General features: G+C 34.6%; 6 protein-coding genes and 1 long non-coding RNA gene across 14 annotated transcripts; 4 read left to right on the forward strand and 3 right to left on the reverse strand.

Annotated features, from left to right (window-relative positions):
• Positions 1-1279: 1279 nt before the first annotated feature.
• Positions 1280-4511, reverse strand: LOC113739427 (protein COBRA-like). The gene is made up of 6 exons (XM_027266636.2): positions 4297-4511; positions 3737-3816; positions 2761-3217; positions 2135-2300; positions 1759-2039; positions 1280-1660 (listed from the first exon to the last, which is right to left on the reverse strand). Exons 1-6 carry the CDS (start codon positions 4394-4396, stop codon positions 1368-1370), a joined length of 1377 nt encoding a protein of 458 aa, XP_027122437.1. The 5' UTR covers positions 4397-4511; the 3' UTR covers positions 1280-1367.
• Positions 1657-3596, forward strand: LOC113739428 (uncharacterized). The gene is made up of 4 exons (XR_003460247.2): positions 1657-1808; positions 1917-2041; positions 2144-2312; positions 2835-3596. It is a non-coding gene; the product is annotated as an uncharacterized lncRNA (long non-coding RNA).
• Positions 4512-22763: 18252 nt separating the features above from the next.
• LOC140004726 (secreted RxLR effector protein 161-like) lies at positions 22764-23414 on the forward strand. Its single transcript, XM_072044868.1, has one exon. It carries the CDS (start codon positions 22764-22766, stop codon positions 23412-23414), a length of 651 nt encoding a protein of 216 aa, XP_071900969.1.
• Positions 23415-31246: 7832 nt separating this feature from the next.
• Positions 31247-38289, forward strand: LOC113740158 (cleavage stimulation factor subunit 50). Of its 7 annotated transcripts, none has more exons than XM_027267672.2 (15): positions 31247-31387; positions 31477-31627; positions 32633-32716; positions 32845-32963; positions 33543-33615; positions 33721-33804; positions 33896-33982; positions 34721-34791; positions 34937-34988; positions 35093-35150; positions 35990-36090; positions 36230-36384; positions 36789-36897; positions 37723-37779; positions 37861-38289. In XM_027267672.2, exons 2-15 carry the CDS (start codon positions 31514-31516, stop codon positions 38014-38016), a joined length of 1320 nt encoding a protein of 439 aa, XP_027123473.2. In that variant the 5' UTR covers positions 31247-31387; positions 31477-31513; the 3' UTR covers positions 38017-38289. The 7 variants fall into 7 exon arrangements, with proteins under 7 accessions (XP_027123473.2, XP_071902274.1, XP_027123472.2 ...); XM_072046173.1 differs by having other exon boundaries at positions 31249-31387; positions 31453-31627; XM_027267671.2 differs by having other exon boundaries at positions 31255-31387; positions 31472-31627.
• A 1401-nt stretch (positions 38290-39690) lies between these two features.
• LOC113739929 (small ribosomal subunit protein mL104 (rPPR9)) lies at positions 39691-41751 on the reverse strand. The gene has a single exon (XM_027267351.2). The coding sequence runs from the start codon at positions 41734-41736 to the stop codon at positions 39886-39888; it is 1851 nt and encodes a 616-aa protein (XP_027123152.2). The 5' UTR covers positions 41737-41751; the 3' UTR covers positions 39691-39885.
• A 39-nt stretch (positions 41752-41790) lies between these two features.
• LOC113739930 (psbP-like protein 1, chloroplastic) lies at positions 41791-47122 on the forward strand. 2 transcript variants are annotated; one of them, XM_027267352.2, is made up of 9 exons: positions 41791-41919; positions 43329-43411; positions 43512-43605; positions 43942-44025; positions 44258-44340; positions 44491-44613; positions 44868-44939; positions 45916-46012; positions 46863-47122. In XM_027267352.2, exons 2-9 carry the CDS (start codon positions 43349-43351, stop codon positions 46964-46966), a joined length of 720 nt encoding a protein of 239 aa, XP_027123153.1. In that variant the 5' UTR covers positions 41791-41919; positions 43329-43348; the 3' UTR covers positions 46967-47122. The 2 variants fall into 2 exon arrangements, with proteins under 2 accessions (XP_027123153.1, XP_071902275.1); XM_072046174.1 differs by lacking the exon at positions 41791-41919 and adding an exon at positions 43078-43251.
• Positions 47123-53993: 6871 nt separating this feature from the next.
• On the reverse strand, positions 53994-56775 carry LOC113739401 (cytochrome P450 78A5). The gene is made up of 2 exons (XM_027266610.2): positions 55634-56775; positions 53994-54998 (listed from the first exon to the last, which is right to left on the reverse strand). The coding sequence occupies exons 1-2, from the start codon at positions 56654-56656 to the stop codon at positions 54399-54401; spliced, it is 1623 nt and encodes a 540-aa protein (XP_027122411.2). The 5' UTR covers positions 56657-56775; the 3' UTR covers positions 53994-54398.
• Between the last annotated feature and the right edge of the window lie 15098 nt (positions 56776-71873).

Genomic DNA, 71873 nt, shown 5'->3' on the forward strand with positions numbered 1-71873 from the left:
TGGAAGCTAAATGTCGAAAAATTGCATCTATGCTTCATGAGATCAAGTACGGTACAACCATGCCAACATTAGGATGAAATATTTTAAAGCCGCATATCTTACTATGAATCCAATTTATCATTCATGGACAAAGTGTTTGAAAGTTGACTTTGACTTTCTGCTAGATAATGGTGGCGAGGAATGGCAATGGGGCGGCCCACTGCTTTCCCCCGCGCCCGGCCCGCCCCTTGTTTCTCCCACGGTGCCCCTTGGAGCGAATAAAAATTTGTCATTTAATTTTATTGTAGTCAAATTAGCAAATAATTAAGTACTAAAATATCAATACATTATCAAATTATTATACATTGTAATTTTACAATTGAAATTTATAAAAATAATCAAAAAAAATATTTGAATACAATCCAACATGATGAAATAAATACAATTAAAGTAGTCAAATTTTCACTTTTGAAATAAATACAATGACTAAGTCATTATTGTATTTTTTTTTGAGAAAAAATGTGTTATTTTGTAATGTGTAATTAGGAATTTAGTATAAATATATTAGTAAATTTAGTATAAGTAATTAATAATTTCTATTAGTAGACATGTATAATTATTAGTATTATTAATAATATCGATTATATTATATATACTAATATACATTATATAATATTTACAACTAATAATATTATTATTATAAGTTTGTAACTAATTAAATTAAATAGTATATGTACATATAAATATAAATAATATATATATGTATATATATTCTAATTGCCATCCCTAATGATGGCTAAAAGTGAAATTCAGACATCATGTACCTCCACTACCAACCAAATCGGCAATGTTCTCACTAAAGCAAATATCTTTCACACGACAAGTTGATGGCTTTTTTTTTAAATGGGAAACCCCACAACTTGCAAGGATGTGACGAGTATTTGATTAATTAGTTAAAGTCTGAATTAATCTGTAGTAACAATTAGAACTAGATAGTCTCTTTGTAATAACTTGTGCATATTTTTGTACTTTTAAATATACAGTTATGTAAATGGAAAGTTTCCTTGTTCTCCATTTCATGTGTTTAGAAACTACTCAGCCGGAATAACGGTAATTAGATTAGCTGACAGTTTTGTTTGGAAATTCCTGCTTTGATGACTACATGCATTTCTAGGGATGTATGACGATAATGCCATTAATGATGAAAGCATGTCTAAGCAAAACTTTGAAGTAGCTATCCAGCCTAATGCTGCCAACAAAAAGAAGTAGCTCGGAGTTTAGCAATGGACACTTTGGGCCCTTCTACCAGAATGCAGCTATAGAAAAATTCTTTTGACTGTCGAGAACATTTGAGGGAGGGAATAAAACTCCTCATACTGACTTGTTACTTAGGGGGCACTAAAAAATATGAGTAAAAGTGACAGGATTGGTAATTTCAGGAGACCAAGCAAAGATGCTATTCCAGAACTACTACCATTTGGCAGGTTTGGATATTGATCTGGAGGTGGCATCACACAGACGTCACCATTAAAATAAATCCTCTGAGGGAAAGCCCATCCCTTGTCGAAGGTGAAAGACTTGCCCTTCCTAAATAGAAGCTCTGATTGCACAAATCCATCGGGTCCAGCTTGCATAAGCCAGTCGTTGTAGTATTTGATTCCCCATAGCATTGCCGTATCATCTGAAAAGGGGAATGGTTCAATGACCAAATATATTGTAGGATGATAGAAGATAAGTAAGCGTGTTGCAAAACTTCAGACTAGTTCTCTAGTTACTTACTTATCAAACCGTAAGGTATTATTGGCTTATAATTAAAGCTGAAAGTCTCGGTAAGATGATTAAAATTGGGATGCTGAACGACAAGATTCCACTGTGTATAATTCATTTTGTAATTGAAATTTGTGATTGTGATCTTCACCCTCCAGTACTCTTTGTAGTTTTGCTTGACATGCCAGTGGACTCGGATTGGACACATGTGGCTAGTGCAGTGAACAACCGGTGTATAACTATTGATCTTGCTCGGAATGGCAAGAGCTGAAGCCAGATAAGAAGAAACCGATCTGTAAGATAGATGAAGAAGTAGAGTTTGGTCATGATTATGCACTATATTATGTTATTTTGTCAAGTGACTGATCGAATACTGTTCCCGTCTTACCCAACACAGGTTCCTGCTGCAGGTCGAGGTACCTTGTTTTGACAACCACAAGTGCAAGCAGGGCAGTTGACAATCGTTTCACTGTAGAAGGAGGAGAGCGAGACACAGCAAGTCGGAGTCTTTTGGGCTAGGAATTGTGAATATGTGCAACTTACCTGCCATGACACTGCAGAAAAGAGTACGAATTAACTGACAAAATGCACTTCAAATATTCTGTATCTAGAAACTTCTTTGTCGATAACTTTGAATAATCTGATCAGATTTTTTTCTATTTAGAGTCCTTGACTGGATTTGATATTTTGCTTAGTCTGTTGATCATTGCATATGTCTTCTAAAGAAAGTGTTCAATAGGTCTAAATCCTTCCCAAGTACAGTGAAATGAAGAAACAAATTAGAAAGCACTACCAGTCATTTTTCTGCAATTATTTGAAATCTTAACCTCCTTGGATTGCATTTTTGTAAAGAACTTTTAAAAGAATATGACTTTACCACTTTCTTGAGGATAGTATATAATTAATCACAAAAAGTTTATCGGTAACTGGTGAGGTTGTTCGAAAAACTATCCCAAAAATTGCAAACCAAACAGAGTTTCTGGAAGAACATTAGAGCTAGCAAATAAAACTTACTCAAAGCTTGGGTGACCCTCCTCCTGTCTGGTGTCTTGAATTTGCTTGGTTTGACAAATTGAGTTGGTCCGCAGGTATATCCAGGGCCTGGTGTTTTCAAGGTAAAGTCCTTTGGTGCTCTCACCGTTTTATTAGATGTCCCAGCTTGACCAACCGTGAGTTGAAATGAGGAGAGTGCATTGGCAGGGTCCTGAACCCAAGAGCTTAAAACACCACCTCTGCAGCAGTTTGCCATCCGCTGGGTATATGGGGCTGCTGGTAGTAGATCAACAACTGTGGGTTTCTTCTTGCAACAGTGAGGAATGTCGCCTTTGAATTTTGAACAATCTCCTTGCTCTACTGTTTGACCGCCCAACATGCTCCATATTACCTCACTTTTAGCCCATGTCCATCCTAATTTCCATCCTGGAGCTTCAATGTGCCGATACTTCTGGAAGTTCAAAATGCTCAAAGTGGCCTGCAAATTTGAAGAGAATTAATCAAAGATCCTTCATTTTTCTCAACTGTTGAAGAACAACCACCATATGACATTATACTTCCAATCTGAAGAGCTGTCAGTTTCGCGAATAAATTTCATAGAACAAAATATCATTCTGCAGTAGATTGAGTCTCTAGCATAGAAGAATATCTTCAGTATTCAAGAAATATTGACAGCAAAGGACAAAACAATCTTAATTTTCTTTTTGTCTGTCTAATATGTAATTCTTGTCCTCTCTGCATCATATTGACAATAGTTTCTCACTGTTTTGTTGATATATGAGAATCCAGAGAGGATATATATAAGCTACGAACAAATTGAATTTGCTAAATCAATAACATGTACCATTCTTTTAGTATTACAGTATCTATTACAATTCAGAAATTTCATTTTTGACTCAACTTTGATTGACCAGAGCATAGGCTTCTTAGGAATAGGAAATGTGGGAAAGGAGAGGAGCGGATAACCGATTTCTTAGAAGTTTCATGTGCTACTCACTATGTAACCATCTGAAGTCCAGCTCATAATATCCCATTTGATTGTAATATTGCCACTGGGATCAAGAGCATCATATGCATCTGCAACATGCAAAAATTGTTATATTATCAGTTAGGCAAGTGCTGGTGTACTTTAAACCTGTCTCCTCAGACTTGTGGTTCGAACCAAAAGACAAGAGAAAGGCTAATAACCTAGTTGCTTTATAGTATAATGCTCAGGCAAACAAACTCTTGAATCCTGAATAAGTTGAAACTAATCAAGTCCATTGAAGGAAAGAATTTAGCTGCCTACAAATCCTCCAAAGCACCATCCTTCTTTCTGATCCAAGTCCTGCAGCCATATCCATTTCTGAACTTCTCACAATATTGTCTTCTAAGTTCCCAGACTAGATTATTCAGTTTCATTTTCAACTTTTCTAGATGCCCTTTAGCAATATAAACCAATTGCCAGTAAGTGCACTTAGTCCAAACTCTGAGAGTATGACAGCGCTAGGTATCCAAGAGTGCAAAAAAGTTTCACTATAAAAATGGATTAGGACATGAGATGACAAAGGGACTAACCTGTTGAGGAAAAGCTCATAACACAAAGCAAAGCTAGTAGTGAAATGCGACAGCTCAACTCAGTAAATGATCCTATATTGAACTTTATGAACAACTCCATTTCTTACAAGTTAAAATTGTGAACTTTTCAATTTTCCAGCAGGAGACAGAGCAAAATATTGTGTAACAACTAACAAGTGTTGGAGAAAGGGCATGCAGAAATAGGCAGCAATAGACTGGGTGCAGCTGGCTTTCTGTTGCCCACACTGCTGGTGTGTTTGGACTTTGGATCAAAATGGACTTTATAGACCCCAACTTACTTAGTATGATTGCCATTTACTACTCATTAGCAATTCATATAGCTTGATGCGCAAATTCTCTTGTCAATTATTATGGAGTAATCGCTAAGATATTGAGAAGGGATAATTTCAGAAACCTCCCTTGAGTTTTAACTATTTCACTGAACTCCCTTCAATTTTCGAAAATTACACTAACATCTCTTGAAGTTAATTATCTTATAACATTTACACACAATCAATAATTAAAAAGCGATATTAAGAGAGAAAGATAACATGATTCCACCATTGCTCCTTATCTACTACATTATTTAGTTAATTTAATACCTAACCAAACATTAAAGAAAAACACTAACATGTCCTATTTCTTATTCGAGATCAAATCACATATAACATCAAAAAATAATATATCATTCTATATTTTTTACTTAATGGAAGGTCCAAATTACTCTTTTCAATTACATACTATTCTTGAATATGATCAACAATAAATAATCAAAAGAATTTGCAGTTGAAGCATTATAGAGAGCAAATTTTAACATCATAAATATCCTTGTCAACATATTAAGATTAGTTGCTGAGATTATTATGGTATTAAAGTTCACTCATTGTAATGTTTTGGTTATAGATTTTTGATTATTTGTTGTTGATCATATTTTGACAATGAGTCTATAATTGAAAAAGGTAATTTGGATCTTACATTAAAAGAAATATATAGAATGATATACTATTTCTTTTATATTATATGTGATTTGATCCTGATGATAAACAACAAATTCTAATATTTTTGTTAATGTGTGGACTGGTATTAGATTATAATAGATGAGAAACAATGGTAGAATTAGGTTATCTTTTCTCTCCTAATATCATTTTTTAATTATTAGTTAAACTTAAATGTTACAAGATAATAAACCTTAAAGGAGGTTAGTATAATTTTTAAAGCCTAAAAGGAGACCAGTGAAATAGTCAGAAATCTCATGGAGAAATCTCAGGAAGGTTTCTAGTATTGTCCCTATAAAGAATTGAATCTAATGATCAAGTTGCATCCCAAAATCTACAAAGTGCTGTTAGATATGAGGAGCGGCAAATTGTTTGCCTTATGGTGAGTTTTTCATGTCATTTTACAGGTGAGCCTGCTGCTATAAAGCACGAAAGAGTTTACATCTTTTAATTAAGTGAAAAATGCGTATAAAACGAAAAAAAAAAAAACCACAATAAATCTGTCAATGGTTAAAGTTTTTCAAGTCCAAATTAAACTTAATAGTCAAGGGGTGCAAAGGACCATGAATTGTGTCCTTGCCTTCAAAATTCATGGTGAAAGATATATGGTAATGAACCAAGTGAAATAAAGCATGTACTACCTTGATACATAAGAAATAAGTGTATCTAATCAGGCATGACAAAAATATAAGAAGTAAGCAAAACAACTCATCCTAAAAACTGAAATATTTTTGAAGCCTTTTTTTTTTTTTGAAGGATTTTTGAAGCCACATCTTCATCATTTACGAAAATAATCAGTGGTTTGGATGTTTGATTATCAAGGTGAGGTGTAGAGCAGTGATGTATTGCACATTAATCCCATTTGTCAATCTGATGATTGTTTCTTGACTTAGAAGGTTTAATGTCATTTTGCCCTTTTTTTGGTTTAAGAAAACTAGGTGAATGAACTGATGGCTAGTCAACGTGGATTATCAGCTAAAAGGCAAAATCACCAAATTTCATTTGTATTCTGCAATGGATCTATATACAGTGAAATCCCTCAAAATATGAGACTGCAGTTTATTAAAGTAGCACGGATTAGACAGCTAGAGAGCATCTCACAGATCCGACCAGAGAATGATAAAATAAAAAAAATAAAAGCTAGTTACATACCACAATATTTTAGTATTGTATTTGGATTTAAAGTCCCAGATTTGCTCTCTGGTAGGCGCGTCAATTTGATTTCTGGATCAGGTTTTTACAAGTCTAAATTGGGGCTCTATTGAAAAGCATTAGATAAAGACCTGGATCTGGCTCTCAATTGGGCTCAAATCATTATAGACAAAGTTTGGCCATTTGAATTTATTTGCTTCGGGAACAAACTTGGTCCAAATTCAAAATCTTCTTACTCTTATATGTATGTATGTAAGTAAATGTATATGTATATGTATATCCATATATGTATGTATGTATATATTTAGTACATTGATCGTTTTCTTAAACGTAGTATTGTATCAAACCCAAGTTTTTAATTGAACAAACCGAATTTTTTTACACTTAATTTGAGAATCGTTTTAATTGAATCTTTCAATTTGTTTTGGTACACAACAAAGTCTCTTCTAGGATTTCTAATGAGAGTATTCACCTTTCCTATAGCTTTATAATAAGAGTTTTCTTCTCTTTTAGAGTAAACTACCAAGAATTTTCTTTTAATTTGTGTTTTTCTTTGTTAAATCTTAGTTTTTTCATATCTATTTATCAGATGTGGAAATTCTGATGTCTATATTGTCAAGTCTCAACCGGATTTTTGAACAAGAAGTAGTTAAATAGTAGGTCTGGCGTTGAAGACATGCACAGACATTCTCCTTTTCTCTCTCTCTGTTTTGTTTGGATAAAAAGTGAATTTTATTAACAAAATTGTTGAAAATCGTTCATACAATTTGATTTCCATCATAAAAATCTCGGCTATTGGAATGATAAACCGGCATTAGAAATAACAAATATGCAATTTAACAGATAAAAAAATATGAAAAATATATCTGAAAAAGTCTTTTAATGAGATAAATCATTGTAGCTCTCTTGTATGCATGTTGCAATCTTCAAATCTGCTAAGCAATTGTTTTAAACTCTAATAATGATCATAACGTCCATCAATATAGACCCAAAATTAAAAAAAAAATCATATTTGAAATAGATTCAAATTTAATAAAAAAAATAAGAAAAGACTATACAAAAATCTCATTAGAAAATCCTAAGAGAACAAAAAATTCCCATTAGGAACCTCTAAGAGAAATAGAAGACTCTCACTAAGGAATTCCGTCTATTTGAGTGCCTAGGTCATAGTGGTCGCCAAGATCTTTGGAGTTATTTTTTTAAGCTCTTGGAGGTAAGGTATAGCCCCCCTCCTTGTATTTCTCCTTTTCTTCATTATTAATAAATTTGGGTGGAAACCCTTAAAAAAAGTCAAAATGAAATTCGTGGGAGAAAGATCATGATGGTAGAGAAAAAAATATTAAGTAGAGAAAAGTCAGAGAAGAGAAAAAGTAGAACGCTTTTTCTTTTTCCTTTTAAGTAGTTGATTGTTGCATGGATGTTCATTGGATTCGAAGCGATTAATATCAATTTTGAATATATTAAAGTTTCAAAACATAATTTTGTTAATTTTTGAAATTTGGTGATTCTATAGATCTTTATATTTGTCATTTTTATGGTGTATTTAATGTATTTTCTATCATTAATGCATATCTCATGAATGAAATTATGATCTTATATAGAAAAAATCATTCTAGTTAACATGACAAACTTCTTAAATAGTAGTTATGTTCTAAATGTATTTCATACTTTCTTTTAATTCTTCATCTATTTTTAGTCTCAAATTACACTTGAATGATCAAAACTATCCACTTTACATACTTTAGTCTATATTTGAATTGTTTGAGCAAATGATAAGGATAACAATTTAGCTAAGTGCCCAAAATTATATTAAACTTGTGGCAAATGGGATGTGCACATTAAAAAAAATTATATTTATAATAAAAGAGTAACAATAATTAGAAATCTAATTTTAAAAATTTGAAAATTTAAAATAAAAATAGAAGAAGTTATTGAAATTTAATAGCTACGAACAATTTGTTTGGGGTGGTTATAGGTGGCAAACAAATCTAGGGGTGAGCAAATTTGGTACGTACCGGATTCATATCCGAATTCAAATTCAATTTGGTAATTTGAAATCGGGTATTTGGTAATTTGGTACAAAAGCGGTATTTACCGAATTCACCGAATTCTAATATGGTATGAAATTGGTAATGAGATTATGAATTTCATAATAATTGATTTCAAATTCAAATTCGGTAAAATGAAATAGGGTACCATATTATCGCATTCGAATATCAAATTAGTTTATAAAATTATATAATACATAGATAAATGCCATTTAGTATTAGTATATACTACTAATATATTATTATATCATATAGGTAAATGCTATTAATAATAGTTAGTATATGGTATTATCATGTATTTATGATAATAATAATATATAATGATGTACAATATACTATTTTAGTATTTGTTAATTGTTATATGATTATAATAATACAAATATACAACAATACATAACATAACTTTAATACTTATTATTTTTTACATGACTAGAATTAGATAATAATTAATAAGTAGAGGTATAATACTAAATATTAAACAATAAACATAATTAGTAATTAGAATTTAGATATTGGTAATTTGGTATATCATTCATGTTTGAATTATTAATATTTGAATGCGTAACTTGTAACTTGTAAGTATTAGTGTACTCTAAAATTACATTACATATTTAACATAAAAATTCATATTCTCTATTAACTAATCTTAAGGTTTTAAACATAGACAAGACGCCAAGCAGTCTAAGTGAATACATATGAATTGCAAATCAATGTATTAGTGTATTGGCTTTCACTATTAAAAGCAACTTGGTGTTGTAGCCTGTAAGTTTGTAATTAGATTGATTACAATAGCAGCGTAGCTATTAAACTTGATAACAGGGTTTAATTAGGCTGGAAATTGCAAATAAAGGATTGAAATTCATAAATTTTTGCATATGGGTATAATGGGTAACCCATCAAACCCAATTAACCAATTTAGAATTGTCTTCCCCCATGCTTCCTCTCTTCACCCACACAATTGTTTTTAGATTTTTCATTTTGTCATGATGTTAACTACTTTTGTTTCATTTTTATTATATTTGTTGGTTTTATCTTATCATTTTATTTTCTCTTAGTTTGTTAACTTGCTCATTTTTTAGCATTACCAATTTATGACAAGTTTTATCCTCTTTTCCTATCTTTCTAAAATGAAATTTAAATTCACACACAAAAAAATGCTAGGGGTTCAAAATTTTTGAATTAAGTTTTTATATTAACTTTTTTTTAAGTTTTTATGTTAACTTTTATAGTACTTAGTTCAAATTTTTATATTCTTATTGTTCAATTATTAAATAGTATGTAATTTTGTGACATAGAGTAGGAATGAAAAAAAATTGGTAATTAGGCTTATTAAGCATTATGAGTAAATGTTTAAAACTAATGATAGGTGCAAAGGGTGGTCTAAATTGATAACTTAGTTTGTAAAATGAGTTTACAAAAAATTAAATACATGAGTTATCCAATTCATTTTTTGGATTACCCATTTATATCATCTAATTAAATGGGTATAAATGAGTTGATTCACTTATACCTATTACCTATTTTAACCAACTTAAACCCACCCAAATCATCCATTTTAACACCTCTAGTGGTGGTTAAGTGCAATTTCTTACTTATATGAGGATAAAATTGGTATAACAAAAAATGACAACATATTTTAACACCAAAAATCATGCCTCATGCTTTACATATAGAAAGATATTCAAAATCAGAGTACTCGCCCTCAATTATAGAATAAAACTATAAAAATATTTCTGATCATGCATGCTTTACACCGAAATGATTCACTCACCGAGTATATCATAATTGCAACAATAATTTGTAAGACTCGCATCCTTTAGAGGCAATTATGACTCATATGATTGATTCTAAAGTAATTGATATTCTAATTAATTGATTGACATTTTGTCAATAATTAATTAGCATCTCCATTTGATAATGATTGGTGATTGATATCCTGATTAATTGATTGACATTTTATCAATAATTAATTAGTATCTTTGATTTGTTAATGATTGATTGGTATCTATTGTTAATTGATATCTTATTCAATTAGTAAATCAATCAAATGATCAATTAGTCAGAAAATGTTATTTCAATTATAAATTTTGGCAAGATTTCCTTGATGGAAGGAAACCCAAGGGATTTTTGTATTTTTCAGTAAGGGTCCCTAGCCTAACCTATAAATAACATGTGGTATTCCATCAATTATACACTTTTGGTTTGGTATATGTTAGAAGATCCTTACTCTATATTCTCCTACTTTTTTTCTTCTACACATTTACATAGTTTCTTTGTTAATATAGACAAGAAGAAGGCAAGAAGACAAGGAGCTGTAAGGACTAATCTTTGTTCAATAATAATGGTTGGAGGTAAATCATTTAAATTTTCGCTGCTTTGTACAACTCATTTGTACTTATTTGGTTTAACATGTGGTATCAGAGCCACGCTCTAGCCATGTTGTTTAACATATAACTTCATGGTTTGTTGGCAATATGAGAAAAGCTACATAGATTCATTGAATGTTAAATGAATCAAATCCAATTTGTCATGGGATCTATGTATCCATTATCTCAATTATTGAGAATTAATGGCTAATCCCATGTGTATGTATCATTCTTGTGATGATTTATTTGGTCATGCAAGTATGTATCATACTTATATCATTAGTATGATATTTGATCTTCATTTGGTTATACTTATATGATAATATAACTAATTATATCTTACATGAATTATGGTTAGTATACTTATGCCTTTTGACTTTGCATCATGTATACTAAAATATCATAAAAGGTTAAACTTTGCTTTTGGGGCATTTTATGAATTCTAGTTAAATAACTTCATGCCTCTTGAAATTGTGATTAATAATTGGCATCAACAGTTTGTTTGTTTGCTGCACCTTTGCCTAATTATTTAAAAGTATAAATTGTGACATCTTTCAACCTTTCTCTTTTATCACCTATTTAGATGTTATCATAAAGATTTTTGTATCTTATATTTAAGAGTGGCCACAACATCTTAGATACTAGATGCTTAAAATCTAATCACGTAAGTATCTAATGATTAAATGAATAATGTATAATTAAGTAAGCAATTAACTTATTACAATTATCATTTGGTCCACAGGAAAATGGTAGTTTTAATAAGATTAGTTGAACTAAGACAATAAATTTAACATTGTATTAAGAGATTTCCTAGGCCCACAGGTATGAAAAATTTCTATTTTTATAGTTTTAATTCACCAATCTTATTATAATGAAAGTAAAGTCAATGCATGTTTGGCAACCTCTACCCACAAGAAGATTTGAATTAACATTGGTTAATTCAATCCTTATGTCTTAAATTTCATAGCAATAATTAATATTTTTTCTTGGATATTGCAGTTTTTTCTACCACTACTCTTTTTAATGATTCATCTCATATTCCAATGCTATTTGGTGAAAACTACACTAAATGGAAGGACAAGATTCTTCTGACTTAAGGTGTAGGGATCTTGATTTGGCACTTCATGAGAATGAACCACCCATTCCCATGGATTCTAGTTTGTCAAATGAAAAGGCTGCTTATGAGCGGTGGGAGCGATCTAATCACTTAAATTTGATGCTTATTAAGTCACATAACAATCAAAGCATTAAGGGTTCAATCCCTGATTGTGACCCAGTCAAAGCTTACATGAAAGCAATTGATGAACAATTTGTAAGCTCTGACAAGGTTTTGGCTAGCAGTCTTATGAAGAAATTTGCACGCATGACATTTGACAAAAATGGGAGTGTGCATGAGCACATTATGAAAATGAAGGATATTGCTGCTAAACTAAAGTCCCTTAAAGTTGAGATTTCTGAGTCATTTTTGTGCATTTCATTCTCAACTCTCTCCCATCGAAATATACTCTGTTTAAGATCTCTTATAACACACATAAAGAAGAATGGTCAATTAATGAACTCTTGATTGATACGAATTCCGTTGATGATGAAATTCGTGACAACGAATTCCGAATCGATGGCGATTGTTATAGGTTTGGAAATAGCAGAATTTCCTCCTCCGAACCTCTCTAGTCCCTGCGATTGAAATTTCGATACTATCTTGATCCTTAATCTTACAAATTAGCGAACCCTAGGAATTATTAGAAAGCGCTACAATCAAGGATGATCTTCTTGATTGATAAATTGAACGAATACTAGACAATTCTAGATGTTCAAGGATAGCTCGTGGAGCCAATAGAGCAGTCTCTCAAAAAGGTTTTGTGAAAATATCGTAATCTATTATTCATGAATGATGAACGATGTTATATGTTTCTTGATACAATGCATAACCAAACTGGACTAGTAACGACACAACTAATTAGAGCTTGACACTTGGCCCAAAGCCCTAACAATTACCCACAGATCCAATCTTAAGGTTGGACCGTTTTATTTAGCTATGAATTCAAGCCCAAATGCAACGAATTAAAGTACGCCTAGTTACATACTAAACTTGGCCTACAACATTCATCTTCAACCTTGAATTGGAGCATATTAACAAGACTTGAACCCATGCTTGGCACTCCAACTGAATCTTGGACTACTCGAACCATGGCTTGTAATAACTCGCTGAAGTGCTTGGCTCGAGCTAGCATAGTCGGACTCTTCGGGACTATCATGAACCCGACTTGAGTGCTAGGATCAACTTGGACAGTCTTGGATATTCTATTAGTTCTCTCCTCTTGAAAAGGATTTGTGCTCAAATTGACCTCATCGCCTGCAAGAAAAGGGCTTAAGTCAGATGCATTAAAGGTTCACTCTGTACTCATCTGATAACTCGAGTTCGTAGGCATTAGCGTTGGCGTGCTCAAGTACTTGGAATGGTCCTTCTCCACGTGGTAGCAACTTATTGCAACGCTGGACTGGAAAACATTCCTTTCTGAGGTGAAGCCAAACCCAATCACCTGATTTGAACACCACATGCTTGCACCCATTGTTGGCCTATGTAGCATACTGCATCGTCCACTTCTCGATGTTTGCTCGCACTTTCTCATGGAGCTGGTGGACATACTCTATCTTTTCTTACCATTTTAAGTTCACTTGCTCAGAAATAGGTAAAGGCACTAAATGCAAAGGCTTTAGTGGATTAAAACCATAAATTATCTCAAATGGCAAATATTGTGTAACAAAATGACCAGTTCGATTATATGCAAATTCGACATGAGGTAAACACTCTTCCCACGCCCTAAGGTTCTTTTGCAATATGGCACACAACAAGGTAGAGAGAGTTCTATTAACTACCTCTGTTTGATCATCAGTTTGTGGGTGACCAATTGTTGAAAATAACAACTTAGTGCTTAACTTAGATCACAAGATCTTCTAAAAATAGCTAACGAACTTAATGTCCCTATCAGACATTATGGATCTAAGAACACCATGCAATCTTACTGTCTCTTTGAAGAACAAATCAGCTATATGAGATGTATTATCAGTCTTATGATAAGCAATGTGCGTCATTTTAGAAACTCTATCAACGACAACATAGATGGAATTATTGTCCCTCCTAGACCTAGGCAATCCTAATATGAAATCCATAGAAAGATCTACCCATGGCTCCTTAGGTATAGGTAAAGGAGTGTAAATATCATGCGGATGTACCTTAGATTTAGTTTGTTGGCATGTGATACACTTGTTAACAAACCGCTTCACATCTTGCTTCATACGCAGCCAATAGAAGTGTTCTTGCAAAATAGAATAAGTTTTAGATATTTCAAAATGTACCATTAATTTTCCATCGTGTGATTTCCGTAACAACAATTTACGGATCAAATAGATGGGAATGCATAACTTATCAACATAATAAAGGTATCCATCAAAAATGAAAAACTTACTCTTATGAGATATTCTACAAGACTCATAAATCACCCCAAAGTCTTTGTCATTCTGATATAAGTCATTAATAAACTCAAACTATAGTATCTCAGCATCTAAAGTGATGATTAGGGTGTACCTACGCGATAGTGCATCAGCAACAACATTTGTCTTACTAGACTTGTATTTGATGACATATGGGGATGATTCAATGAAGGCCATCCATCGAACATGCTTCTTGGTCATCTTGTGTTGCGCCTTTAGATATTTCAAAGACTCATGGTTAGGGTGAATTACGAATTCCTTGGGCTACAAGTAATGCTGCCACATCTCTAATGTTTGAATCAGAGCGTACAACTCCTTATTATATGTTGAGTAACTGAGTGCTATCCCACTAAAATAGGTGATCAGCTTCCCTACTTACATCAATACAGTACCAATTCCAATACCTGAAGCATCACATTCAATTTAAAAAATTTTGTTGAAATCAGATAAAGTTAAAACAAGTGCGTGTGTGAGTTTGTGCTTAAGGGTTTGGAATGCCTGTTCTTGAACTTCTCCCTAGATGAATCTCTAATTCTTCTTGACAACTGTAGTCAATGAGACGGCCAAAATGCTAAAATCTTTCACAAATCGCTAATAGAAATTCGCAAGTCCATGGAAGCTTTGAACCTCACTCACGGATGTAGGTGTTGGCCAGTCTTATATGGCCTGGATCTTGCTTTCATCCACCTATATACCCTATGCACTAACTGTAAAAAGATAGAAAATAAGTTTATTAGTACAAAATGTGCACTTCTTAAGATTGGCATATAGCTTCTATCGTTGAAATACATCAAAAACAGACCTCAAGTGCTCCAAGTGTTCATCTAAATTATGACTATAGACAAGGATATCATCAAAATACACTGCAACAAATTTTCTTAAGAATGGATGTAGCATATGATTCATTAAGTGCATGAAAGTACAAGGTATGCTAATTAACCGAAAATGTATAACTAACCACTCATACAACCCATACTTGGTTTTAAATGTAGTTTTCTATTCACCTTCTTCCTTTATCTTAATTTGATGATAACCATTTTTTAAATCTATCTTAGTGAACACAATTGCACCATGCAACGTATCTAATATGTCGTCTAACCTAGGAATAGGGTGATGATACTTTTTCATTATGGCATTGATTGCTCGACAGTCGGTGCACATTCTCCATGACTTATCTTTTCTTCACCACTAGAATGATTGGCAGTTTGGCACTGCACACGGACTCAAGTTTTCCGTCACCCAACATTTGGTCAGCAACTCATTGACTTGGTATTAAAGCTCCCTTGTGTCTTCAGGATTACTCTTGTAGGTTGGTCGGTTAGGAGTGGCTGCTCCAGGGATGAAGTCAAATTGATGTTTGATTCCTCTGACAAGTGGCAATCCACTTGGTATCTCTTGGAGGAAGATATCGTCGAACTCTTGCAAAAGAGAAACTACCTCTCCCGACAAAGTTGGATCTAGCTCGTTAAATTGAGTCAAATTGATATTTGATTCCTCTGACAAGTGGCAATCCACTTGGTATCTCTTGGAGGAAGATATCGTCGAACTCTTGCAAAAGAGATACTACCTCTCCCGACAAAGTTGGATCTAGCTCATTAGTAGACAATAAAATCTCTTTACTAAAAAGTACAGGAAACACTGCTTTGCATTTGGAGCTCTTTTTCACTATCTTGGTTTTCACAAAAAAAAACTCGATTTCTTTCCTAATTTTCCTGTTTTGGCCAAATCCCCTTTGTGATTTTTAGACTCACTAACTTTAGCCTTAGTTAATGATTTTTTTCTCTCACTTTCCTTTTGAAACTCTTGTTGTAAGCTAAGTTAATCCTTATGTACTTGCTTAGGAGTAAGAGGAACAAATATGACTTTCCTACGCCTGTGTGTGAAGGTGTAATTGTTATTAACCCTATTAAAAGAAATTTTTCTATGATATTGCCAGGGTCTACCAAGTATAATATGACTAGCATGAATAGGCACTACATCACATAGAATATCATCCTTGTATCTACCAATCTTAAATGAAACAAGCAACTATTTGGAGACATGAATCTCACTATTAATATTGAGCCAATGTAGCATGTAGTTTTGCGGGTGGTCTGAGGTAGCTAGCTCCAACTTCTTGATCATTAGTGTGCTCGCCACGTTAATATTGCTCCCTTCGTTGATTATCAAGCTAAACACGTTATCTTTGATTAGATATCATGTATAGAAGATATTGTCGCATTGTGCCTCGTTGTCCTTGAATTGGGTGATGAACACTCCGGACAACAGGTCCTAACCCGACTTGGTCATCGATGATGTATTCTTCCCTCGGATTTTCCTCCTTATCTATAAGTGATAGCATACCCTTATACTCAGTTTCATCGTTTGACACTATCTCACCATTGGGGAGCATATTCATTGCCCATTGGTTGGGATATTGACTAGTTATGTGTCCCCGTCCCTGATACTTGAAACATCTAATGCCTCGACTTCTTCTCTTTGGTGGCTCTGAAGACACTTTAGGGGTTGCTTTAGTGTCTTGGTTGGGTGGCTCTATCTTCGGCCTTTGGGTAAATGGCTTGATCGTCTACTTAGGATCAGTAAAATCTCTCCTAGGCTAGCTCTGCCTGAAAGGTGGAGTCGAGTATGTGTAGCTCGTTCATTGTGGTTGACCCCTCTTTTTGAGTCTCTACTCAGTCTTCACTGCCTTGTCAACCATCTCCCCCAATCTCCATGTATGGTTGTAGCTCAAGTCACTCAGCTATGTCAAATTGTAGTCCATTGAGAAACCAAGTCATGGTGGCTTTACAGTCCTCTTGAACATCTGCTCTCAACATTGTGACCTCCATTTCCTTGTAGTCCTCCGTGGGATAAGGTCTACAACTTCTGAAACAAGTCACTATAGTAGTAGCTCAAGACAAATCTCTTCCTCATAATTGCTTGAAACTTGGCCCAAGTAGTGATGACGGGTTCTCCACTCCCAACTAGTCCCACCAAACAATTGCATAATCAATAAACTCGATTACTGCAAGTTTGGTCTTCTGCTCCTTGATGTAGTTGAGACATTTGAAGATCATTTTTGCCTTTCACTCCCACTCGAGGTATGCCTCGGGATCCAACCTCTCTTGAAACACCGGAATCTTCATTTCAATCCCTTTTATAGGATCACTTCTTTGATTGGTCTTGACTTCTGTTTAGACCTTTCGTCATTAGAGTTTTCGAATTCTCCAACTTTACTCTTGTCTAGTCGCCCTTTAGATGGCATTTGAGACAACTCCATGCAATCCATTCTTTTATGCAAGGCCTTCATATCATTATATATTCTTCTAGAAAAATCTCCAAATAAGGCCTCTAACTTAAGGGTTAGGTCAACTTTAGGCTCATGTCCCTTCATCACTTAGATACCCTGCAAGAAAAGTTAGTATAAAGAAAATATATCCTTTCTCGCTCCATTACGTGTATGCACTCAACACTCATGTTTACACTCAAATTTTCCTCTAATAATCTCACCAAAACTCTCTAATGACTCTTGGCTGCTTCCCTTGAATAATCCCTTCAAAATGTTCTAATTCAAACTCTATGATCAAGTCCATTGGTGAAGTAATGAATGTACTTGGTAAGTCAAAGAAAAGACACGAATTCTGAAAATTTGGATGAGGAAATTTGGATAAAGAACAATGATGCTTGAAATTCTACTTGTGTAAGGCTAGGAAATAATGAGTTAACAACTAGTGAACACGACTCAACATATTAGTTCAAAGGATGACTAAAATTTTCAAAATTTTAGCATTAGACCACTGGAACTTTGAAGATGTATTCAAAGCTGGAGATTATTGGAATTAACTAATAATTAACAGCTCAAACACTAACAATGTTGCAACACAAAGACTTGTAAGATTGATACCTAGAAGCTGAAATTTTGATGCTTGACAGAAATCTGTAATGTTGGCTGCACTTTAGGACTTAACTATTGGAAGTTTTGGTCGAGATTTCTAGACTTCTGAGGATGAATTTTTTGGCTAGAACTACTAGAAAAGAAAGCTAATTAATGACACAAAGAAAGCTGATGACTTGACTCGGCGCAAGAAAGCTGTGATTTTTTTTTTCACACTACAGCTAAGAACTTTGGATGAACAAGAGGTTGTGGATTGACAGAATTTGTGGCTTTGATTTGAACAAGCTTCAATTCCCAAATCTCAAACAAACTTCAAGAATGTATCAAGAATTCATGAATATTCAAGAAAAGTGATCCCAGAATTCAAGAAACAAAGAAATTTCTGGAAAATTCCCCTCAAACAGCCAAGGTTTCTCGGTTTGCAACAAGACAATTTCAAGAATTGAGACAAAAATTTCAAGAACTTCAAGATTGTTGTTTGAACAATCATGAACTTCAAGAAATCTAGAATTTCAACTCAAAGTTCCAAGAGATTATGTCAGGTTAGTCCACTTTCATTCCAAATTCACAGCTCAAACAATCAAGTACCCTAGCAACTACTTCGGTCCTTTAAGAAAGTTACCACTAGAAATTTTTTTCCAAGAACTAAATTGACTTTTTTTAACTTGAAACCCTGACTATAATCAAGAAACAATAATATTATGAAATTCTAGAACAAAAAAATGGATGAAAACAGCAAGAACAATTCGGACAGAATCAATACAACCAAAACCCTAATTTAGGCGCGACAATAATTACCTAACGGCTAGAAAATTTTTTTCTAAATTTTTGCTGGATTGTTTCACAAACAATTGACATGGATTAATAGCACAAATTAACCCTACAATCCGGACAAAACAAGAGAAAGTAATGACTACAAGTTCTGGACAGATTGCAACAATAATCGGCTAGAACAAGGACAAGACGCAGTGGAACAAATAACCCTAGCGACTGTATTTATTTATTTTTTGTCAATTTTCTAAAATAAATTCCATGAGAAACAATATAAATAAACATTAAATTTTGGACCAGAAACATGAGGAAACAAGCAACACAAAGACACGACAGAGTTGCAACTATAAACAATGGAATTTACTCACGATAAACAAAGAACTAAGACGCGACGAATGAAGAAACCCTAGCGGTTCTTCTAGATAGCAATGGATTGATTTTTAAAAACCAAAAAGACTACGAATTGAACAAAAACAAAAGATATAACCTGAAAATCACCAACTAAATCTGATGCCAGCTGATAGAAACTCTGTTGATGATGAAACTCGCGACAACAAACCCCGAATCGATAGCGATTGTTACAGGCTTGGAATTGATGGAATTTTCTACTCCGGACTCCTCTAATCCCCGTGATTGAAACGTTGATACTATCTTGACCCTCAATCCTATTAATTAGTAAACCTTAGGAATTGTTAGAAGGTGCCACAATCAAGGATGATATTCTTGATTGATAAGCCGAGCGAATATTAAACGATGCTAGATGTTCAAGGATAGCTCGTGGAGCCAAGAAAGCAGTCTCTCAAGAAAGTTTTGTAAAAATATCATAATCTATTATTCATGAACGACGAATGATGTTTTATGTTTCTTGATACAATGCATAACTAAACTGGACTAGTAATGACACAACTAATTGGACATGGACACTTGGCCCAAAGTCCTAACAACTACCCGCGGATCCAAGCTCAAGGCGGACCATTTTATTTAGCTACTAATTCAAGCCCAAATGTAACGAATTAAAGTAGGCCTAGCTACAAACTAACCTCGACCTCAAGATTCATCTTCAACCGTGATTTGGAGCAAATTAACAAGACTTAAACCCATGCTTGACACTCCAACTAAATCTTGGACTACTCGAACCATGGATTGTAATGACTCGTTGAGGCACTTGGCTCGAGCTCGCATAATCAGACTCGTCAAGACTATCATAGACCCGACTCAAGTGCTAGGATTGACTTAGACAGTCTTGGATACTCCACCATTGACCAAGTGTGTTCAAAAGGAGGAGAGATTGAAACATGAGATACCAAAAAGTTTTCATCTTGTGACTCATGGTAAAGGAAGTGCAAAGAAAGGAAGAGACAAGAGTGTTCTTATAAAAAAAGATAGCAATAAAGACAAATGCAATTTTTGCAAGGAAGAAAGATTGCCTCAAGTACGAGAAGTAACTCGAAAAGAAAGGTAATCTTAGTTTTGTGTGTTATGAATCTAACTTTACTGAAGTTTCTAATAATACTTGGTGGATTGATTGTGGTTCTACAATTTAAATTTTCAAAACCATGCGGGGCTTTCTGAGCCTAAGAAAGTCGTTGGGAAGTGAACAAAACATCTATTCTGGAAATCGGATGTGTTCATCTGTTGAAGATGTGGGGACCTATCATTTTAAAGATCGATTTTTAATCAAATCTTGAAAATACCTTTTATGTTCCATCCTTTTTAGAAATTTAATTTCTCTTTCTAGACTATCTATTATTGGGTATGATTCTAATTCTCATCTTTCAACCATGAATCTTTTGAAAAATAATAAAATTATTGGGTCTACCAATTTAGATGGAATGTTATTTAAACTTAAGTTAGACCCCACATACGAATATAGCCTTTTAACTATGCATGGTACAGGTACTAAATGCGGTATTATCAATGAGAACTCCCTGAAACTTTGGTATAAGAGATTGGACATATCTCCAATGATAGAATCAAAAGAATAGTGAATGATGAAGTCCTAGAGACTTTAGATTTCACTGATTTTGGTACTTGTATAGACTACATAAAGGATAATCAAACTAACAAAACCTCAAAAGGTGCCAAAAGAAGTTCTCAATTACTTGAGATTATACACACGGATATCTGTGGATCTTTTCCTACCCCTTACTTGAATGGCCAGAGATATTTTATCTCATTTATAGATGATTATTCAAAATTTATGTATCTTTATCTTTTGTTTGATAAATCAAAAGCACTTGATGCTTTTAAAATTTTCAAACTAGAGGTAGAGAAACAAAAGGAAAAAAAATCAAAATTGTTAGATTAGATAGGGGTGGTGCAAGCACACAAATAAAAGACAAGCATATGGTCCAATTTCTAAGTTTCTCCAATAAGAAGGTATTGTTGCTCAATATACAATGCTTGGCACACCACAACAAAATGGTGTAGGCAAAGGGAGAAATCGAACTCTCATGGACATGGTTAGAAGCATGATTAGCAACACTAGTTTATCTTTATCCTTATGGAGCAAACCTTTAAAAACAGCTGTGTTTATTTTAAATAAGGTATTATCCATGGCTGTTCTTAAGATGTCTTTTGAAATTTGGAATGGATGAAAACCTAGTTTAAAACATTTACACGTATGGGGTTGTCCAGTTGAAGCGAGGGTATATAAGCCACACATTAAAAAATTGGATGAACGTATAGTTAGCAGCTTTTTCATAGGCTATGCTGTTAACTCCAAAGTGTTTAGATTTTACTGTCCTTCACACACTCCAAATATTGTTGAAACTAGAAATGCTAGGTTTCTTGAGGAGCACGAAATCAGTGGGAGCAGTTCTTAAAAGGTGGAATTAGAAGAAGTAAAGGATGCACCTATGTTACCTTTACATGAGCTAGTTGTTATTCAAAGAATTGAAGAACAACCAATTGAGCAACCTCCACCTGAGCAACCACAACACGAACAATCAACAACAGTTGATCCCACTAATCAAACTTCCCATGAAACAATGGGAGTTAGAAGATCCACAAGAATTAGAAGGTCAGCAATTTCTAGTGATTATGAAATATATCTCCAAGAGTCTGACTATGATGTTGGACATAAAAATGACCCTAGTTTATTTTCACAAGCCATGAATGGAGAAAACTCCACATCTTGGTATAATGCCATGAAAGAAGAAATGGAATCAATGGCTAAAAATAAAGTCTGGAATCTCGTTGAATTACCCAAACAGATCTCTATTATAGGTTGCAAATTGATTTTTAAAATTAAAAAAGATTCAATGGGTAATATCGAACGATATAAAGCTAGACTAGTAGCAAAAGATTTCACTCAAAATGAAGGCATTGACTACCATGAAACCTTCTCTCCTATTTCAAAAAAAGATTCATTATGTGTTACCATGGCAATAGTAGCCCACTTTGATTTGGAGTTACATCAAATGGATGTGAAAACGACGTTCCTTAATGGAGATCTTGAAAAAGGTGTATACATGTGTCAACTTGAGGGTATTGTCAAAAATGACAACAGTCAACTTGTTTGCAAGTTAAAGAAATTTATATGTGGACTGAAATAGGCTTCCCATCAATGGTATATTAAGTTTCACAATGTTGCTCTTCATTTGATTTTGTAGAGAATATCATTGACTAGTGCATATATCTTAAGGCAAATAGGAGAAAATATATTTTTTTAGTCTTATATATAGATGGTATTCTTCTTACGAGTAATGATATGGGTTTGCTGCATGAAACTAAACAGTTTCTTGCACAAAACTTTAAAATGAAAGATATGGGTGAAGCCTCTTATGTCATTGGCATAGAGATTCATAGAGATAGAACAAGAAAAATTCTTGGTCTATCTCAAAAGGCATACATTGAAAATGTTTTAGAAAGATTTGGAATGAAGCACTACTCTTCCATTGCAGCTCCTATTGTCAAAGGAGAAAAATTCAGTTTGGATCAATGTCCTAAAAATGGGTTGAAACGAAAAGAGATGGATAGGATTCCGTATGCTTCGCTTGTTGGAAGCCATATGTATGTTCAAGTCTGCACCAGACCTAATATTGCTTTCACAGTTGGAATGCTAGGTAGGTATCAAAATAATCCTGGAAAGAATCACGGGAAAGCTACCAAAAGAGTTTTGAGATATTTGCAAGGGACCAAGGACTACAAACTTATATACAAACAATCTGACTATTTAGAAGTACTTGGATATTCCAATTCAGATTTTGCTGGATGTGTGGACTCAAGCAAATCTACTTCAGAGTATATTTTCCTTCTTACTGGAGAAGCAGTATCTTGGAGAAGTATAAAACAAACAATTGTTGCATCATCCACAACAGAAGCAGAATTTATTGCATGCTATGAAACTACATTACAAGGTTTATGGTTGAAGAACTTCATATCAGGCCTACAAGTGACCATTGAAAATCTTCTGTGACAACTCTGCTGCTGTGTTCTTTACTAAGAACAACAAGAGTGGAAGTCGAAACAAGCATATCGATATTAAGTTCTTAATGGTCAGAGATCATGTTAAAAAGCAGGAAGTAATCATTGGGCATATTAATACTAAATTAATGATTGTTGATCCTATGACGAAAGGATTGTCGGCAAAAGTCTTTCAGGATCATGCAACTCATATGGGATTCAACAGCTCATGCTATATTATTTCTATTTTCTTGACCATTTGTGTCTAGACATTTGTTATTAATGTTTGCGCGTATTAAAATTGATACATGTATAAAGAAGTTATCTTTTGATCCATAAAGTTGGATCCTAAGTAACTTATGTGAAGTTATTCATAAAGTTCTTTTAGAGCATTTGATTAGGAAGTATAATATATTGTAATACATGGAAGGAAGTGTTCACAATAAGAACATAACCGCCATTATTCAAGTATTCTTATTTTCTAGTTAAGCAACTGTTCATAACTATTGAGTCTATTAAGTGACAATAAAGACTTATGGCCGTTTAACCATCATTCAAAGGTTATCTGATTATGACATGTGAGTCAAGTAAGAGAATGTAAGACTTACCTCCTTTAGAGGCAATTATGACCTACATAATTGATTCTAAAGTGATTGATATTTTAATTAATTGATTAATATCCCATTAGATAGTGATTGATGATTGATATTCTGATTAATTGATTGACATTTTATCAATAATTAATTAATATCTTTCATTTATTAATGATTGATTGGTATCTACTATTAATTGATATCTTTTTCAATTAGTTAATCCATGAATTAGTCAGAAAATGTTATTTCAGTTATGAATTTTGGCAATATTTTCTTGATGGAAGGAAATCCTAGGGATTTTTGTATTTGCCAGTAAGGGTCTCTAGCCTAACTTATAAATAGCTTGTGATATTCCATCAATTGTACACTTTTGATTAGGCATAGATTAGAAGATTCTTACTCTAAATTTTCCTTCTACTTTTCTTCTTCTACACATCTACATTGTTTTTTTTTTTTTTGTTAATATAGACAAGAAGAAGGCAAGAAAACAAGGAGCTGTAAGGATTAATCTCTGCTCAACAACAATAGTTAGAGATAAATCATTTAAAACTACTTAGTACAACTCATTTGATTAGGGCTTCGCTCATCCTCCCTCTAGTAGATGCTTTTCTCTCTCTTGGAATAAGAGCCTTATCTCTCTATTGATGGGAGTATTAGCACCATTTCAAACTTTCAAAAACTTTAATTTCCCGCACCTTTAATAAAAATCTAGATCTATCTGAATCTGGTCAAAGCTTTCAATGCAACCAAAACCATTGAATTAGTGAAGTAATGAAAAAATCTGAGAAGTTGAAGTACGAGTATGAGCAATGCAACAACTAAAAAGCTTCAAGCTAGGTAAAACTTGAAAGCCGATGATGTGAATTCGAATCCCCAAACTCCCGCTCTTGAATAAATGAATTGCACCGGTAGCGGAAGGATTTATCTTGATTAGGTTATAGAATAAAAGTTGATGGAAAAATCTCGACTCCTCTAACCCTCGAAATTATGAATCTTGAATTTAATCGTGACCCATAACTTAACAAATTAGTGAATCAAGATTTGTTGGTAGAATGACACCACAATTCAACGTGATCTTAAATTGATAAGCCAAACTTGAACAAAGGAGATGCAACTCACTTTGTATCAAAGGACGCTCCCAAAGGAATAAGAAAGAGAAAACTCTCAATTTTTATTCATCTGATAATTGTTTAACTACAAAAAATATCATAAGTTTGACTATTTATAACCTTACAAAGAAGCAAACCTACTCTAAGTTGGAAACAATGCAAGTTTTCTTATTCAACTTGACTAACTAATGGACAATTTATAATCGGCCCAATGAAGGCATTAAGCTAGCCGAACATAACCCAATAAAAAATTAATAACTAACTCAAGTAATATCAAGTCTAGAGACTCTAAATCAGATCCAACTCAACATGAGATGTTAGACTGAACTTATTCCTACCAAATTAACTAGAAATCTGAAAAATAAACTACTAAATTACTACTAAAATACTCAATCTCTTGCAGCTCAAAACATGGCCCATAAGCGACCTATATTTCGCATCATTCCCCTCCTATTAGAAAAGATTTACCCTCAAATCATAGATGGAAATGAATGACACCAGCAAGAGTTGGCAGTATGCAACCCCAAATCTCTACATATTGGCTCTCTTAAATTGAATGATACTTGCATACGTCATAATTGTTATACTTCGGTGCACATGTCTCTTGGATAGCTTAAAAATGCTCACAATCAACCATGGAAAACTCATGGCTTTACTCCAATGTCTCCTTGAAGATAATGCATGTAGCTTTGGTTCCATGATGCAAGGTAAAATGTATGGTTCATTGGCAGCAAAGTCACATCTTCTTGGATCCTCCATAATGCAATTGACAAAATGAAGAACACCTTGAACATGATCAATTTTATTAGATTGAGTATCTCTTAGAACACTTGTTGTAAAATGGTAAGAAGGCATAGGACAAGATTCAAGAGCAAGAACTCCCTTTGAAATTTCATTATTCCTCCTAACAAGCAAAGTAGGCTCATGGGTGCAGTTGAATATCAATGGATAGCAAAGGGATATAACACTTAAGATGCAAATTGCATGAAAATTCTGATATTCACCAATGGATTTAGGAATAGAACATGCCATGATCAAATCAATCTCTCCTTGCTTAACCTGCATAAAAGAAGAAAAACTAAACAAAGCGAAGGTAAGTTAGTTAGGAAAATAAGCCCTCGTATTTTTGTCCAAGGTCAGTGCACTTTCTCCCTTTTCTTCCTTCTCAACTAACTCATGACAACTAATTTCTTAGATGGAACTTCAAGGTTTTCAAACTCAAGTTCATTGTTAGCATACATAGACAGTTCTTCAATCAATGGCAGACTAAAAGGAACATCTCTTTTATTACCATCGGTTGACACATGATTAAGTTGCTTAAAGTATGAATTCAGCACTTGGCTAATTTCTCCCATCATAGAGTCAACCAATTCTTTAGTCTGACTTCGAAAATCATCTTTTGATTCATGAGGCTTTGACTCAATTCGAGAATTCTTAGACTCCATGACTTGATTGTCACAACATTCCTTAGATGAAGCTAGTTTGGTTGATAAAGACCTTGGCTTGGATGCTCTACTCAAACTCCTTTGCTCCTCCTCACACTCATTACAAGTATGCTTATATCTTTCACATACATACAAAGCACGAAAATGATCCATTTCTTCCCGAAGTGAATTAAACTCATGTTGTGAATGCGACAGTCTCAAAGAAGTTTTGGAACTAGAGTGATCAAAATCCCTCCTCTTGGAAGGTTCGTACTCCAAGAATTCTTGATGATATGAATGAGATGCAACTCCATGAGACATGGTTAAGTGACTTGCAAAATTGGTTGGCAAAGAAAAGAAATTCCTCACAACACACAAGCTCATGTGTATGCGCTCGTCACTCTTGTATCACTCAAATTTACACACTGTAATAATCTCACCACTCTTTCAAGTCCTTGATCACAATCCTCATGACAATATGGATTGCTCACAATTTGATCAAGATGGCTCAACAATTCAATTAACAAGTGGCAATGGATAGAATTTCAAGAAAATAGCTCGAATGTGACTCAATGAGACTTGACTCAAAATCTGGAAAATTTGACTCAAAATTACACAAGAATAGAAGAAACAACGGGTATAATTGATAAAACAATGACTCGGCAGAAATTTGAAAACTTAGAGACTCTACCCAATTGTACTTGACTGGAATTTGGAAGTTTAGATCAATTAATTCTTGGATTTACTTTTGGAAAGCGAAATATTATTTTAAGGAGCTTTTCTAAGTGTATCAAGTGGCTTAACAAATCAAATTGGACAAGAATTTATGTGACCAGATTTTGGCAACAATCCAAGTCAAATTAGGTTTCCAAATTCAAGACTATTTTCTTGTTTCCAAATTCAAGGCTATGATCCATCCAAGAACTTATTTCTTCTTTTTTTTTTTCAGATCAAGTTTTTTTCTCCTTTTTTTATTCTTTCAATTCAAATCAAGAAACAAGAACAACCGCAATTCCAAGTTCAAGAAGATGAATTAGGGTTTCAACAATCACAATATTTTGAAATTTTTTGATTCAAGATTTCCAAGAACCCAACTATACAATCCAAGAATTAAAAAAAAAAAAAAAAACACCAAAGGTACGGAATTTTTTTTGTTTCGGATGAATGGTAACTGCTATAGTATGATGAAAGTATTTGCTACAATACGATGAACAGTAATCACTACAGTATGATGCTACAGTACTGATTTTTTTTTTTACTCAATAAAATACAAACAAAGATGACTCAACAAGAAATCAAGGAAACAACTAGAAACAAACGATACAAATAGAACTATGAAGATTCAAACCCTAAAGGTGGAACTTTTTGCTTTGAATTGGGTAGGGTTTGGTAGAAGAATAAAGAAGAAAATAAGAAAAGAAAATGATATTAACCTGGATCAAGAGTTGAAACTCTGATACCAACTGATATGAATTCGAATCCCCAAACTCTCGCACTTGAAGAAATGAATTGCACAAGCAGCGGAAGAATTTATCTTGATTAGATTATAGAACAAAAGTTGATGGAAAAACCTCGACCTCTCTAACTCCCGAAGTTATGAATCTTGAATTTAATCACGACCCACAATTTAACGAATTAGCGAACAAAGATTTGTTGGTAGAATGGCGCCACAATTCAATATGATCTTGAACTGAAAAGCCAAAACTTAAACAAAGGAGATGCAACTCACTTTGTATCAAGGGACGCTCCCAAAAGAGTAAGAAAGAGAAAACTCTCAATTTTTATTCATCTCATAATTGTCTAACTACCGAAAATATCATAAGCTTAGCTATTTATAGCTTTACAAAGAAGAAAACCTAATCTAAATTGGAAGCAATGCAAGTTTCCTTATTCGACTTGACTAACTAATGAACCATTTATAATCGGCCCAATGAAGGTATTAAGTTGGCCGAACATAACCCAATAAAAAGCTAATAATTAATTCAAATAATAGCGAGTCTAAAAACTCTAAATCAGATCCAACTCAACATGAGATGTTGGACTGAACTTATTCCTACCAAATTAACTAGAAATCTGGAAAATAAACTACTAAACTACTACTAAAATACTCTATATCTTGCAACTCAAAACATGGCCCATAAGCAACCCATATTTCGCATCAACTGACTTTTATTTCTTTGCCTTTGTAATAGTAGTAGCAATATTGTATGGATTCTGAGCTTCTTATCCGTGTTAGCTTCTTTTCTGTTTTTGAGTGGTTTTAGCTTCCCTTTCTGTCTAGTTTCTGTCTCTCTCTAGTAATATAGTAAAGTCGACTTCTCAGTAGAGATAGGACCCTGGGTTCCCACTTGCTACAAGATTCTTATTCCCTTTGCTTTAATTGTAGATCTAGTTTTTCTCTTTCGGGATTAGTTTTTTTATTTCTTTCCTTAGCACTAGAGTGAGGATTACTCTATAGTACCTCGTTATATATCAATGAAGGTGGATTTAGCAGAAATGATAGAAAAGTTCTCCTTAGTTAGGAACGAACTATCTGGAGCTATATTGGATATGGGTGACTTGAAAAGTGGAATTAGAGAGTGCAAGGATAGTCTCATTGGAAGAGTTATGGGAGAGAAGGTTGTAAACTTCACAGATGTAAAAAATTTTGTTACAGCTGCCTATGGTTATCCCAAAAATCTGACAATTTTGGAAATAGGACCTAACCTTTTCCAATTCAAATCCCCAACACAGAGGATAAGGAAATAATAGTGGAAGGAGGTTCATGGATAATAGACAACCAAATCCTGTCCTGAATAGATAGGAAGAGGGGATAGAAGGAAAAATAGAAGCATTTAAGATGGCCTCTTGTGGGTACAGGTTTGGAACCTACCTGTACAGTGGCTAATAAGAGAAGTAGGTTATAAGATAGGAGCAGTGTTTAAACAGGTTAAAGATGTTATAATTCCTCATATGGGAGGAAAGAAGGGAAGACATTTGAAGATGCTAGTGCTAGCAGATCTGTCAAAACCTCTTCTTAGAGGAACCATAGTGAAAACTGCAGGTAAAATGAAATGGGTAGTCTTCAAGTATGAAAGATGCCTAGATTTCTGCTATAACTGTGAAATCATTGGTCATAATGAGAGAACATGTACCAATCAGCAAGAATTAGCAGGTGGATTTGCAGATAACCAATATGGTCCTTGGCTGAGAGCAAGTACTTTTAAAGGATCCTTATAGAAGGAACAAACAAGGCATAAGATGGACAAAGATAGACGGTACTAGAAATTTCAAAATAGAGAACTGATTGAAAAGGTTAAACCAAGAAGCCGCTTTGAGAAAAATCAAAGGAACTAAATATGATTCTAGAGAGTGAAAAGACTTATCACCAAGAGCTGGCAAGAGACTTGAATGTGATGTGAATTGAAGCTAAGCAAAATGTTCCTCCTCAAAGTATAAACTACAAAGGAATTCCCCAGGTTCAACAAGAGTATTAGCAACACCAAGAGGGATTAGTGTCTGAGCAGCTAGAAGCAAACTGCAAAGATGTAGTAAAGACCCAAACTTTGGAGGAAGCTGCTGAGATGGAGGAGGATAGTAATGTAAGAATAAGTACTATTGATAAGCCTAAAACATTGGGAGGTGAACAAGAGGATGGGATGATGATTCAAGAGACATATAATAATAGTGAGAGGGTTGAATTCTCCCATTAAAGCCAAACAGCCTTTAAGAGAATTGAATGGCCAAGAGAACAATCAGGCAGGCATGGGAAAGAGGAAAATGACTCTTAGAGATAAGGAAATGGAGGAAGTAGGAACTGAGAATCAAAACTTGAAAAAAGCTAAATCAACAAAGTTGGTGGAAATAAGAGAGCCTTTAAAAGTGGAGGTGTGGTCCTTCCCTGATGGCGCCCCCAAGGAAATATGAGACTTGTTGTATGGAATTGTCAAGATGTGGAGAGCCCCTTGATCATTCTCCATTTGAGGGAGATTAACAACCTTCTCTCTCTAGAATTTATTTTCCTTAGACTAAGAATAGAAAAAGGTATATGGATAGAGTAAAAAACTGGCTAAGGTTTGATAATAGTGTGGTAACTAAGACTATGAACAGGGTAGGTGGTATGTGTTTATTGTGGAAAGATGAGATCAGAGTTTTGGCAATATTCCAAACAATTTTCACTATTGAACCAAAAATAGAGGGAAGGGAACCACAGGAAGAGTGGTGGTTTATAGGAGTGTATGCAAAGCAAGGCAAATTAATATAAAACATTGGGTTGCCTCCTAATAAACGTTATTGTTTATAATCGTTGGCTCAAATCAAAAGTCATAATTTTTGGAGAATATTTTGGAGGGGATAAAGAACTAATTCCTCCTCAAGTGTTAAAACTTCTCTTTCTATCCTCCATTTTTTAGCTTACCCAAACTCCAAACCATCTACATTATCAACAAGAAAATGTTAGCATTATTACAATATATATGAGAATTTTTTAAAAAACAATTCAAACAATCCCAAGGCCTACTTGATTTCTTTGGATTAAGAAGATTTGAAGTAAAATAATTCACTTCATAAATTTCAATCACCTTTTTATTTTCCCAATCATTTTTTTATCTCACATACATCACATCACAAAAAGTGTTACAGTAATTATTTCAAATAAATCATCCAAACAAACTCTTATCCAAACAAACTATTTGTCTATTTGAATTTTAGGACTAAGGACATCTTTTTCTTTAGTTCTTAATATTTTTTTGGGTTCAAAATCGTTTTCAAATTAGCAAAAATATTCTTCTCCTCCTCTTCACCAGGAAAATTCTGAACGCCGATACACCGTACGTTCAGGCCACGTTGCCCATCACCCATCTTAACAAAGACGTATTAGCAGTAAGATTTTCTTGCTTATGTTCCAAGTAGATTTTCTTGCTCATAGTCTGAGTATTTAACTGTAGTTTTATTTATCCCGAACAGTGCAGCAATAGCGGCAGCCTTGCCACCAGTACAAAACAGAGAATGGAGAGCACGAATAACAATAACAGGTTGGAGCAGACACTTCAGGATGGAAAGCTCTATCGACACGTTAATTCACTAATTGTTGCTCATCTTCGTGACAACAATCTCAATCAGGTATTTCGATACTGCTAATAGTTTTTAGATTTTTCCTGCATAATTCTCCTTTCCGTGATAATTTTATTTGTTTTTGTTCTGTGGAATTTTGTTATGTTTATAAATTTATTGTTGTTGTTGGAGATAAACTAAATGACCAACAGATCATTTTTTGGTGACGAATTTGGTTTTTAGTTTGTTAACTTGAATTTAGAAGCTCAATGTATGAGATTAGTTCAAGGAATTAATTTTCACATCTGGCATGAGTTCATTTCTGAATTACAACAATTTTTTAGGAGGGATTTGTCCATTATTCGGTTTATATTAAGTTGAAAATTCACTTGGCATTGAAGTTATACGCTTTGAAGCATGGATACTCTGATTTCTCATAAGTAGCTGGACACTGTTGATTACAAGTTCAAGAACCATGTCACTGCTAAAAAGTTCCTAGTAAAAAGTTTGGACGCTTTCGGAGTTGATAATTTATGAGAGGGTGCTATACTTTATAAGAAGGTTGGGTTCATCTTTGTTAAACAACGATGAAAATGATATGTATGAGTTTCTAGGAAATCTTAACACAAAACATGTAAAAGTGATTTTTTATGAAAAGGTGAAATTATTAGGGAAACATAAATGCATAATTATGTTATTGGATGAATTAGAGGAATCCAATGATTGTTTCTACAACCTCTGCATTTAACCTATGAAACATATGATTGTTGGGATAATATGGCTCTCTAATCCATTCAGTTGTGTGTATTTTTCAAAGAACCTGAACATGTATCTATGCTAAAGTTTGATGTATGGCTAGGATTATATCCTACTCATGCAATACAGTCTGCCTGTGTACTTGGTTTTTGAAAATTTGTATCTTCTGTGACTACTTTATGGTTATATCCTATAACCTACTTGTATTTTATGTCCACATGTTCATATACATTTTTATCCCCAGTCCTGTCTTGCGCTATATTTGCTAATGAATCAGGCTTTTCAGAGTCCTAAGCCACTAGTTCGAATTTTTCACAGGCTGCAAGTACGGTGGCTTTGGCTACTATGACTCCATTAAATGTTGAAGCTCCTCCTAGCAAGCTTCTTGAACTGGTGGCCAAGGTTTGTATTCTTTGGTAAGGTCCCGATTCTGAGTTGGCCTACTTTGTTGGTTCTTCTTTGTGTGTTTATGTTTAGTTATTTATTGCCTATGGCAAAATGGATTTCTAGTATTTTGAAGTGGTTAGCAGGGTCTTGCAGTGGAGAAAGATGAGATGTTAAGAGGAGTTTCTACAGCTGCATTTTTAGAGTCAAATAGACATGCAGGATATGATTCCATTGCAGCTCCACGTGCCGCTCTTGATTTCAGGCAATCCTCCTTTAAACCACCATATTTCCTCATCAGTCTAGGTTATGCGATCTAATTTGTTACATCTGAAGTACTTATTGAATACCAATTAAAAAAATGAAAGATATTAGTTATTCAAACGCATATAAGGTAGTCAGGAGAGATACCTAAGTCAAATATCAATCAAGGTAAAAGTGAGACTTGAAGTTGCATGTTAATGGGATAAGTTTTAGTATGAAAACTCTCATGGTTGTAATTTATATATAACCCCAAACCAGAAAATTTTATTAGTTCATGCTGTGTGCATAAGTCCTAAATCAAGAACTAGTAATGTAAAATTTCAGGTTTGGATTCACTTGAAGTAGATCTGAAAATGAGACGTGGGTGAGAACTAAGGTTCTTTCTTCTGGGCCAAAATGCCACTTGTTTGTAGTTTTTCAAGTCATGCATTTCATTGTGTTTTGTTTACTTCCCATCCTACAACTGAACGAGCATTTTACACTTCAAAATGCAGCACACTACTTGTTGATGTTCATGATCTTTGGAAACAGCAATGATATGTACTGAGTGCAATTGCTTTTTGCTTCACTTGCCTAATAGTGCCATGCTTGATACTAAAGGATCATCAAAGAGCTTTCCAAAGCATGAGACACGACATGTCTCAGAGCACAAGGTGCCCCTTTGATGTCCATGATAATATTCTTCTTATGATGTACTATTCAGAGCTACATTCCAAAAGCTAATTCTTAAATTCATAGGAGATAATGTTTTCATGCAGAATGTCGCAAGATGTGCAAGATTTAGTCCTGATGGAAGGTTTCTTGCAACTGGCAGTGTTGACACATCAATTAAACTGTTTGAGGTGTTTATCCCTTGTGTCTTTTTTTTTTTTTTTGTTATGCATGTTTTCATTTCATTTCTCACTTCCTTCTTGGCTACTAACCCATGTGCAGATATCAAAAATCAAGCAAATGATGCTGCGAGATGCAGGAGATGGCCCTGTACGGCCTATCATAGGGACATTCTATGATCACGTTCAAGTAAATTTTCACATTTATTGTCTTCATCATAGTAAATCTAGATTTTATTTGTGTTGGGGAATTGAAGTATTCCCTGACTCAGTATATACGCTAAATCTCTAGCACACTCTTTCCATTGAGCTTCTATGGATCTTACTAGATAATTGAACTTGGAGTAGTCTAGCACATCCCTTCAGTTTTGCTTGATCAGTTGGTAGCCATTGCTGAATCTTTCTGAATTATACCTCTGGTTTTCTTGTATGTCCAGTTAATTACAGAATGTAGACTGGCAGAAAAACATTAATGTATGAGGAATTGCTTGGGTCTCAATGTTAGTCGTGTCTAAACCTTCCAAAATTACAGACACTTGGTCCTGCTTTTTGGAGAATGTAGTCACTTGTATTTTCTACTGCATTTTTTGTTTAAAGAAACACCTTGCATAAAATTATTGCAGTTCTACTTATTTTGATTTTTGTATCTACTCTAGTTTTTGGACTTGTTCTTTACTTTCTCAGAGTCTATGTTAACAATGAAAAGGAAAAAATCAAATGAGAGGGAGAAAAGACAACAAGGTTTCTGTTGTGGTTTTGAAGCCTAATTGAAGATAATGTATATGCTTGTATAACTCTAATGCCTCTAACTAATGATTTATTTTCAAAAGACCTAGTTATTGACTTGCACAATGGTTTTTGGTTGAGATGATTTTTCTCATGTTAAAAGTTCATCTAACTTTTATCTAATGCTCTATTTCCCCTGCAGCCAATAAATGACTTGGATTTTCATCCTCAAAATACAGTTCTTGTATCCGGGGCTAAGGATCATACAATAAAGTACAGTATTTAGCATACTTACATCTGGATTCTTTTTGTTTTCCATTCATTGAAGATAATTATTGATGATATGCTGGAAAATGTCTCTTGTGTGTTCTCGATAATGCAATCCTGGATATATCTTATTGAAATGCTTTTTCTAAAGGTTCTTTGATTTTTCCAAGACGGCAGCAAAGAAAGCATTTAGAGTTATTCAGGTTAGATTTTTATCTGTTCAGATTCATTCTTGAATGGAGACAAGAATTTATGATATATGTAGTTTTCTGGCAGTTAGTTTTCAATTTTGGATCTCATTTGACAGGATACTCACATTGTGAGGTCAGTATCATTTCACCCTTCTGGCGAATTTCTTTTGGCAGGTCAGTATATTCTATTACATCTGTACTTTGAATACAAAGGATAGCTGCATCAGTCTTGAGATTGCTGTTTCATTGTTTTATCCCTAGCTATTATGAAAACTTTGTGTAGATTTTGAAGCATAATCCTTTCGTAATATGCATGTATGGACCATACCTTTAGGTTAATCTTGGTAGAACTAGTAATGGTTTGAAACTCAGCCTTCTAAGTTGTACTTAAGGTGCATGACTGATATTTTGATGTACAATATTGATGTTTTTAGCTGTCCATAAAAATCGAATTTTCATCGACTTTCTACTCAATCTTTTTGCTTCTTGGACGACTAAACTTTTCTTCCCCACATGTTTAACTTTATGATATTTATAATGAATTAAGTGGCATTCAGACACATTGGACACTACTACTTTCTTTGGAGTTATGAGCTTCCTAATGTGACAGATTAGTTGGTGATCAAGTGTTGGGAGCATTAATGTGATACACGACATGTTTGGTTTCTACTTATTCCTTCGTATTACATATGCTATGCACTTTAGCAATTGATCACCATTGGGGTTTATATGCCAAGCTATATCATTTTTGTGTATCTTATGCTACACGGTATTTATCAATCATTGTAGTCATATCACTCTATTTTGAAATCTCTTGTTAAGATTATAGTCACAGTGTCTAAACTATATCGCAGCCACACAGCATCTTTGTTGTTTGATACTTCTAAGCGTGACTTCATGAAATACGCTGGAAGAGGTTGCTTCCAGACTAAGTGATTAGTACCTGAATTACTAGTATTCTGAACTACTCTCCTGTCATATTGGTTTCTAACAAGGAGATGAAATTAATACAGGAACTGATCATCCAGTTGCACATTTATATGATGTTAATACTTTTCAATGTTATTTATCCGCAAATATCCAAGATATTGGTCTTAATGGAGCCATAAATCAGGTAAAACTAGCACCTTTTAGACTTGAGACTCCTCCCTGCTTTTATCTTCTTTTGTGCATTTGGGGTTTGAAGCTACAAAGGCATTGGTAGTCCACTTGAATAATAATGCGGATGCTTCACATTAGTTTGCATCTTACAGGTGAGGTACTCATCTACTGGTGGTATGTATGTTACTGCATCTAAGGATGGTGCTATACGGTTGTGGGATGGGATAAGTGCCAATTGTGGGCGCACTATAATTGGTGCACATGGAGCAGCTGAGGCCACAAGTGCAGATTTGACAAAGGACGAAAAGTATGTAAAACATTGATCGTGAATGGTGATAGCCGATAATTACCACAGTCAGCTATGCTTATTGCTGCAAATATTTCTTCTGATCAAAATTTTGTTATTGGGAAAGAAAAAGAATAGCAACATAATCAAGTTTGAAGAAGGTTTATTTGTCAAATAATCTTGTCATATCCAGCTTTTTTTTATATGTGACAAAATGCTTTGCAACAAGTGCAATTTTTCAATCAGACATTGTTTTTCCTCCTTACGTAGAAACAGAGGCTAATCTATGGATCTCTCACTTGTATTATCTACATGTTGAGTCATGTTTTATGCACCAAGCCACTTTTATGTGGAATGGGAATTGCTACGCATGAATTGCTGTTAGAATTCCTACGAGTGACCCTATTCAATTATTAAACTCCCAGGTATGTTCTCTCTTGTGGAAAAGATTCTACTGTGAAGCTCTGGGAAGTTGGCACTGGAAGATTAGTTAAGCAATATCTTGGAGCCACACATACACAGTTGCGGTGCCAGGTATGTGACAAGGTTCTTTTCTTTCTCTTGGTGTTAGTACACAATCTCATCTTCAGCTGGATTATGGTAATTAAGAGATGTTTCTAGTAGTCGAGTAATGTGTACTAGCTTCTTTCTGCTGTTTCTGTTTTCATTGTATCTTACTATGTCATTTTGAAGAAGTCTACATATCTGGCTTGGCATTTAAAAAATTTTTAAAAAAACATAAATAAAAATCTGTCTTGACATTATGGTTTCTTGTCCTATTGAAGATTAAATTTTATGATATTGATCCAAGGTTTCATGAATGAGATAATTGCACAATAAAGTATATTGGAACATGTTATACTTATAATCCAAATAATCATCTTATCTTCAGAAATATCTAATATGGTCCTTGACAGTCCTTAAAATACCCTTCTTAATTTAAAGAATCAGTTGAATATGCAGTACCTGATAGATTAAGTCTTACGGACATTCTGATGTGAACATAAAGCTCGCAAAGATGATTATATATGCGGTTAAAAAGGATGAAAAGAAAAAATATATTGGAGGGGGAGAGGAGGGATGGATTGGGTGACATGGGGGGAGGGAGTGTAAGTGAGAGATCTTGAGTTCGAGACCTTCCACTTGCACAAATATATATATATATATATATATATATATATCAACATAGGCGGCAGGCTAGCCAAATAACCGGTGCAAGAAACTTTGGCCTAGTTATCCATAGTCCATAGTCCATTACATAAAGTCCTGTCAGCATTCAAACAGTTTACCAGATCTCCAGTCAGATACTTGTGCAAATTGCATGTGTGGACTAACAAAAGCTCGATGTGTTTGAAATAGGCAGTTTTTAATGACACAGAAGAGTTCATCTTGTCCATTGATGAAGCCACAAATGAGGTTGGTCAATTTTTTGGATTTACTAGTGTGAACATATAATTACCATTTATTCGAGATTGATTGTTAGATTTTGAGTTGTAGATTGTAGTTTGGGATGCACTTACAGCAGAAAAAGTGGCTCGATGGCCTTCAAACCATGTTGGTGCTCCACAATGGTTGGAGCATTCACCAACAGAGGCAGCTTTTGCTTCTTGTGGGGCTGATAGGTCAATACGGTTCTGGAAGGAGATTCTCTAGGTGCTTTGAGAAGGTTTTGTCATACCATTGTGGCATCAAAATTGGTGTGAAATGGCACGGATGATGAAGAGCCTGGGCAGAACAACTCATCTTTAAATTTTCTCGTGTTTGGCATTGAATTTTGTAGTTCGTCGCATATAGTTTGATTAATACTCCCAGATAGGAACTTTATGTAGGGTTTTGCACTTACAAATCAATTTCACTTGACTTTGACCCTTCTTTGAGATTATGGCATTGTGGAGCCTCTCCCTTCAACCGTTTTTCAGTGGTAAACGGCATAGTTGGATCAAAGTATTATAGAAGATCTTGTTTTGGCAGAAAATCCAGCACTGGTGCGGCGAAAAATTGGCGAATTTTGCTATGTTCTAGTGACCCGCCGCTTTCTTTCCACACTCACTTCTGCACCAACGCAAGAACAGGATAGAGGGGTACTAGAATTGGTTGAATGGCACACTTATATCATATTAATTAAAATGAATGTGTGTAATTAGATTAACTAGTAAATCTATTGAACTGAACCTTTCCTTAGCGCTAGAGCGTGTTTTACAAACAAAATACAAATTTTTTTGTCTGGAAGAAGATTTGGTCACCACAATAGATTTGAGACGGCAAGTGAGATAAGAAAAATATAAGCAATGAGTACGAAATCAAATACAGGAACCCAAGTTAAAACTGCATTAAGCAACTTGACAGCTCCCATGCGAATAAACTGGTCTCATGCAGTTTATTTTTACCTCCTGGTTGCACAAAGATCCATGTGGATGTTTTACATGACCGGAGATGGTGTGAAGATTTCATTTTGCAGCTTAAGATAACCAAACACGGATTTATGGATCCATTTAAAATTCCCTTTAAAGAGTATCTGAGTATTACGTGCACAATATCCTTTACATATCTGTTGAAAGGCTGAAGACACACCAAGCAAATTATACCTCAAAAGTAACTGACAGGCACATAGGCACAAAACATCAAATAGAAATACAACTAAAGGTGACTGGCGCAAAACTTGCATAAAAGGCCTACCAATGATTCAAATAATTACAGCCACCCAACGAACAACACACCATGTCAGAAATTAGCTATGTTACTCGGACTAAGGCACGGGAATCTCATCACCACAGGTACTCTAGTGCAAAATTAAGGGTCACAAATAGGAACATAGTGCAAAGTGAAAAGTCTGAGTAACCTAGGAAGTTAGATTACTCGAAGGTAAACAACTTCAAATGGCAAAAAGAAGGGCTAGGGAAATAAATCCAGTTGTCTACCAAAGGAATAGCAATCAGCAAATGATTGGCTTTCAGGCAAAGAGTAAACCTAAAATCCATCAAATTTAGATGAGAAATTCATCAACGAACCAACAAGTATAAAGAACAGAAATTTAAACGCAATATCTCAGGTAGTCTAGATTATAGAGCATAATGGCATGCATCCTAATAAGATGAATCATATACTTAATGCTTAGCGAAACCATACGGCTGAAAGTTTCTAATACCCGTATGTTAGGTAGAAATATAAAAGAAAAACAAAACAGTGACAGGAGATACCTGTAATGGCGGTAAAGCTGCACAAGTTGAGTTGAATTATATGCATTGTACAACTAAATAATCATGAGCTGCAAGACCACAAGCATCTTATTGCCTACAATCGTCATCGACAATGCGAATTCAACGTATGTTTAAAAAAAGAAAATCTCATGATCACATTTCCATTTAGCCAACTGTAATATCAAAATCAATAACCAAACAAAAATAAAATGAGAAAAGGGCATTTTCTAAGCAGCCTATCTGTAAAACATATTTTAAAGGAACAAAAATTCCTTGCATCTCTTGGAAAATGGTATCGATACAATCAAATTGGTTATCAGAAAGCTCAACGCATCATTCGCTTTGGCTTCTTTACATAACTTAGTCTAAGCTTCTTAAGAGTTCTCCTTTTCCTAGCCATTTTCTCAGGCAAAGTTTCCCTCTTCTTCTCCTTCTTCACAGCAGTAGGTTTCTTCTTTACAAACCTAGGATCTAACTTATAAGCTTTGGGTTCAACAGGCACCCCATTACTCTCTGCTTCCTTGTAGAGAACATTTGCTTTATCCAATCTCCCATGAGCACATAATTTCCCCATCAACAAGTCATAAGTCTTGATCCCTGGCTTGCAACCATCCTCTTTCATTTTCACAAAGACAGTCATAGCATGATCAATCCTCTCAATCCCGCACAATATCTTCAGCAACCCATAATATTCTTTTTTATCAAGTGCATCCCCATACCCCGCCGATTTCATTCTATCAATCATTTCATCACCCTCTCCGACCCTGGCTGCTTGATACAAACTCCTAATCAACAAAATAAATGTTGTTTCGTTTGGATAACACCCCCACTCACCCATCCTATAAAACAATTTCATGGCATCCTCTGTCATCCTAATCTTACACAAGTTATTAATCAACACATTGAAGGTCTCCACGTCTCGTGGAACGCCTATCTCTTCCATCTCCACCAACACCTTCTGAGCCTCAGATTGAAGACGAAACGGATCCTTTTTCCTACAAAGCCTACACACACAATCGAGAATAGCATTATAAGCCAAAGTACTAATCTCAAACCCTCCCCTATACATTTCTCCAGCTAACCTCTTCGCCTCGTCCAGTTTCTCATCAACACACCACCCTCTAATCAAAGCATCACAGATGTACTCATCAGGGAAAAACTCATTAGCCAAACTTTTCACCATTTTCTCAGCATAACTAGCAAAACCATGTTCACAGAGCTTGGACACGATCAGTTTCAAATAATCCAAATTTCTCTTCAGCCCATATTCCGTCTCCATTTTCTCAAACAATGCTACAGCTTGCGTGGGCCGGCCGGCCCTAACTAGCCTATCAACCAAAGATTCAAAGGATTTCCACCCAGTTTTTCCAATCCCATCAACAAGAACATCATGGGCAGCCTTAAAATCCTTCCTCCTCCCAAAATAATCCACAAAATAGGAAAATAATTCATCGTCAACATCAAAAGCATTGGGTCTTGAACTTACCCATTTGAGAAAATCAAGAACTGTCCGCCCAGCATCAAGGGAAAGACTGAGTGTGTTAAAAACCAAGGAAGGCGTCAGAGTTACATGTGCAAAAGAGAGATCCAATCTTTGAGATAAGGACAAGGATTCCAAATCTGGGTCTTTGAGAAGCTCATAAGCAAGAGACTGGGCAAGTGTTTCTTCTTCTGCAAAAGGGTCCCTCTCTGTTGCTGATAAATCATCATCGGTAGGGGAGGAGGAGGAGGCGCAGAAGCGTCTCAAGGAAAAGGGGTGGTGCAACAGAAAGTGGCTGGCATTGGCGGCACGGGTAATGGTAATGGGGTGGGAAAATGGGTGGTGGAGCGGTGGTGGAGATTGGGAGAGGAAGAGATGTTTAGGGGTCCGTTGTCTGGTGACTATTACTGATGAAGAAAAGGAGCGGAGAAGTTTCCGAAGGTGGAGAGGGGGTAACGGGAAGGTGGGTTTAGGCATTTTCAGTGTGTGCAGTGCGTCTAACAGACCGGGGAGAAATGGTGGAGTCTGAAAAGCTCCCCATCTGGGGGTTTTTGGGGGTTTGGGAGAACGTTTGCTGTAAACGGGTCGGTTTCGGATTCCAGCCCTGTACCGAAAGGTATCTTGTGTTGTGGGTTGCCAATCGGGTTGATATTGAATTTGCGATATGACGAAAAAGGCCTTGGTTGTCACCTTCATTTCCAGTAACTGAGGGTGTTTTGCGTCTTTTCATAAAAACAGCCACACAAAACGGGGAGAGTAAAGTATGTGGACATACAGAAGGAAAGATTTGATAGATGTGGTATCAGCAAATTCTGGGGGAACTCGGAAGCTAAAGAAAGAACCAGGAGCTGACTTCGCCGGAAAAAATCTGAAGGCCGGGTAAGGCACTTTCTTTGCATTCATTTGTGTTCTTTTTCAGTTTCTTTGGGTAGAATTCTGTCATGGGGAGGTTGAAGTTGCTGCATTCTTATTCTTTTTGGGCATGTTGTTTGGATAAATGCAAAATCGTGGTGGCATGATAGTTGTTGGCTACATTCTTCAAGAATTCATAACCTGCTATAATTTTTCTTTTCTTTTGCTTGAATGTTGTTTATTCAGAAGGCAAATGCCACAATCTTTTTGTAGTTTTTTGTTTGGTGGAAAGCAATTTTTGTAGTTGCCATTTATTGTAACTGTTGAAGTGTTCTTCATTTCTTGGATATGAAATTTCTTTGAGAAAGGCCTAGTTTTTAAGGTTGTAACACTTTAGACATGGTATTCGGTTTGTAAGAATTAGTGAAAGTCCCGTTGGGTCCAGTTGGCTGCATGGCTTAGGAATGGGTTAACCTCCTCCTAAATATTTTTACAATGAAAACAAAAACAGAAATTAAAAAAGATATTAAAAAGTAAAAGATTTAATAAAAATCTCTCACAATTCAACTTGGGCAGCCGGACTTAGATTACAACTCCATTCCCTTTTAGATTCTTATGACTAGCATTGATCTTGAGATATTTGACTGTTATTCCTATACAACTGCCTAATGGGAAAATGAGCTGCTATTTCAATCTGGGAATGTTTTTGTAACACCCCGCACCCGTTGGGCTGACCCAATACATTTTTGAGGTGAAACCACGGGTTCAAAATGGTTAATCCAAAGTTATCAGTAACCCGATAGGTCGGACGTTATATATTATATTTCATTCCCTTACCCTTCTCCGTCCTGGTGTGGGACATTTCACTCTCCCCCCACCTTTAGAGCTTTGTGTCCTCACAAAGCCAGTTACAATTCAAAGTATCCACTTAGTTGTGCGCAGATTCTAGAGGTGGCCCTGTGCCCAATACCCTTTTTCAGCTGAAATCACGGGTCCAAAATAGTTAAACCCAAAGTTATCAGTAACCTGATGGGCCGGACATTATATTTTGTATTTCATTCCCTTTCCTTTCTCCACCCCGGTGTGGGACATTTCAGTTTTGGGCTGTTAATATTTGACTGCAAAAGAATTATTTGAAATTAATATCAGTTGCTTTTTGTCATGTGAGGTGGATTCGACTGCTTTAATACCTATTTTGTCACTGCATCCAAATTCTGCAGAGATACCAACTTAGGCAAACTCCAAGTTTTCCTTTTTCTTTTGCCTTCTTTTCTTCTTTTCTTTTCATTTATTATTTTTCCTCTCTCTCTCTCTCTCTCCCTAGGTGGGGAGGGAAGAGGCAGTGTTAGAGGTGACAAGGTAATGACAATCACTTGCTAAGACATGCTTAATTCAAGATTCTGTGACCTTCATTATCGTGTTAATTGATTTTGCAGTTTAAGAACTGTAACTTGAGATGATGTCATTGCAAAATACACTTCTAGTTGATCATTTGCTGTTGCCAGGTGCATCAACTCAGGTTCCCTTCGAATACTCTTTGTGCCCTAGCAATGCGAAAAGTATATATGTTCGCTTCTCATCCTTGTCCTCGTATTTATATAGTGAATTTGATGCATCAGTTAGGGCTGTATAGGTATGGCCAGTGTCGAAGAGGTGTAGCTTTACTCGTCAAGGCAGAACAAGTACATGAAGCTTCAAAGTCCCCTTGCTTAGGTTGGTTCTAGTCTGAAGCCTTTCTTCTAGCTATATATGTGTAGATCAGATTAAGGAAAATGTCTAATATTTATTTTTATGAATCCGGACCAAAAATAAAGCTTGTGGTATTGACATTCTTGCCTCGACTGAAGTCTATGTCAATAGCTACAAAACATATGCCCATATATAGACGCATTGAACTTTTAACATCTCTCTAGGCAACATAACTTGTGCGGACAATTTATACTTCACGCTAGTACTTTGGCATCAGGGTGTAGTTCTTCGTACCAACTTTCGACCTTGTTAACTTGTCTATATGACCAATATCTGTTTTTCTTTTCAAATTCTTTTCAGATGAACCAGGTAGGCGCCAACTGCTTGCGCTGGGAGCAACACTTACCCCTTGGCTATTCTTGCCATGCAAGACCTCAACATCATGTATGTTATACTTTCCCCAATTTTCTTTAGTTGAATTTTGCAGCCATAGTTTGTATGTTTTGTCTTTCTTCCCTTTGCTTGTCAATCATGTGCTTTCCAATTTTAGTTGCAATTTCAACTTTTGTTTTCTCTTTTTATCTTGGGGATACGATTGGGGTGGGAGGAAATTTGTGCTACTATGCTGACTTATTGGTGGCTCATATCCTAAGACCACACCTTTGATATGACTCAGTTGCTGCAGAAACTAAGAAGGGATTCATCTCAGTCACAGACAAGAAGGATGGATACTCCTTCCTGTACCCCTTCGGGTGGCAGGTCTAAGTCTCTGGTTTATTCTGCATTTTTTAGTGTAATTTCTCATTGCACACAGTCATTAAGGAAGCTCATTGTGCCGATAAAGCTTGACTTTTCCTTCTTGTCCTGTGCCTTCTTCAAATGCTCATGATAATTATTCTCATGAGCCAGGAAGTCGTTATTGAAGGACAAGACAAGGTTTTTAAAGATGTTATTGAACCACTTGAAAGTGTCAGCATAAATATGATTCCAACAGGAAAACAAGACATTCGAGACTTAGGTTCTCCCCAAGAGGTATGCTAATATTCATGCTTTGTTCACTTGATAGAAGTGAGCTCTGACCATCTATGTCGATAATGTCTTTAACTACTTTTCCTCGATACAGCAACATGATTTTGAGTAAAAGTTTTTGTTGATTGAGTGATTCTTTACTATCTTATTTTACTCTTCCTTATACGTCATATAGTCTTTGAAGGTTTAAATGACTTTCTCTGGGTGACCTTTTAGTGAATAAAGAAGTCTCAAGGTTGGCAATTTGTTAATTTCAGGTTGCTGAAACCCTGATAAGAAAGGTTTTGGTTCCCCCTTCCCAGAAGGCAAAGCTGATTGAGGCATCAGAGGTAAAAGTTTCTACAGTTGATTAAAGCAGATTCTGTCAATGTGTTGAGCCTCACACCAATTGGAGATTATGCTGCTATCATACTAATTTTGCAGCAAAGTGGGTGCCTTTTTCTTTGGAAAATGAAGTAATACTACTGACAATTCCAATGTTCAGTGAAAGCAATACACGCCTACTTTATTTTCATTGCTTTCACTATTTTAATAATCAACTTTTTTGAGTTACAGTGGCTTACTGTATCAACTGATAAACCTGACCTGTCATTGATGATCTTTTGGATGAGTGAAATTCTTAGTCATGCTATTATTAAGATTACAAGGAGTACTTCGCAATATAATCCAGTAGGTCTTTCCAAATTTTGATAAATATTTGTGAAACATTCTACATACTCTAGTGTATACCTGTTTGTGTGTGGTAATTCTACTCTTTCTGAAAACTTGATAATAGTGTATCATGCACTTTTTAGATGAAAAGTGGTTTCTTATCAGTCTTGGATAAACAAATCTTTTCTTTATACCCTCTGGAGTGGCCCTGGTTTCATATCCATTTACCATATAGGTAGACAATTAGTCTAGTTTAATTAACACAAAAAATTTGATCGTTAGTCACTTAAATTGAAGCATCGGGCGAAAGACATCCTGCACAAAATTGTCCATTATCTTGAGCTGGTACCTTGGTGTTCATAGTCCTGGATATTAGTCAGTCAAACTTTTACATGTATGGCATGAGAAGATGGCTATTATCCCTTTGTCCAGAAACTTTGGCATCAATATGCCAATTCTGCTAGCTCAGTTGCATAAGATTGCTAAAGGATTAGATTGTAACAGGAGAAGAACTTATGGTTTTGGATAACATACAGATTATATTGTCTTTGTCTTCTATTATATGTATTCTCCCGACTTAGTTGTCCGCACCTTTGTTTTTCTCCACTCGTGTACCTTGCATGATTTTCTAATGAGTCTGAACATGGCTTGCAGCATGATATCGAGGGGAAGGCATATTATACATTTGAGTTCGTAGCAAAAGCACCAAACTTCATTCGACATGCTCTTACATCTGTCTGTGTTGGCAATGGTATGGAATTCACTTGGAAACTTGTAATTATTCACTTTCATCCTTCTAGCAATTCAGCTATGTGGTTGGCTACAACTGGTGGACCTTTCAAGATAAATAAGAATCCAATTTTTGTTGAACTATGGTCATTTTCCTAAAATACCTCAAATTTTCCCAAGAAACTAATTTTAAGACCTTTTTTGACTTCTATTTTTAACCACACAAATTTTTCAGTAGTAACATTTTGACCCCCGAAGAATATGACTAAGAAATATTCACCTGTTGACCTCATGTTATCTCCAGTTGTTGCAAACTTCTAGCAAAACCCAGACCAACAGCCTGTCACTATGAAATCCCTCTGACGACCAGTCCTCGAATAAAGTTAGAACTTAGATTGAGTGAGCACAGTGGTAGTTTTTCCCTTACTTTCTCACATTTTGTTAATAAACTTCACATGTGATTGAGTCTAAATATGATTGCTCGCATTCTTGTTTCAAAGTTTCCCTTCTTTGAGGGGATAGTTATTGTTTTGCATCACATTTTATAATTGTCCTGCTACTTGACGCCTTAGGACTATTCTAGCAATGATGTTACATTTAATCAGAGTATTCTTTTATGCTGTAGGAAATAGGAATTGGTAAGAAAATTTGGTCTGCAAAGAGTTTATTGTCCTTAAGGCTTTATGCTCCCTGAAATAAGAGTGAAAGAAAAAACTCTATTTAAGGTTTCTTGAGACTATTAACGGCATTTCATGTCCTCCCGTTACCTCTCTGCATACCCATGAAGCCTCTACGTGGAGAAGGTATTCATGAATAGCATTCAAAAAATTTCTGAAGCTTGTGTATTTGGGCTGTGAATTGGATTTATGCAGGGAAGTTCTATACTTTGACAACCGGGGCCAATGAGAGGAGGTGGGACAAAATGAAAGACAGATTGCACACTGTGGTGGACTCCTTTCAAATTTTCAATGTCTAATGTGCCCCTGTATCATTTTTTCATTTCATGGATTCAGCCCTTCTATTCTCATTCGAAAACATGCTTTAAAAGCATTTGGATAGGAGGCTATTCAATTCATGTAGATGTGAGCATTTTTTGTTTGAGAAATGAAAACCAACTGTTTCATGCCAAAAATAGTTGCACTTCCCTGGCCTTTCAATTGTTGAAACCTTTTGCACAGGGCTAATTCTTCACTTGCTATTTCCATTTGGATTTAAAATCTTCTGCAGTCTGCACTGTCTTTATTGTGATGTACCTTGCTTTGTGATGTAACTGAAACCGGTTTTTGATGTACTTGTTTGCCAATTCCAGTGTCATGTTCTTATTCTGTTTACAGACTAAACAGGCTAATTGAATCTTCATTTTTGCTACTTAAATTAGTATAAAACGGTGGAAACCTTGCCATACATGAAGCTTATGCAAAAGCTTATTGACTCGATTAGAATGAAGAGCATGCTTCAATTCTTTTTCAGATGACAAATCCAATCCTTCATCAACTTCCCAACATTCTTTGAGAAAACATTTTACACTTTCAAGACTCGTTTGATTCATTTTTATGGAGCTAATTCGCCTTCCTGTCATTAAAGATTAAGAGGCACCAGTGCATCAAATTAATTAACCAATATTTTCCAAACTAAGTCACCTTCTTGTCATTCAAGGTTAACAGGCACCAGTGCATCAAATTAATTAACTAATTTTTATGGAACTAATTCACCTTCTTGTCTTTCAAGATTCATTTGATGCTTGTGTTATGTAACTTCACTGCTACCCTTCCACCCACAAGAATATTGGAATGTGCATGCATATGTCAGGCAGCACAAACTCTCCAGCTGGGAGATAGGCACCAAACCATTATATATCGCCATGTATACCTTGCCCTCAGAGATGCTATAATCATTACCATAATGATGTAGCCTCAAAGGAAGAAAATGACTTATGTATGGATGCCAACTTACCAGTGAGACATCCTTGATGATGTTAAAATCATTCATTTGTACCAACTGCATGCTTCACATGTGATTCAAGAACACAATTCCTTACAAATTGCTTCAGCCTTTAGCCAGGAAATCTGTACCTTTTACTCGCGTGAATCTGAATGTTTCTTTGTAGATGAGGTGCAATCATTGGAGCTTGATCAAAATCTTTGCAGCATATGAATTGAATCAAAAAACTAGCTTTGGATCATAATTACTTCCATCTATACACTGAAAATTTTTATATTGCTGAAGCATGAAGAAATGTAGCAGTTCAGCTGTTTTCTGATGATGATTCCTTGTCATTATAGAACGCAAAATTAGATATGGAGATGATGATTCAATCATATGCTTCGTTACAGGAATTTGTGCCTCAGTAAACTTTGAAAGGCACCTATCCAAAAAGAAAAGAAAAAAACTTTGAAAGGCACCTAAACAGCACTAATTTCATTCTTGTTTCAAAAGTATCTCCATACGTGTTTGTAGCCTTTTTGTGGCCAAGATTATCTAATCAGATTTGATTGAGCTAGAATCAAGAATTAGTCTATTGCTTTGTCTAGCTGATTATTTATATCCACGCATGTACATGACTTTCCCGATAATGGACAAATATCGATACCATTCCCTCTTCCTTTTTTTATTACAACTTAGGATATCCGCGAGCATCGGCATTTCTTGAATTCCTAATTACGTCATTAACTTGACGGTTACCTTTTATCAAAAGAAATCTACTAAGAGAGAGATGGAAGGGTTTGTTTTACGAGTATCCAGTGGATGCTCTGTGATTTTCAGGGTCATTCTTTTTCAAAAAAAAATAATTAGTTAAATGGAGAAGTACTTGAATGTAAGGAGCAATAAATATGAGCATGCATTTATATGATAATTTCGGTATTAAATTTAATAGGTTCACTTGAAAAAGAAAACCCATGATGAAAATAGAGGGAGATGATTTTTGGGCGAAAGGAATTAAAATTCCATAGCAAAAAAGATGGAAGAGTTAATCAAGGATTTCAAACCAATGGTGAAAATAGAGAAAGATGATTCTTGGGGGAAAGGAACTAAAATTCCATAAGATGGAAGAGTTAATCAAGGAATCTATTTCTGATACACATCATCAATTGTAGACTTTTCTTTTTCTGATAAAAGAAAAAGTAGCCAATATTATTAATAATAATTTGTTTGACAAAGCAATCTGCACCTATGCAAAAAATACATAAAACGTGTATTATTAATAAACTGGTCGGAAATCGTCCAACACGATATGCTTGATAAAACAATTTGCACTAATGACAGAAAATACATAAAACATGTCACAGTTATATTTGATCTGCAAAATCATTAAATTTAATGGATTTACAAAATATAAAAAAGATTATACTTATCTAAGTATCTCTTCACATCATTAACGACGTTATTGTGCCTACAATGATACACATCAAATTTGCAGAACAAAGATTTAGTAATTTTGAACAAGATATGCTCAAGAACAAAGCAATTATTTCCGTTCACGCTTCGGCTTTTTCTTGTTTCTACGTACTTCATATATAGTACCTATTATTGTTACCACTGAAAAGGTTCTTGATTCTTCCGACAAAGGAGACTCAGGACTGGCACTAATCAGCGTACAATCGAATCAATTATGTACATGTTATACACAATCAGCCTTTTTTACATATCTAAAATATAATACTCCATTTTATGAAATTTACACTAATGACAGAAAATACATTAAACATATCAGAGATACGGGCTGAATTGAAAAATGACTAGATTTCGCAGATTAAGAAAATCACGAGTAGCTTAATAAATATGTGGTAGAGAGAAGGTAGAGAAAGTTTGATTAAGAGAGAAATAGATAGCCTATTCACAAGCAGCTTTGCTGAGAGATTTCACCAGCCGGACAGAAAACTTTGGAAAGATCGAGTAATCTGTCAAAAATTAGGCCTCGTTTGAAAAGAAATTTTCTACCAAAAAATCTCTACATTAAAGATATTCTACCAAAATTAAAGATATTAACTCTTACTTTAAAGATGTTTGGCAAAAATTTCTACCAAACTTAACTTTTACTTTGCATCTTTGGATTCTCCAGGTTGTTATCTTGAATCAACATTAAAGATATATCAGTTCAACTTGTCCTACAAGTTTATTTCGTTTCCTTTACATCCTAATGTGAATTTCTTTCAAGTTAAATGAGAATTGTAAGAATGCGTCATTCAGAAGAAATTACTATCACTGGTTAATTTTGTTGTGGTGCTTCAGCCTTGTGTGTACTAAATTCTGGTTTCTGGAGTACAAGCTCATTCGTCACTCTCCACTTTTGAAGTACATAAAAAGCTGCCCAAAAATGGAAATGAAGACCTTAATAAGCGGCCAAATTGAGACTAATTACTTTTGTGTTCCATTAAGAAAAAAATGCATTGCTTTAATTAGTGGCAATCACTGTTTTACTGAGAATAATTTGCCTTTTAAGTATTCCTGATCTTGCCCTGTATGTAGCATGCCTGCATTACATTAAAAAACTGAATTTACTCAAAGTTAACCAGAGTTGCACATGAATAAAAATCTCCACCAACTACTAAGCTTTTCTCTTTTGACCATGCCACCAATGAAAAGTCACATCTTCTACATATAGAACTTTAACAAAATACTTTTTATACTGTAAATATAGGATTCATACAGGAAGTAATGGGTCTAAAGATTCCATGCGGACAAGCAAATGTGGCTGCTCTGCTCAATGTTCCCAAGAAAATCTTTGAATAGAGAAGCTATGCACAGTCCAGTAGAGTAAAGAAAATCCTATTGGCAGTCAAAGGAATAATCCCTATAGCATGCTGAATTTTTTTGATCAATCCTTTAGGCCAACTAACAATTCACTTTGATGAATACTGATTCATAAATCGCCTATGGAATACTGGAGATGCCCATTCATAATTGTTAATCCTTTCCCAAACTTTTACGCGTATCCACCGTAATCTTTGCACAGGAGGATATATATTTCAGGGTTCCTTCCATGCATGGAAACAGATTTGGAACATTTGACATCAGTTCTCCACGTAAGTTTCTGTGTAACCCACCATAATCTTTATCTTAGTTCATTTGGCATCATGTAGAGATACCTACCTATACGTGGCATTGAGATCGTCCTTTACGCCATTTGTATTACACTAGTTTTAAACAACGTTATGGGTGATTGTTAATATTATTGTTTTTTCATTTGAATTCAGGAGATCCATTTATCCTGGGGCATAAGGTTGTAACACATCCAAGCATAAAATCAGAGATTTCAATTAAAGTCGTTATTATTTGTGATAGATTTTGCTGTAGATGATGATTCATGTGAATTGTGTGTTTGTACATGGTCACTTGGTGATTTGGATTCAGGATGAGTCTACATTTTGAGACACTGTTCACATAGGTCTGGTCTATATAAAATTTTCTACATGTACAGAGAAAAATCTTGTATGCAGATAAGTATGTGTTATCGCATATATACGAGTAAAGAATCTTGAACGCAGCAGATAAGTATACGTTATCCGAGATGTATACGAGCTAAAGAAATAAATTGGAATTACAATAATAAAAAGATGAATGTGACAAAGAATCAGTACCAACAGGAGGACATAAAGCAAATTCACCTTGTTTCATATGGATGATATTTTAACTCACTTGGTGATTTGGATATTCAATTCCCAAATGCATCTGTGTCTTTACTTTACAGGTGGGAAAAAGGAGGAAAGCTTTTTGTGAACAGCTTCCCCAGAAATATATTCTCTCAGCAGGGAAGAAGGATTTGGATCCCACAAAATGTGAGCCATATCATTGTTCGGCTGAGGTTCTTATTCTTCAATCATTTGAGGCATTGTGCCTACATTGTAATCATCAAAGACAACCAAAAGAAAAAGATCTTTTGCTTCATTATCAAAATTCCTAGCCTACCATATTTGTTTTCTGAGAATCTAGATTATTTTAGTGACCCATGCGACGATATACTGATTCTTTTTTCTTCATATTCAAAAGGGCTGTTCAGGGGATAAAGCACAAAGTTTGTAGGAATAAAGATAAAGAAAAAAACTAGGGGAATACAAGTTTTTTTATTACAACACTACTACGTCCAAAGGATGTGTTAAATCGATCCACTAGCAATGAAAAACTTGTTAATTAGAGCCTAAGCTTCCTTACTGCCTAACTTCTGCAGTGCCAATTTATATATATATATATATATATATATATACATATATGTATATGTATATATATATTGCCTTTGTAATTAAGCTCAATTAGTATTGAAAATGAAAAAGAAATTTTACAACTCTGCTAAAAAGTCCTAACACAGTCTAAGCCAAAGATTCAGAGAAATTATAGACGAGTAATCAAAAAAAGAAATCATGCTAGAGCAACTGCAGACAAACTAAAAAATATATGTATGGATATATTGCCAATTATGTCACCCATACAGGATAATGAGATATATTTAATTTGTTCTAATTGCTGCTTTAGTATTCTGTACATGAAATATTAGAGCATTATATAAATTTACTGGCATCCCTATGCTGCAACGAAATGGAGCTTACAAAATGGCAATATATTGCAAGTGACAAGATACACCCTTTATTATTATCATATAAAAAAAAAATAGAAATAGGTTGGTGAGATAATGTAATTCCAGAAACTTGAGGGGCATCTTGTAATTGTGATAAAATTCTTTATGGTAACCATTACACTACTGCTTTCCAATGGAACGTTGGTTTTTCTTTCCTCCAAAAAAAAAAAAAAAAATTGGCTTTTCTTTCCTGTCTAATGTTATTAACATTTCGCGTGTTGTTAATGACAACCTATTTTACTTTTAACAAAAATTATTATGGAAATGAAAAGTGTTGCTAAAAACAATTGAAATTCCATTAACAACAATTTTTGTTGGAATTATGCTCTTTTAAATTCTTTTCTCATTTTTCAGGCCATGTGTAATAGTTTTCCATGGTTTTAAAAAAAAAAAAAAAAAATCCCCCAACAAAAAAGAGCAAATCGAAAAATGTGGAGAAAAGTTTAGGCCATGTTTGGATTGCTTGTTTTTGTCGAAAAATATTGTCATTTTTCGTGATCACATTTCCCTATTACCTTTTTCCCTCACATATATCAAATCGCGACAGTAATTTTTCCATGAAAAATGACAAAAAATGCAATCCAAACACAACCTTAAGTTTCGTCACTCCAGATGAACATATTCAAGCGGAATATGGCATGCTGGCATTGCGCATATGCACGTGGGACTAAACAAAGAAAGAATTACTTCTTTGTTTATGTAAAAGACTATTAGAATACCAGCCAAAAAGTACCCTAATTAGAAAACAAATTACGAGTGAAACCTATCAATTGCTTGCGTTAAACAAATAACAAAACGTATTAAGAGAATAACCAACATGCTTTTTCACGTTCTCCATCAAAAAAGGTGCAAGAATAACGGTTTTATCACCCATTAATTAAGTTAAACAATTCTTAATGGTCTGGGCAAAGAAACTCGAGCACAGGACCACCCGATTCTTGTTCCACGATATTTAGCATAGTAGCTTACTATCATTAAAGATTGAAAAATTGATCCCTATCAAAGCTCTAGGAGTAGACCATATAAAGCAATGTTCTTGATTGGGATGGTTTGTACATCAATTTTAGACCATATCAACTATTGCAGACACGGTCATTTATTGCCACCATTGCGTTTTGTAGATTGGATGGCAAATTTTTGAAAAAAAAAAAATTTTATCCTTTGATGATGTGACCTAATTGGAGATGTGTCAAGAAAATTTTTCTGAAAAATCCTGCATCCAATCAAGGCTTTAATGTCGTGATGGGACAAACGATGTTTATGGGACAAACGATGTAGACAAACTAGTGACCAACGGAGACAAATTAGTGGCTGCGAATTCGACCATTGCAGAATTTTCTCAATCTGGCCCCGAAAAATTTTATGCGCCGAAAAGATTATCAGCGACGAATGTAAAGTGGCCGGACCCAAAAAAAAAAAAAAAAAAAAACTCTTGAACTGAGAGAGAGCCCCCTCATATTAATTAATACTAGCACCAGCTAAAGTTGCCACTAGATTTGAACTATTACACACATAGGGCATGCGCAGGAATACAATAATTTTCCATCAAAAACCAGCGCAAACATTTAAAGAAGTACTGGGACATTTCTTGAACACTAGCGACCATTACTGCCCTACTGTTTTTGGTTAACCTCGTAATAATCTACTAAAAACTTGAAACACCACTAAGGATAGATAGACACCATAATCAAAATATACCAAACCAAGCAGTACTAAAAATAACAAGTAATTAACATATTTGATCTCCCCATTCAAGCTTTTCCAAAATCATGGTCGAGATCCAACTAGCACCAGAAGCCATATGTCCAAACTCAACTAGAAGTAGCCAGCCAAACTTTCAAGAAAACCTTGCAACAGCCTTGCAGACCAAAGGATTCTTCATCTCCATTGACAATTTCAGGCATTCAGACAAATCCACATCACCAGATGCAATCCATTCGAAGTTCTGCAGCACCTGAGCCAACCACATCTGAACAGTGGCTAGGCCCAAAGCTTTTCCAGGACACGCCCTCCTCCCAGAACCAAAAGGGGCCAACCTCAAATCAGAGCCCATGATGGCAACATCCTCGTTCAAGAACCTTTCAGGCATGAAATGTTCAGGCTCTGGCCAGACCATCTCGTCGTGCGTTATCGCCCACATGTTCACCATGGCAGTAGTTCCAGCAGGTATGAAGTGACGGCCAACATGAGTGTCATGGACGGCGAGCCGAGCCCAAGAAAGAAGAGGGCCAGGAGGATGCATTCTGAGAGTCTCTTTCACTATGGCATGGAGATAGGGAAGGTTAGGGAGGTCAGCATCAGTAACCATTCTGGATGTTCCAACAACACAGTCGATTTCAGCCTGAGCCTTGCTTTGGATGTCTGGATGCAGGACCATTCTTGCAATTATCCACTCCAGAAGGATTGCAACGGTGTCTGTTCCTCTAAAGATCATTTCCTGATATCAAACAAAGCAAATTCCATCACTAACAAACATGCAGTAGTATCACGTATCGTACCCTCCTGAAAAGGATGTATTTATTCCTTCGCCAAGTAGTAGACGAGAAAACAATGGAGACGGACAAAAAGGATAAGAACAATACACGATTTGTTATCATGATTACAAAGGCAAACAGAGGGGGCTAGTGACATTTATTCAGATTCTCCATATCTCAAAATAAACTAAAAGGGAAACTTTAATAGATCTATATGCCGGAATCCATTTACCAAACTACTATCATATATGTGGAAAGACAGAAAAGAACTAAACCGACATTCAAAAGTTGTAGATATCACATGGAAAGAAACACATGACTGATTACAAACCACTGCACAAGTATCAACAAATTAAGTGCATAGACTGCTCATATTCTTCGTGCTTTCACCATATTCATACAAAACATTGCACTCAAATGCCAAGTAACCGAAAGAAAATAGTACTGCAGTATAAACAAGATGAAAAAGAAACGCCTGAATTAACAAATAACTGACGTTAATAAAAACACGTACCCAGTTATCAGAAAAAAAAAATTAATCCATCTTAACATAAGCAATTATAATGATAATCAATGAGGTAGTAGGAGGAGAAAATACCCATAAAACAGCAATCATGTCAGAGTTGGTCAGGCTGTTGTTCTCCTTCTCCAAATCAAGCAGGACATCAACGAAATCACCAGAGCCTTCATCATCATCAATAGCTGGCTTTCTTCCAACACCACCACGATTTTCAGCCATCCTCTTCAACCTGTGCTCGTCAATGATGTTCCCAACAAAGACATTCACTCTGGCCACCAACTCTCTGCATCTTTTTCTCACACCTTGCATGTCCAACCATCCCAAAATAGGAAAATGATCAGTCCAGTTAAATATCCCCAGCAACTCATACCCTTCACTCACCAGACCTTCCAATACAGAACCATCATCCCCATCAAAATCATAGCATCTCCCAAAAACACTCATCATCACATTATTAAGGGACCCGAAATGCATAACTTTTTTCACCTCAACCTCACCATTTCTCTCCATCAACCCTTTGATTTCCTCCACCATTTTCACCCCAATATCTCTTCGGAAAATCCCAGAACAGGCAATCCTCTTGGGACTGAACAAATGGGTAGCAGATATTCTCCTCAAATTCCTCCAATACTCACCATAAGGAGCAAAACCCATTGCTCTATGAAAAAGCAGTTCATAAGCAGACTCCTTCACAGGCCTATCAGCAAAAGCAGAGCTATTCAAGATTTCTTTGGCAGTCTCAGGGTGGCTAGAAATGATAAAACGAGTGAAGCCAACTGAGAAAGCCATTAAAGTTTCAGCCTTTAAGCTCCTGGAAATCTTTCCAAGAACTCTATGAGTCAAGGAGCCAGTGAAGGCAAGGACTAACCCCAGAAGGGGCAGCCCAGATGGCCCTGGAATAGCAGCAGAAGTAGCATCTTTTTTGGAAGACAATTTCTTGTTAGAAACAGCTAGTGCCCAAGCAAGGCCTCCTGGGGTAAGCCAGAAGGCAAAAACAGCAAGAAACAGTAGAAAGCACAGCACAAGTTCAAAGTTGAGGACAGTTGAGGGATAGCCAGTTAAAGGGATGGAGGAGGAAAAACAACAAGGATCAGTAGACATCTTTTTTTATTTCTCGGATATTTTTCTAGGCAGAAGAAAGATTGGTAATGGGATCGAGTCGAACGGGAGATGAGGAGGAGAGAGAGGGAACTGGAGAAGGTGGCAGTAGTGAGGAGCCGAAGAGAGTGAGAGAGCGGTTAAATAGACGGAGGTTAAGTGAGGCGAGGAGCCACTCCAGGCCAACCCCAACCTTTTCAACGAGTTAACCATGGTTAAAAAAACTATTAAAATAATGGGACTGGAGATTTTATCTTGGTTAATTTTTTACCTAAACAAAGTAACCTTTAACAATAATGCTTTAGTATTAGTGACAATAATGACATGTACTATATTAACATTACTGGCAAATGCCCCCACGTGCATTATTGTTTTATATTTTTTTAATATTTTTTTTGTTTTACATTTAACTATGCATAATCTTCAGGGTTGACAAATATATATTACTAGAACTTTTATTTTGCTTAATTATAGCCAAAGTTTTGGGTGCCAAGATTGCTTTTTGCCCTTTTTTTGGTTGAAACAGTATCGATGTCAAATTGGACATGGTGTTTTTGGATAGACATTATTTGTATAAAAATTATTTATTTGCATCACAAATATATTTTTTAACACGTCTTTTTATTTTTTCAATTTTTTTTTAGTTTCTCATACAACACATCATAAAAAGTGTTATAATAATTATTCCAAATAAACTCCTATTATACACGAGTCTATCCTTTCAATCATATGAATTAGATGATAGGTAATTTTGGTTGAATCATGACTATGTACGTTAAAGTATACTCTTCCTCTATTAATTAAAATAATATGTGTAGAACAATTATCTTATGATAATGTGTTTATGACAGATATAAAATTTTCGTGGATTTTACACAAAAATATAAAAAGAAAATTACAAAAGAAAATGGAACTTTTAGCCTCTTTTAGCTTTCATAATTGTGCTTTCCAAATATTTAGAAAAACAGCATTGGACAAAACATCGAGGGGCTCTCAAACTATCACGAAATTTAATTTTTGACCCTTTAACTATTAATTAATAAATTTTAACTCTCAAACTAATTAAAACATATAATTTTAGCCCTTCCGTCAACTTGAATCCTTATGTGTCATAGAAATAGCATGACACTTGACTTGGTGGTTCTCAAACTATTACAAAATTTAACTTTTGGCCATCAAACTATTAACTAATATGTTTTAGCCCCTTAACTAATTAAAATGTATAATCCTAGTTATTCCATCAACCTGAATCATTATGTCAAATAGAAACATCATCACGTGTGCGAGAGGGGGCATACTAGAATGTCCCCATTTTGTGCCTAAATCTCAAAAATATACAGCACATTAATGTCACAATTAATATACAAGCAACAACTATGAAGCAATATATCATTGTTTTAATCTCCCTAGACATGCCTAAATTTGATCAATATAACCTAAACCTGGTGAACATGTCCTATGAAAACAAAAATACCTCTCAGTTATACCTCGTGCTGCATGCGTGGAGATATTTCAATTCAACATAACAACTCAAGTTGACAGAAGGGTTAGGATTATATATTTTAATACATTGGAGACTAAAACTTATCAATTAATAGTTGGAGACTCAAAAGTTAAATTTTATAATAGTTTAAGAGCCTTGAGGAATCATGAATTCTTTAGTTCAAGTTGACATAACGACTCAAGTTAACACTAGAATTATATGTTTTAATTAGTTGGACAGCTAAAAATTATCAGGAGGGCAAAAAGGTAAATTTTGTAATAGTTGAGGGCCTTTGGAGAATTTTGCCTAAATAGCATTTTATGAGTGAAACTATTTTTTTGATCAAGGTAATACAAATGGGTCCTTCTGGATTAGTTATTTTTTGGAGTGTTTTTAAAATATTTTATTGTAATAATGTATATGAAAAACTTTTATTGTAGATATTTTTTATAGTATTTTTAAAGGTGTTTTGGGATATTTTTAAAGTTTAAAAACGTTTTAGCATATTTTTTTAAAAATTAACACTATCAACCACGACTGCCACCACCCTCTCCCTCCTCCTCCACCTTCCTCCTCCTTCCTCACCTCCCTTCCCCTTCCCCTCCCCTTTCCCACCACAACCCCACCCCTTCATTTCCCTCCTTCATCTGGTCGTAGCAAGATCACGGCTAGAAGATTGCTCAACCCTCTGGCCACAACCAAATCGGGGAGGAGGGAGGGGAGGGGCAGGGTTGTGACAAGAAAGGGGAGGGGAAGGGGAATGGAGGAGGAAGAGGGAAGGGTGGTGATAGATGGAAGAAAAAGATGGTGTAGATTTTTTAATTTTTTTTTGTATATTTGGAGTTATTTTTTATATATTATATGGATATGGTGTTTTTGGAGCTTTTTGTATTTGTATACTACTGTAGTATTGTACATGAAAAACTTGTTCAAAAATGGGAAATCCAAACAGAGCCCATAGTTTTTTGAGAAAATAAAAACCATATATAGGTAATTTTTTCCATTGAATAGAAAGTTCATCTTTGTGTCAAAAAATTTTTAACCAACAAATTAAAAGCCATGTATAGTAATTTTGTCTTTTCATAACTTAAGTTTAGGCACTGAGATAGCCCTTTTTTAATTTGGAAACAGTATCAAGATCACTTTTAAATTGGAAACCTTTCGTCCTAATTAGTTTAAAAGTTCAAGGAATCCTGCTAAATTGTTCCCATTTTTAATTACGGGTATAAACAAGCCTAATTAAATTGAGCACTTTAATGTTTAAATTTGTTTGATTATTTTAACAATCTTGAAACTTTTTTATTTGACGAACCAAGTTTGAACAAGTTTTTTTTCGAATTTGAATATTATTGAACATAAAACGCTATTCAATCTTGACTTGATTAGTTAGCGAATCAAACCAATCTTGATTAGTTACCAAACCAATCTCGATTTAAGTATCAAATAGTTTTGGTTCATCTTTCAACCATATTTTTAATAAGATTCTCTCCATAGAATCAACTGTGTGAATTAGATAATATGTATGGAAGCTAAACTAATTTATTTGAGTCATGACCACCTACATTGTAATAGTTTAGTAAAATAAATTTAGTTAAAATTAATAAGCTATTCATTTTTATGTTGTGAAAATTATTTCTACATTTTAATTTAACAACTTCTATTAAGCAGGAGGAGAGATGGATTGGGTGGTATGGATAGGAGATTTTGGATTCAAAACCTCCCATTTACAAAAACTTTTGAAACAAGCCCCATTAGAATTAAATGAATATCATATCATACAAGCACAGATATAGACATTGGTATCAAAGTTTGGACAGTAGTAAATAGACCTCTCTAATCCCTGTAATTGTGAACGTGTTGAAACCATCTCAATCCACAACTAAACAAATTAGTGAATTTTCGATTGATGGTAGAAGGCACCGCAATCAAGTGCAATTCTTGATTGATAAGCCAAGTTAAAGACGTCGAGACACACTCAAGATGAATTCAAGAATAGTTCCCAAGGAACCAAGAGAAAATTGTCTCAAATTTTATTCATCAAATCTTGTCTCTCTTACAACTCAAAATAAGACTTACTTATGGGCCAAAGTCCTAAATTAACCCAAATCTGAATTGGACTAGAATTACATCACTTATCTATGCCAAATTCAAATTGAACTTGAGTTCCATCTAAACTACCAAACTAATGGCCCAATAAACTAACAAAGTTGACCATTTTATTCATAATAATGACTAGTTAAACAACCAAACAATCACCAAAAAAATTTAAGCAAAATGGAACAAAATAAGAAAAATCCTAAAAATTGACTATCTAAATCTACGGCTAGATTCTTTCACGAATTCTAGGCCAGATTCACTCTAGAAGCAACGAAGAGTAAGCATGAAATGGGACAACCATTTGGACCTGATCCACAGGACAATTTGCATATGGATTGGGTCGCAGATCTAGTAAATCAGCCTTTTCTTTAGCTCAAACTATGTTTTTGATTGTAAGGCCCCCAAGTCCAATTCCCTCTATGAATTTATGAGTTCCAACTAAATCTTGAACAATTCGAACGAAAGCTTGAAGTGGCTCTTTGACTCTCTTAGCACAAGCCCTCGTAATTGGACCGATTGAAATCTTCACTCCTTGATCAACACTTGAATTCGATCCTTGGACAACTTACAATTGTACAACAACTTCTATTAAAAATTAAAAGGAATACTTCTGTTAAGTAAAATTATTTGAGTAGAAGAATTATCTTAAAATACCATTTTTTATCAAGTATACACACCTCTTTGATTAGTAACAAAGAAAAACAAAGTACAAGAATTGAAAATAATAAGGAACTTTTAGCATTCTTTAACTTTTATAGTTATACTTTCTGAAATTCAAAAACTATTCTCGTACTGCATTTTTCATGACTAAAATTATTCAAGAAAAGTAATATATGCAATTTGTAAGAAACTTAAAAGTAATATATAAATAGTTTTGTTTTAGCTGGAATAAAAATATCATCCTTTTCCTCCACAAGTCTGTTTAGCCAAGAATCAAAGAGCCAAAACTTGGCCGTGTACACACAAGATGGCATTCACCTAGCGCTGAATTAGAATGTTTCTTGATTAATTAGTTTATTTAGTTTTCCACTTTGTTTTATACTTTTTTTGCTAACAAAATAATCCCAAATCAGCTTCCTCATGTTTGTCTCATTTCCTTCATTTTGTAATGATAATTTTGAACAATATATACACCTTAGTTCATTTTTTTAAAAAAAAGGGGTTTATTTTGAAATTCTTTCAAATTAGTGGAGAGTTGATCAGCCCTTTAACTTACATTTGCAATATGTTATTAGTCTTAATACCATAACTTTCTATTTAGTCTTAACACCTTATTTTTCTAATTTCATCTCATCTCTTCTTATGTTTGCATGACTTTGACACTCTCTCCTTTTTATTTCTTTTTTAAAATTTACACTTATTGTATTATTATAAAATAAATCCAAGATACAATCAGTCACATCTTCTCAATATAATCAATAAACCACACCTCTTGAATTCAAGAAAGTTATTTAGATTTGGATAATGTTTATTTCCTTCCACCATCTACTATCTATGTAAAAACAAATTAAAAAATAACATTCACATGGCACTGACTTAGATAGATCTTTTCGGATTTAGTTCCTCTGCAGTTGGTAGAAGAACCGTGCGCTAGGGTGGATGGATGGAGGATTTGACTTTTTACCTTTCTATGATTAGTTACCATGTAATTGTTATCACTTGACCTGACTATATCCTCATTAGTCAAGCAATATAGAATTAGCATCAACTTTTATGTAGACTGATCACTTTTCTTGTTCCCAAGATAGATAAAGTAGAAATTTAAGACTCTTCAAATATTACTTTTCACTTTGTGCAGAGATTCCAAAGTCTATTTCAACAAGAGGGCATAAGGGATGTATGCATCTACTATTCCAAGGGTGAATTCAGTATTGATCTCTCACTATCCTTCCATATTTCATGTTATGCCCAATCTCTATCATACAAGTTACTTAGTTACAACTTACAAGCAACAACTAAAGAGAATGTACACTAGTACTTGAATAGTTATCTACACAGGATGCTCTCAAGGGGTCAATCCAATATACTTGTTTTCTTACAAGTTCATATACTAGCGTAGGTGTCTCTATTCCATAATTGATTAGATCAACTACTTCCTTCAAAGGAAAGCAACATAGTACATGCTAGTTTATCCGAATTAGCAATACCTATTGTTATTAATTTTGTAACTAGGAACATTTAAGAATAATACCTTAAACATAGTAAGAATCTCATCATCATAACTCTTTATGATTTCTTCTATATGGTAATTATTCTAGGGGCTTTATCATTTCTATTGAATATAACAATATGTACAATAGAAAAACGATAAAGATTCCATAATCATACATGCATAAAGATGCCATAATTATGCTCTTAAATGATCAATATAAATTACTTATAATTTAATTTAAGGAGTTTATGTACAAGTAAAGAAGTCTTCTAAGATATGAGTCATTTCAAAAAATACGAATCTTAATCTTTAAGAAAATTGCCTAGGTGATGTTAGACATAGAATGTAGATATAGTTTTACTTTTAATTTCACCTTGAATTTGCAATAGACTAATTATTACATTGTTAGCCGTAGACGAATTCATATATATTTGAAATTCAGGGAGGTAAAATGTTACAAAAGACCAAGTTCAGGGTAGCAAACTGTAATTAGCCCTATAATTTATTGAAACATTTAAGATCTAAATTTTAGTTATTACACATAATATTTGCATTTTGACTTTTTGTTGAATGCAATCTTAACTCTTGAAATTGATATGATTGTTCAACCGTATAATTACCTTTATCATTCCCATGTTCTTCCACTCAATTCTTACAAATATAATTACCTTTATTGTTCTCAAGATTTCACTCAATTCTTTCATATACATTTGCTCAATTCCTTCAATGAAATTGTGAAAATAGTTTGATTTCAATGATATGATATTTTAAAATATTTTTTTATTAGATTGATTGTTATAATGTAAGACCGTGATTTTTTTTATTAATCAGACAACGGAATAAAACCCCAAAGTTATCAAGTTTAATATTTCATTGGCTAGAAACATTCAAGTAAATGTTAGTTTCACTACATAAACAAAAAACTATAACATCGGACATTATCTTACACACAATAAAATTCAAGTTGGAAACTATTTTATTCTTAAAACTATTGAGTTCAACCCATATCGATTATAAAAAGAGCAGGGTGCTTGATTATAAATGTGAGAGAAACCTCAGCTCATGAGCTATCTTTTGGGGTAGAAAGGCCCAATAGCATCTAACATTGGTATTAGAGCCCGGTTATGATAACTCTTCCCAGTAGACACTCGGATGAAATGTCGCCCATCGAATAAAAAGGTTGAAGTTGGTCCAACCTAAATCTCGATGTGTAAGAGGGAGTTTATCCCATATCAATTGTAAAAGAAGTAGGGTACTTGGTTTTAAATGTGAGGGAAAGTCTCACCCCTTAAGTTAGCTTTTGGGATGGAAAGGTGCAATAGCACCCAATACTGGTGGTAGAAGCTGCTTATGACAACTCCTCCCAATAGACACTCAAATGAAATGTTGCCCCTTCAGAGTTGTCCTGAACTGTACCCATCAGATGAAAATGTTGATGTTATTACAATCTAGGTTCCAATGTGTGAGGGGAAGATTGTTGAATTTATCTCATATGAATTTTGAAATGGTAGGATGTTTGGTTATAAGTATGAGGGAGAACCTTACCTCATAAGCTAGTTTTTGGTGTGGAAAGACTCAGTAGCATCCAATAAAAACTTCATAGTATCTTTCCATATAACTAGATCTCAATATTACATATAATAGACTTGCAATTTGATTTCCTATTGAATAAAATATTGACTACTACATACAATGATGTATAATTACTTTTCTCGATCTACTCAATTCTTAGGTATATCTTTGCTCAAATTGTGTAATAAAATATTTTAAGATTTTTTATCCGATTGATTTTTCTAGTCTAAGGGAGTGAATTTTTTTTTTTTGTTAACTATAGATGAAAAACAAGGAGATAAAAATTCCAGATTCATCAACTTCAATATTTCAGTGGCTAGAAAAGAGTAAATACTGCCTAGCCTGTTAACAAAAAAACCAAACTGTTTAGAACTTTATTAGTTTTAGAATTATATTTTTTATTTGGCAACTAGATTTAAATTGGTGCCAAAGTTGATTTAAAAGATATAGTTAAGTTGTGTTTAGGTATTAGTATTAGAGTAAGTTACATTATTTTATATGTCTATTTAAGGATTTAAAGTCTTATGTTTGTAGTTAAGGGTGCACCTTAATTGAGTAGGTTGACTCAAGTTCATGAGTAGCTCACTCAGTTATTCCACTCGAACTTGGCTTTGACCGAACTTGAGTCAAACTCGAGCGTAAATATGCTAGGATCGAGAGATCATCAAGTAGCTCGACCTAATGCTATGTTATTTAATTAATATATTATAATTACTATTTTACTCTTTTAGGCTTATTAGTTACAATATTTACAACCTTAACCAACTTAGTTATAATGTTATGGAATGGTGAATAAGTAATTTCATCAGGGAAAATTTTAATTAATTAATAGAAAGAAAAGAAAAGAACAGAAAAATATTTCATTTTTTGCTCTTCATTCTTCTTCTTCTTCTTCCTTCCTCGAGTTAACTCTTAGTAGCTCTGCACCTGCGCCTTCTTCGTACTTCTAATCCTTCGCACAAGCAACTGCCACCTTCTTCAAGCTTTTTCGAAGTTCTATTAGTATCATTTGTAGGCAGCAAATAGCTAGGTTTTGTAAAATGTGTTTTATTAGTTTAATTTTTCTACATTTGGTTTTAGTTGTTAATCCTGAAACCCAATCTCAATTTAGGTTCTGCAATTAAATAGGCTTAGAAACATATTTTTGAGCACTAAGAAGGGCTCAGCAACTGGAGTGTGGGACTATAGAAGTGAGAGCATGAAGGATAGCTTGATTCCTTCAAGTAGTGATTTGGTTATTGGTGTGAAATCAACAAAAGTGAGACCAATGGGTATGTGTAAGGTATACATTGCATGTATGCCACATGATCACCAAAGTTATTCCAGTTTGGTGTAAATCAAGCTAACCTTGAACTCGATCCTTGGGGATAGGATAAGTTTCTAACTTCTTGAAGATAAGAGTGATCTTAGTTGGTAAATAATAATGACTATCTTTATCTTAAAAAGGATGGAAAATCATCATCTGAACCAATGTCTATCCAACTGAATAGAAAGATGTAATCTTTATCCATCTATCTCGCTATCTCTTTATCACTCTCTTATATGAAAACTTATATATAAAGGTACAACCCTAAAGGTGAGGGATTTTTTTAGATACATAACACCCACTCAAAAACTCATATATTTCTCTTTAGTCAGAAACTAACTTTGAGTATTGGAGTGACCTTGGGAACTTGACCCAAAGCCTCCTCATTAATTGGCTCTTTCCTTGCAATCTTTTAGAGAGTCTACCTTCATGTATTGAGCTTCCTCCTTACTTGTTTAGTTCAGCTCAATAGAAGGAAATACAGCTTAAAAAATTAGCGTTGTCTGTGGGAAATTGAGTAAAATAACTTCCTTATGTCAAAGACATGCTCTAAGAAGACTACTAGCGATACCAATCAAATTGACCTTGAAGAACCTCATGACAACCCTAGGCAAACTCAAGGTGACAATGATGATCAGATTCCAGAAGAGAAGAGAGAGTAAATTATGAAATTTGTATTGAATAATCTCTCTTCATTTGAGTATATTGTCTACCAGATGAAAAGAAAAGGCAAGGCAGAAGAGGTGCAAAATTCAAAAGCTTTGATATAGAGCAAAAAAGGGCATGCTTCGTCCTTCATAATAGTTCAAATGATGATCATCCCTCTAAGAGAAAACGGGTTCATTATCCTTTTAGGGAGCACATTTCTATCTCAGAAGTTGGTCGATACAGCTCTCATCGCTCTCGTGCTTGGTTAATAAAGAGCCATTTTGAGTACCATGTGCCTAAGGATCCAGTTCAAGATGAACTCGATCTGATCCTGCAACCAAATCAATATAAAGATCTTTAAACAGTTTCTCTCTTTGTTACTTAAATTGGCATTATCCTCTACCAAAGAGATTCAAAATTCCTATTATGGATATGTATGATGCATCCACAAAACCAAAGGATCACCTATTCATGTTCTTACTCATATACGGCTGCAAACCGTTGCAAACGAATCCATTTGCAAGACCTTTCCTATGTTTTTGAAGAGAAGGGCTCAGCTTTGGTTCCAGGGATTACCTCTAGGATCAGTCAGGTCTTTCTTTAAATTGGCCAGGTGATTTGTACTGCAGTTCGTCTCTTCCAAAGTTTACATTAAGAATGTAGCACATTTAATGGCAATAAAGAAAGGCATGATGAGTCTTGAAAGTCTCCAAGTCTAAGATAAAAATGAAAAGGTGATGATGGCAGCATTTATAAATGGCTTGAGAATTAATGAGCTATATCATAAACTTGCCAAGAAACCATCTAGGACATTAGAAGAGCTATTGAATAAAGCTCAAGCTATAGCTAATGCCAAGGAGGCCGCTCGTCTTAAACGAAAATCCAAGAGAGACATTGAGGATAGGCAAAAAAAGAATGAAAGTGTTGACCCTAAAGATGGGTAGACCAGGAGGAACATTTTCGACTGGTTTTCTAAAAGAAACAGTCAATCACAAGGAAAGGATCTCACACCCTTAGCAGCATTGAGATCTCAAATTTTGGCAGTAATAGGAGTAAAGGATATTAAAAGGAGGTGTCCCAAAATGTCTGGTTCCAAAACTACTGATACGAATCCTAGGAGGTGTTCATGCCCTATTTCTAGATCCAACAAAAATTCATTAGGGGCCAATGAATAGAGTCAAAAACAAGGAATTCATGTTGCAAATCCAATGTTAAAATTCCTTGAGAGAACCGAGTTCAAGTCTATTAGTTTACTACTTTGCATCTTTAATTGCTCAAGTCATTAGTTGGTTAAGTAGTTGACTTTATGACTTGTTCATGAGTCGTGTGATTAGCTCATGTTAAGCATAGGATTAATTTGGTCATAGTTTGTTATTCATGTGATCCTTGATTAGTTAGTAGATCCATTAGCTAGTCTTTAACTTAAGTATTCGGCAGCCTCAAGAGATAAGGGTCGAGGGTTTCCAAGTTGTTTGCAAAGCCTTGTTAGTTTCCTTATTCTAATTAGGTTAGGAGTTGAGTCTTGTAAACCTATAAATAGGCATCAATTTTCATTAGTAAGGGTAGACATTTTTATGAATTAAAAAAAATTGAGAGTTTCTCTTGGCTTCTTTGAAGCGACTTTGAATACCTTAGAGTTGGTCTCGAGGATTCAAACCGACTTATCAATTCAAGACCATGTTGAATTGTGGTGCTTTCTATCCTTCTAATTAATCTCGAGTTGTCCTTGATTAGTTTAGAATCCACCAAAATTGTCCATAGACTGATCGAGATAGATCCTTCTGCTGCCTGTGCAATTCGTTTCTTCAAAAGTGAGAGCTTGTTGGGTCAAGTTCGTATCATCTGGTATCAGAGCTTCGACTCTTGATTCAGGTTAATATCCTTTTTTTTTTCTACCAAAACCCTAGCCGCCTTTTGATTTAAAAGAAACAAAAAAAAATTTTATTCTTTTTTTTATTTTATCGCTTGAGTCTAACTTACCCCCTTGATTAATCGAGGTTAGAATTTCATGGTGTGATTAAGCTCTTGAAAATAGGTTTTTCAAGGGTTTAGCTCCCATTAAATTTCTTCCAAGTGAAGTCGTATCCTTGTGTCAAGTTGTCAAAAAAAATGACTGTTCACCGGGGGGTACTGTTCACTACTGTAGCGGTACTGTTCATCCCGTCGCTATGTAGCAGTACTGTTCATCCCGTCGCTACGTAGCAGTGCTGTTCATCGTGCTATAGCAGTACTGTTTATCCAAAAAAATTTTCCTCCCCCATACCTTGTGTTTGTTTCTTGTTGCTCTTGAGTCTTCTTGTTGGCTTGGTTATTTCTTGAAATTCTTAGATTGCATATATCAAGATATTCTCCAAGTTACTCCTTTGTAAACAATCACTTGATTTGAGGATAAATAGTCTTTCAAAAGGAGGTGAATGATGAGAACATGAAGATCGAGCTCAAAAATCATTAAAGATCTGAACTTGTGTCATGATTATTTATTGTTATTTATTTAATTAAGTTTTCAGCAATAATTGTTAATTAATTAGAGTTAGTCTTGAGTTATTTTTGAGTCCTTAATAAGGGAAATAAAGGCTAAGGTCATGTTGACCATAATTAAGCCAATTTAAGTTAGTTAAGCTGCTATTCTAGTTGAATTAGAGTTCTAGGAAAGTAGTTAATTGCTTCCAAATCTTGGGTTACCAAATCTTGATTGATATCTTGATTGATTTTCAAATCTTGATTGGTTTCCAAATCTTGATTGATATCTTGATTGATTTTCAAATCTTGATTCCAAATTTATTTAGAAAGTTGTGTCAAGTTTAGAAGTCAAGTCAAATAAGAAAACTTGTATTGCTTCCAATTTAGATTAGGTTTCAAAGTCTTGTAAGGCTATAAATAGCCAACTTTATGTAACTATTCGAATATATGATATTGAAAATGAATTAATAAAAAGAGAGTTGTCTCATTTTATGGAGTTCCTTGATGGAACTTGAGTTTCTTCTTGAACTGTATCAAGTATTTAGCTTGGATACTTGTGGTGTTCAAGGCAAGATGATCACATCATCTTGTTCTTTCAATCCAATAACCAATTCATTAGGTTTCTGGAGACGGGTTCTCTTTAGATCTAGCAAGATAGTTATTGTTCAAGCCAATACCCAATCCACTAGGTTTCTAGAGACGGGTTCTCTTTAGGTCTAGCAAGGTTTATTGTTCTATAATCTGATCAAAATAGATCCTTCCGCTGTCTGATCGATTTGGTTCTTCAAGATAGGTTCTTGTTGGGTCGAGTTCGTATCAAAAAGTTAGGCAATCAATTAAAAGAAGCAGTAAGGTACAACAGTCCGTTATTATTCACTATACAAGCAAGTAAGCCAAATTGAAAGATATGAAAATTTTGGGTCCTCACATCAGCAAGATAGGGATTGGTTTCAACTTTCCCTACCTTCCAAAAATTACGAGGAAAGAAGCTGCTTTTTACAAAAAAGAATTCATTCTTCCATCTTTTAGTAAAAGAAGAAATTCTGTAGAAAATATCACATGTGTCCTTACTATCTTTGCCAGAACAATGTCTAGCAAAGTAGAACCACCTGAACTGAATAGTTTTAAGTGTATAGTATGCTAAGAACAAACAAAGAAAATAAGAAATTACAAAAGTATGACACTAGATTAAAATGGCTATGATGGTTCTAATAGAGTTGGGATGAAGTTCGATGATCCTAATTTTCCAATAGGTTAAAATATCGAAAAGTACAGTAGGAATGGGAAGTCTTAGCCTCAAGATAAGGTGTTTCATATGGATGGCGACGTGTCCAGGAGGAGATCGGTTGACTCTTTCATTAGAGTTAGTTGCTCGGGCTTTAAAGGAATCCAAAATAGAAATAAGTGGCAGCTAACTTGTCCACATTCCCTTGATAATGAGTAGAGGAGAAATTGGGGATGTAGCTAAAGTTGGTGAAGTCAAGGTCAAGTAGGTCGGCTTGAGCGTTTTGGTTATGGCCTTGATCGCTCACCTCAACCTGACCCTCTCCCTGCTAGATACCAAATTCTTTTGAACGAGCATGTTAAACAATAGGGGGCTACTCAGTAAGATTAGCCTACTCTATAAGATTTGCTCTTAGATCAACAGATAGGGTTTTAGAAGAAGAAATAGGAGAACTCATAACTTCTATAGTTAGATAGTTCTGGGAGATACTTAGTATTGAAATTTTGGTTGGGAGAAGCAAAGCACAAAGATGAAGAAGAGAAAGAAGAAGAAACGATTTCTACCTCAACAATCTCAAGAATCCATCTATGTCTTGGTGAAGATGTAGTGATATAAAATGATTAGATATAAAGGAATCAGAAGAGAGACTTACTGATTAAGATGTAGATATGAGATTGCCAAGAAAACGAAAAAAAGAAGTGTTCACCAAAAAAGAAAAGTCAGAATTTTCTGGAGAAATAGTTATGCGAAATTAAAAGCCTATAGCTGGGAGAAGAATACTAGAAGCCAAAAAGAGTAAAATAGTTGTAAGAAGCCCCCTATTTATAGAATGAAAATGGGGGAAAGAACATAGATTTTTTGGACTTTTGAAATTCAAAAAAGGTGGTTGCATGTGAAATCTGAAAAGGTATGCAATTGATGGACGCAACTTCTTAGTAGAGTGACATTTGGATTGCCGATTGAACCATCCAAGAAGTAATGGTAATCTAGCTTGACTGATGATAGATTACCACATGTTTGGTTCATTAAAGGTCGGACCGATTCAGACAAGAATAAAATCTATCCTTGGGGGTGCCAGTGAAGAGGTATACGTTGCATGTATACCCTGTGGTGAAGTTATCCCAACTCAACATAAATCAAACTAACCCTGAACTGGAACCTTGGTCATAGAATAAGCTTCTGACTTCTTGAAGATAAGGATGATTTTAGTTGGTAAATTTTAATGGCAATCTTTATTTTAAGAAGAATGGGAAATCATCAACTAAACTAATGTCTATTCAACCAACAGAAAGAAATAATCTTTACCCCTCTATCTCTTTATTACTCTTCTCATATGAAAACTTATATATAGAGGTACAACCCTAAAAGTGAGAGATTTTTTTAGATACATAACACCTATTCAAAAAACTTATATATTTTTCTTAGTCGGAAACTAACTTGAGCATCAAAGTGACCTTGGAGACTTGACGCTGAGGCTCCTCACGAATTGGTCCTTTCCTTGTAGGTTTCTTAGAAAATTCTGCCTTCATATAGTTGAGCTCCCTTCTTGGTTGTCTTGTTCAACTCAGTAGAAGGAAAGACAACTTCAACAGTATGCAACTGGAAAATGGGTTTAAACATACGATGTGAATTTTCTATGAATGTTGAAATTTCCTTCAACTATACTCGTCTATGAATCACTTTATAACTTTATATAAGATCATCTCAAGTTTCATAAGTCTATCAATTCTTCATTTGATATAAGTTATATGTCAGCAAATTCACAGCCGATATCATGTTTGAGATCATCTTAATATGTTGTGCAACTTTCAACTTTGTTACACTTATTAATGTTTACAATTTCAAGAGTTGTTTGGATGACATTTTCTAGAAGATTATTTTGGCCTACCAATGATCATGATATATTAGCTTGTAGTTGGCTTAAAAAAGGTACAGTTTGATAACATTTGCTTTTGCTTACTCAAGGTCTAGTTTAAATTCTAGATAAGTTTGGTGATTAAGTGAAGAAAAATCAAAGTCATAAACTATATAATTTGCATCAATAAATGATAAGGGCATATGCATCTTGAAACAGATTTTTAGTAGGAGTAATAGGATCATCAAGAAAATTGTTAATTTTGATGAGTACATTAGCAACAAATACTCTGGCTTTCTCATTTAGTATGGTGCTTAATCCAATAAGATTAATCTTTCGATCTTCTCAAGGATCTTAGGAATGGTAGAGATGCAAGTATGGCACTGTGTTATTCTTTGACACACTTGATGAAAATCAATCTT

The sequence above is a fragment of the Coffea arabica genome, chromosome 4c (assembly GCF_036785885.1).
Source record: "Coffea arabica cultivar ET-39 chromosome 4c, Coffea Arabica ET-39 HiFi, whole genome shotgun sequence".
In the NCBI taxonomy this organism is placed as follows: Eukaryota; Viridiplantae; Streptophyta; class Magnoliopsida; order Gentianales; family Rubiaceae; genus Coffea; species Coffea arabica.

Excerpts from the sequence above, each read along its gene's own strand:
- LOC113739427 (XM_027266636.2), bottom strand. The coding sequence starts at position 4,396 with ATGGAGTTGTTCATAAAGTTCAATATAGGATCATTTACTGAGTTGAGC. Across the intron at positions 2,040-2,134 it reads GCAGCAGGAACCTGTGTTGG|ATCGGTTTCTTCTTATCTGG; the intron begins GTAAGACGGGAA and ends TCTATCTTACAG. Across the intron at positions 1,661-1,758 it reads AATACCTTACGGTTTGATAA|ATGATACGGCAATGCTATGG; the intron begins GTAAGTAACTAG and ends TCCCCTTTTCAG.
- LOC113739401 (XM_027266610.2), bottom strand. The coding sequence starts at position 56,656 with ATGTCTACTGATCCTTGTTGTTTTTCCTCCTCCATCCCTTTAACTGGC. Across the intron at positions 54,999-55,633 it reads ACATGATTGCTGTTTTATGG|GAAATGATCTTTAGAGGAAC; the intron begins GTATTTTCTCCT and ends GTTTGATATCAG.
- LOC140004726 (XM_072044868.1), top strand. The coding sequence starts at position 22,764 with ATGGGTGAAGCCTCTTATGTCATTGGCATAGAGATTCATAGAGATAGA.
- LOC113740158 (XM_027267672.2), top strand. The coding sequence starts at position 31,514 with ATGGAGAGCACGAATAACAATAACAGGTTGGAGCAGACACTTCAGGAT. Across the intron at positions 32,964-33,542 it reads CGTGCCGCTCTTGATTTCAG|TGCCATGCTTGATACTAAAG; the intron begins GCAATCCTCCTT and ends CTTGCCTAATAG. Across the intron at positions 36,091-36,229 it reads TTAATGGAGCCATAAATCAG|GTGAGGTACTCATCTACTGG; the intron begins GTAAAACTAGCA and ends TGCATCTTACAG.
- LOC113739930 (XM_027267352.2), top strand. The coding sequence starts at position 43,349 with ATGATGTCATTGCAAAATACACTTCTAGTTGATCATTTGCTGTTGCCA. Across the intron at positions 43,412-43,511 it reads TGCCAGGTGCATCAACTCAG|TTAGGGCTGTATAGGTATGG; the intron begins GTTCCCTTCGAA and ends TTGATGCATCAG. Across the intron at positions 44,341-44,490 it reads TGTACCCCTTCGGGTGGCAG|GAAGTCGTTATTGAAGGACA; the intron begins GTCTAAGTCTCT and ends CTCATGAGCCAG.
- LOC113739929 (XM_027267351.2), bottom strand. The coding sequence starts at position 41,736 with ATGAAGGTGACAACCAAGGCCTTTTTCGTCATATCGCAAATTCAATAT.